Genomic DNA, 72,089 nt, shown 5'->3' with positions numbered 1-72,089 from the left:
CTTGATCCTTGCCAGCCAGACTGAGGTTTAGTCAACTTTTGTTCTTCAAAGCTTTCAAAATTTTATTTTTCACTATTAATACAGGGGTCTATGAAGCAGTTGCCTTTAATAACCCTATTGGTCTCTGAATTTCTAAATTCTTCATTTTGTTTTATTATTGCTTACAAATCTTTGTTTTAATAGCCTGCCAAATGCAGACAACAGGAACCAACACACTCTATTAATGTTTTCAACCTTTCCCCTAGAGCTACAGGTTTACTAGGTTCATCACCTGTGTTGCAAATTATTGTGAAAACCAAATACGTTGCCATTGCATAAAATAGATCACGCTTCCAATAAGTTCCCTAGCCCCTAACCACTGACCCCCAAACCAATGCTCCCATTTTGTTTTGATTTTACTATTGTGCCGCACCATTCCTAGAACTGCTAACAGAATCATCCAAGATATGTTAGATTGTGCTTCTCCCCATCTCAGCGGTGTAGACCACAGGTCAGAAAACTTCCTTAAGGTGCCAGAGAGCTATTATTTTCAGCTTTTCAGCCAACATATATATAATTACTGCAACTAGTCAACTCTGCTGTCGCAGCTTAGAAGTAACTATAAGCAATATGTAAGCAAATGGGCATGGCTGTATTCCAATGACACTTTATTTAAAAAGAAAAAGCAGGCAAGGAGCCAGATTTGATCCTCAGATGGAAGTTTGTCACCCCATGACTTAAATGATACATTTTTTAATTTAAATTTTTAAAATATAACTTTCCTGCCCTGGCTGGTGTAGCTCAGTGGATTGAGCTCGGGCTTGCGAACCACACAATTGCGGTTCGATTCCCAGTCAGGGCACATGCCTGGGTTGCAGGCCAGTTCCCCGCAGGGGGCACATGAGAGACAACCATACATTGATATTTCTCTCCCTCTCTCCTTCCCTTCCCCTCTAAAGATAAATAAATTAAAAATATTTTAAAAAATTTTAATATAACTTTCCTGCAGTTAAAGTGCCCAAATCTTAAGACAGAGCTCAATGCATTTTACTTATGCACACACATGGGTAACCATTTTGCAGATTAGTATGCACAACACTAATGCAAGGATTCATCAGCAGATAACGTAAGTCTCGTATCTTAGGGTGTTGAGCACAGCCTCTGTCCAATCACTGGGTGGTAACTGAGTTACAGAAACATAGAGGCAGCCTCTAAGAGGCCAGACTGAAAAATAAAAACAGACTTTGAAGATAACAAAATCGGGCAGTGACATGAGTGGCCACTCACCACTAAGAAAAGAGATTTGATAAAAAGTTAGCCTCAAGCCTGGCTGGTGTAGCTCAGTGGATTGAGTGCGGGCCTGTGAATCAGAGGATAGAGGTTTGATTCCCAGTCAGGGCACATGCCTGGGTTGCCGGCCAGTTCCCAGCAGGGGACACTGATGAAATATACACTGATATTTCTCTACTTCTCTCCTTCCCTTCCCCTCAAAATATAAATAAATAAATAAAATCTTTAAAAAAATAAACAAAATAAAAATAAAAAAATAATAACTCATTTGAAAAAAAATTTAGCCTTAGCAGTTTAGTAAATTTTGTTCACACAAAAAATAGCAGCAGCAGTGACAACTTTCAGAGTCCATCACTGAAACAATATATTCTCTAAAATGTCAAGTTTTCAACAGAAAACTTACAACATGAAATGTTACCTTCATTCAGGTAAACAAGAGGTCAAGAAAATCTGTCTCTGGGTGTCCCCAGAGGTTAGATTTAACAGTCAAAGACTTCAACAAAGTTATTTTAAATATGTTCAAAGAACTACAGAAAGCCCTGGCTGGCGTAGCTCAGTGGATTGAGCATGGGCCTGTGAACCAGACAACTGTGGTTCGATTCCCAGTCAGGGCACATGCCTGGGTTGCAGGCCAGTTCCCGGCAGGGGCCAGTTCCCAGCAGGGGATGCATGAGAAGCAACCATACATTGATGTTTCTCTTCCTCTCTCCTTTCCTTCCTTTCTAAAGATAAATAAATTTTTAAAAATATTTTTAAAAGAACTAAGGAAAACTATGCTTAAAGAAGTACATTGAGGCATGGCAAAGATAAATCAATTAACAGTGGTTCTAAATAATTTTTTAAAAAAACCAATGAAATTCTATACTTGAAGAGCACAATAACTGAAGTAATCAGTAGGTGGCTCTACAGATTTGAGATGGCAGAAGAATCAATAAATCTGAAGAGAGATCAACAGAAATTATTGACTGAAGAAATAAAGATTGAAGTAAAAACTGAACAGGGTCTTAAAGACTTATTGGACAAACAGCACACTAACGTGTGCATAGTGGAAGCCTAATAAGGAGAGGAGGGAAAGAGAAAGAAGAAAATGTAAAGAAACAATGCTTAAAAACCTCTATATTTTGGTGAAAAACATTACACACCCAAGGGCTTGTTCTAAGAGTTAAATAAGTTAATATGCATAAAACAAATAGAATCCTGGCAAAAGGTAAGGCCCCAAATAAACGTTAATTCTTCATTCATGTGCACATTGATTTTTAAACATAAAGCAAACCTAGGTGACTGGAGTGGGATTGGCATTGGACAGAAAACACACGGAGTGTCCGCAGGATCTCGGGAGGACCTTTAGTTCCCTTCCCCACCAGCACCTCCTTCCCATCCATCGGTAAGCATTTGGTCTGACGTCTATCACTGTAGAGTAGTTTTAAATATTGTTGAATTACTCATAAGTGGAACAATGTAGTATACTCTCTTTGTATTTGACTTCTTTCAGTCAACATTTTATCTGTAATTTTAATCCATTTGTTCTATGTATCAGTGATTTCTTCTTCGTTGATGTGTAATATTTTATTGTATGAATATAATAGAACTTATTTTTCCATTCTACTTTTGATGAATATTCATGTTGTTATACTACAGTTTCTACTATTATTAATAAAATTACTATAAGCATTCTTGCATATGTTTTTGGTGCATATAAGCACTTGTATCTATGAGCTATTTGCTCAAGAGTGCAACTTTGCACCGTGGAGGATTGTCATAGTTAGGTTTTCTGGTTGTTGTTGTTTAGTTTTGTTTTGCTTTGGCTTAAAACGACAGAAATTTATTCTTTTACAGTTCTGGAGGTCACCATTCAAACGCTGCCTGTCTGACTGTGCGCAATCATTAGGGGCCTCAGTTTGCAGAATTAGCCTGAATGCTGCCACAAGTAGCGTCTTTATCACAGGGGCAGAGGGAGATTTGGTGCCCGCCCCCTGCCCGCCACAGGAGGTGGTGTGAAGGTAACCCAGAGAGAGACGTGAAGGTCATGTCCTTGAAGACTGGAGTGAGGCAGCCACAAACTAAGGGATGCTGGCAGCAACTGGAACTGCAAAGAGGCAGAGAACTGATAGTCCCCAGAGCCCCAGAGGCGGATCCTTAATATCCTTGGATCCCGTCGGCGCCCACAGTGGGACTTAGTGAGTCTGGAAGCAGGAACCACAAAAGCGCAAGTGCCCATTCGACTCCTGTGTAGGATGTTCAGCTTCTTTCAGAACAACCAAAGAGTTTTCTAAAATGAGTGTTTGCACTTACGCTCCCCATCAATATAAGAACGTTTTAGTTGCTCCGCATCCTCATCAATGCTTATTAATGTGTCTTCTTCATCTTAGAGATCTATGGTATCTCATGATTTCAATTTGCATTTCTCTGGTGATCAATGATGCATTTATCTGAGGCCACTTTGATAGTCTCTCGTGGACTGCCTCTTCAAATCTTTGCCTATCTTTAAATTAGATAATTTGTCTTCTCAATGACTTGAAGTTCTTTATATATACTATATGAGGAGTCTCCTAGTCCCCGGGCCACGGAGGTACCAGTTAGGCACCCTGGTGCCTTCCCTTTTGGACTGGGAAAGCACCCTGTTAGGCACCAGCCCTAAAGGGAAGCTCCCCGGAGCTCCGCCTCCTGACCGCACCGCCCCCTCCCCACTTAGTACCACCTCCTGTCCCCCACCACTCGCCCCTGGAAAAACTGGTCCCTGGTGCCAAAAAGGTTGGGCACCATTGTGCTGCCTGTACGTCCATTGAACTGAAGTCTAATTAAATACAGTCCCCACTCCCAGGGCTGGAGGACCTGACAATATCTGCCTAGTGAGATTTCTGAATTTCTGTAAACCAGTAACTGGTTTATTTCTTTCATTATGTCCTTTTGATAATGTTTTTGGTTCCATCATTACATATATTTCAAATCTGTTCCCCAGTCTGTAGCTTACCTTGTTACCCTTCTAATAGTGGATTTTTATAAAAAGAAGTTTGTAATTTATTGAAGTATATTTTATTAATCACTTCTTTTAAGGTTACTGGCTTTTGAGGCTGTGGAAGAAATCTTTGCCTATAAGACACCCTGTTGTCTTCTAGAAGTTTGATTTCTTTTAGATTTAGTCTCTGGTCCGTCTTGAATTAATTTTGTATATGGTTGGAAATAGTGGTTAAGTTCATTTTTTACAACATGGAAATATAGTTGCTTCAATACCATTTATTGCCAATATTACATGTGTAAGTTATTAGGTTATTGTCTTTCAGCTCCAAACCCGCTTAGCTCTACCTGGCGATGCTGGGGCTGGGACTTTGCCACTCACACTTCTGCTTTGCCAGCTCACTTGCTAGGAGGCTCTACCAACAGAGGTCGATAGAGCTTTAAAATTGGAGCGGAAGGAAGGGACTTGTTTCTTTCCACTTGTTTTCTAGGTTGGTTGTATTATTATAATATTGTTATTATTTATTATTATTATTATTATTATTCCTGAGGGCTTCTCTGTCTGGTGGTTTCTGAGTGGCACCCAACGGTATTTTGTCCCTCTGGTGGCAGAAGAACGTTGTGTCTTCTGCAGCAACAATAGGCCCTCTTCAGAGGCCTGGGGCTGCTCCCACAGACCTCCTCCTCCAAAGCTCATGCGCACAGGCCCAGCCGGGCAACCCCCACCCCTCAGAGCCGGGAGTCAGCCCTGCTACCCTGTCTTTAACTCTCCAAGCTTTTCTCTTTGATCGGTCAACCAGAGGGGTGGTAGCTGCTCTCTGCTCTCTGCAGTTGTTACAGTTAGATTCTCTTTTGCCCTTTTAGTAGTTAGTGACATTTTATATTAAATTGTCTTTGTTCACATTACCGGTGTGGTTTCTAGCTCCTGACGGAACCATGATTGATGTACCGTCTGTTCACTCACTGAGTGTCACCATAAATCAGGTGACTTCATATAAATGGGTATGTTCTTGGCCTCTACTCTGTGTCATGGGTCTACATGTCTATTCTTGTGCCAGTGTCATACTGTCTTAATTATGTCATTGTTACAGTGAATCTTAGTATGTAGTAGTATAAATTACTCAGCTTTTGTTTTTCAAGCATTTTCCTGGCTCTTCAGGATATTGCCACCAGAATTTTAGAACTGGCCCATTAATTTCCACTAAAAAAAGGTTGACCAGAAAGAAGGGTGGGTAGGGGGTAGGTAGACGAGGGTATAGGGGGATAAATGGTGATGGGAGGAGACTGGGCTTAGGTTGGAGAGCACACAATGCGATATGCAGATGACACAGGATAGAGTTGTACACCCGAAACCTACATAACTTTATTAACCAATGTCACCCCAATATAGTTAATTTAAAAAATTGAGGGTGATCAAGCGAAAAAGAAAAAGGACTTGTGGATACAGACAACAGTGTAGTGATTGTGGGGGAGGGATGTGGGTAGAGGTGGAAGAGAGTATAAGGGGAATAAATGGTAATGGGAAAAATATGATAAAAAACTATTTAAATAAATAAATAAACAAAACCAGCAAAAATTGAGATTTTGATTCAGATTGCTTTGGATCTGTAGATCAGTTTGAAAAGATGTGACATTTTACAATGTTGATTTTTAAACATAAACAAAGGGATGTATTCACAAACATGATACACCCTTCCATTTATTTACAACTTGTTACTGGAGTTATATTGCTTGTATTATTATTCCGAAATCCTTGCAGTGAATAGAGCTAGGAAAAGTTTTCTTATAGGATAATTGCATATTGATATTGCCATTCAAATTTACCATTACAGATTTTCAAATTTCTTTTGTTCCATATTTTTATATATTTTTTTCTGCTAAAATTCTTTGTTCAAAGTAATGTTAGTGTATTTATTTGTTTTATCTTGTATATAAAATAGTCTCAAAACAGCAGTACAAATACTACTGCTCCCAATAAACTTATGTGGTAAGATATTTCTTTGGATTTGCTGTTGTTTATGTCCTTATACTGTGTGCAGTCAGAATACTATGTCAAGCTACTTGACATAAATCTTTGGTTATGTTATTCATTTTAATATACATTTAGGTCCTATGTTTCTATTTATGTTCACTTTTAGAGTTTATTTTTCTTTCCTTTTAAATTTAATTTTGCATATGTAAAGCATTTACATGGTTCAAAACCGTATCAGAAAGTCAAAAAAATATACTCATGAGGGAATATACTTAGAGAACTCTCAGCTTCATTCCTATTCTCACCCCATTTCCACATTTTCTCTATAGGAGTAGACATTTTCATTGGTTTTTGTTTCATCCTTGTTTGGCTTTTTTTTTTGCACAAACATATATATATGGTTATTTATATAGAAATTTCTATTTCTTTTTATTTCTTACACACAAAAGTAGCACACTGTAATATTCATTGATTTTCTCAGCTCATGCAGGTCTCCCTCACTCCTTGTTACAGGTGCACAGTATCAGTGAATGCACCATAGTTTATCAAACTTGTCTGTCCATCACTCGCAAACTCTTGGATCATTAACAATCTTTTGCTATTGCAAATAATACTACAATAGATAAGCGTTATATAGGTTGTTCCATATTTGTGGAGCTGTAGCTGTTCCAAGCTCCACTCTGAATCTAGGACCAAAACAGAACCTGCGGAAAGAAGGGGAAGGGACTAGACAAGGACCATTTCTGAGTGACCCATGGACATGGACAACTGGGCGGGGATTGACTGTGGGAGCGGGAGGGTGGGATGGGCAGAGGAGGGCAAAGGGGGAAACATTGGGACAACTGTAATAGAATGACAGTTAAAAAATAGATTTGGTGGAAAAATACAACTATGATTTTTAAAAAAAGACAACCTGTGGAAGGCCAAATGTTGAATTAATGAGGTTTTGTACATAGATACAANAAGGGGAAGGGACTAGACAAGGACCATTTCTGAGTGACCCATGGACATGGACAACTGGGCGGGGATTGACTGTGGGAGCGGGAGGGTGGGATGGGCAGAGGAGGGCAAAGGGGGAAACATTGGGACAACTGTAATAGAGTGACAGTTAAAAAATAGATTTGGTGGAAAAATACAACTATGATTTTAAAAAAAAAGACAACCTGTGGAAGGCCAAATGTTGAATTAATGAGGTTTTGTACATAGATACAAGTGCAAAAAATATATTTAACCTACTGGGTGTGTTTTGAGATGATCCTGTTATTGTAGGTGCCTTGAGAGAACATGCCTGAGAAAATTTATGGAATTCAACAGCACAGAGAAAAAAAGATACTGGGAGCACGTGCTCATTCTCCACGGGCATGATTCCCACGTACAGCTGCACATTATGACCACCAGCCAATTCAAAACCTCTAGGCCTGGGATCCAGGCATTGGTACTGAGCTATTGGCATACAGTATGCAGAGTATCTAGCCTCAAGCCTGGTTTAGAGCTGGCATGTACTAGGTGAGTGTTGGTGCCGGCAACCACTTCCTCCTACAACATGATGTGGTCTTCCATTTTCCTAGGATGTTTGGGTGAGTTCCGTAAGGAATTTTAATGATTTTATCAACATTTTTTCATAACAATAGGCAATCCAACATTGCAATCTAATTCTGGAATCTCAGAAAAGACTATGTGAACGGGGCGGGGGTTGTGTTTTTGTTTTTTGATACGCAGTGGTCTCATAATTCCAACATTGTTCCTTCTGTTTTCCTTCCCTTGACTAAAAAAAAAAGAAATCAAGTTCCTCATTCTTTAACCAGGACACACATTGCTACCATTTTACCACAAAGATATAGGATAATTACATATGAAAGCAGTCTGGGTAGCAGGAAAAATCGAATTTCTGCTTTGTATTAGTCAAATATATGCTCTTTCCAAGATATTTTTAGATTTTTTATTGCTGGATGCTTACCAGGAAAGAAGGTTGGTTCTTCCATCTGAAACTTGCTCTTTCTATCTAAGGATTTTTAGATCTTTAGATCTTTGGAAAGTACTTTTCGAAGTCCAGAATTTTAAACCACTGAGGGGTTATTAAGGAGGATAAAAAAGGTATTGGTGGTTTAGCCAGCATCACACGGAGCCAGGCTCTCAGCCCAACTCACAGCCCATGGTTCCAGCTTCCAGGACCATGCGGCTCTGCTTTTCCCAGTTCAGCAAGTACTCACCTCAACTGAATGCTCATTATACACATTTGATATCCATCTTATTTCCGAGTACTTCCTGGGCTTAGTTTGCTCGACTTGCCTGTCTCTATAACAAGCATTTTTGGGGGGGTTATGGTATTAAAAAAGTAAGTTCCACTGACAGTTATTATGTCTTCCAGTTACAAAGTTACCAATGATTTCTTGCTTGTTTCTTACATTCCTAACCATTTTCATCTCAAATTTTGCCATGAACCCTAACCTGTTTTCCAAAATCACAATTTCTGCAGAGAACAACATGTTCTCTATTGGAATCACTTGAAATGGTGTCACAAATTACTCTTGGAGCTGCTGTGAGCCAGGTGCAATGTCATGTTCGTCCCAGCTAGTTACTGCCCTTGGCTCTGTCACAGCCGATGCTCGGATTATGTTAAATAGACACAGTTTATCCGGGTCTCACCTTGCCGGCACAGCTGGCAGAGCTGTCTCTCCCTCGACGTGATGCGTGCTGTTTAGCATCATGCTGGTTCCCAGATTAAATATCCTGGCCTGTACTGTCATTCCATGTGGCTCAGTTCCTGGCTCATCATCCCTTCCCTGTCTTCTTGGTTCCACTGCTTAACATGATTGCTGGACAGCAGCCTTGGAAAGAGCTTCTAAGCCGAAGATTTATCATTTTGTGGAGGAGTTTGTGTCAAAATCCATTTCAAAAATTCAGAGCTCTGAAGATGCAGATTCTGATGGCCTTAAATGTTTTTTAAAGTGTAGAGAAGCTTCATAATCAAAACCAAAACGAGATGAGTATTTAAATCCTAATGTTAATTCTACTTATGCTTATAATAATGATATTATAGCTACTAACACTGAGTAATAACTTTACTATATGTTCCAAATATTGTGCATGCATTGTTTTGTTTAATCTCACAACCGCTTTACAGAGATTTTTTTTTTATCCTTAATAAGAATGAGGCAAAAAGAAGGTAAGTAACAATCTCACGGTCACTCAGCTGCTGGACGGTGAATCCATGATTTGATCTCAGACAAACCTGGTTCCAGTTTCTGAAGCTCTTAACCACCACAAATTGCAATAGAAAGAGAAAATCTAAGTGGTAATTAACAAACTCCTTTCATGATAAATGACAGGATATTCTAGTCTCCATGTATCTCTTGGAGTCAATTTAATTGGTTCTTAGTTTTAGAACTTATCAACCTTAATTTATGGATGTGGTGATTTTAATGTCTTTAAAAAGGCAAGCACTATTTCTTATATTGTCACTCACTAATTATCGATTGAATATGCATATGCCAGGTGTCATGTTACGGATGGTTAGAAATAAAGTTAAAGAAGTCATATTTCTTGCCTCAAATTGTTCCCAGTCAGAAAAAGACATGGAAACAAAGCCTTGTGATACAGTGTGATGAATGTGGTGATGAGGGTGAGCACGGGGTATAAGGGGTTCTGATGTTCAAGTGTCACTCTCAACAAGTCAACTACTCTGGAAAGAATCTAAACAAATTTCTAATTTTCGAACAAATTATCTTTATTTCCCTAAGAGATGTACTATAGCATTTTGGTCTAAGAATATGCGCTGTGGAGCCAAGGCAGCTGGGTTTGCAACCTGGGTCCATTGACTTTGGGCAACCCGACCTCCCTGTGGTTCCCTCCCATTGTCTGTAGAATGAGGACAATCATTGTAGTAACGGAACTCTCGTGAGAACTGAACGAGATACGTGTGAATTTCTTAAAGCAGTACCTGGCATACAATAAGCACTACCTGTATTTGCTATTGTTATTATAATTATTCATAAATACATTGATAGTCAGCGAGGCAAGATGAATGCCTTTTTCTGAGTGGGCCAGATGATACTAAAAGCAACATATCCGTGTTGAGCCTGTAGTTAATATTCTAAGTGTCATGCCAGGATCTGGGGAACAAACTCACTTCAGGGGTTCAGGAGTATTCAGGAAGTGCATAGTAAAACGGAGGCAACAAAATTCTAGCCAAAATGAATTAGCATAGGTGATGTTTAAATAAATGTGCTATGGGAAATGCACATGAGTAGACAAATTAATTCTGTCTCGATGGATCCAGGAAAGCTTCACTGAGGAGGTAACATTTGAACTAGATCTTGAAGGACTCCAACCAAATGGGTACCAAGGTCACCCCGGGCATAGGCAGCAGTACGGCAAAGGTATGAAGGGATAACAGAAGAATTGAAAGTGAAAGACTCATGGACACGCATGGAGGAGTGAGTGCAGATGAGCAGGGAGAACTGGCATTAGTTCTTATGAAAAGCCCGTGGTCAGTTCTCATTTGGAGAGACAGTAATGTAATATAACATCTGCACTTTAGAAACATTCCCGTGGCACCATGGGGCATGGCTTTGAAGGGGTAATAAACAAGGGCAGAAAAACCCATCAAGAGATTATTACAACAATTCTCAAGAGAAAGGATGATGATCTGAACTGAGGCTCTGACTGGCAGGAAAGGAGGAGAGAAGAAAGAGGTATCAGTGAGACGGGGTGATCAATTAGGCATGGTATATAAAGAGGACATGCGGACTGGGACTCTGACATGCCCAGCTTGGGTGGCTAATTTGTTAATGCTGATGAGCAATATCAAAAGGGCAGAAGGAAAAGCAGATATGGCTATGGTGTCTCTATTTAGCAGCTACAAATTCAACTCAGAAGGGCGGTCCTAACCAGGGATATGGAGTTTGAAGACTTGAGAGTTCACTTGGGAGTTAGAAATAGTTAGGATCGACAAGAAAGAAGAAGTAGAATAAAAAGAAGACTCAGACTAAAACCCTGAGAAAATCCAAAATTTGAACAGTGTCCAGGAGAAAAAAATTAAGTAATAAAATATAGACTGGGTATAGAAAGAACAGCTAGTGCAATGAATGTCTGACTGCGGCAGCTATAGCGGTGATGAGAGAGCTGCAAACAGACAGAAAAGGAGAGCAAGAAGCAGGAGGCAGTAGAATCGTGGAAGCCATAGGACAAGATGCCAAGAAGGTTGTGGTGGCACTGGAGGCAAAGAAGACAAGAAAAGAGTAGAAGCCAGTACTCTGAACTCGTAGAAACAGAAAAAAATGTGAGTGAACTATCCTAGGTGCTCATTGTGGGGAGGGTGATAGGTAGGGTATAGAGGTGGTAACGTAATCTGGGCAAGTTTCTGAAAAGCTCAGTGCCAAGATATATCGGGGAAGTTGAAAGAGCCAGTCTGATTATCATTCATAAGGCCCACAGTTGCACGGTTAGTACCATTAGAAAGACCTGGTTTCAGTCTCGGGGACACTTCTGGGACAAAGCCATATTTGAGATAGAGGACAAGACTTCCTCTATTTCTTTGGCTCCAGTTGGGGTGTGAGGCTGTTTGGAACACTTCTGTGCCTGCTCTAGACGCTCCATGCTGTCAGCAATGCCCCAATCTCTCCTCCTTGCTTCTCCCAAATATTTGACTATTTCTCAAATTCATAAAATGTCTCCCTGTAGGATGGAAACTTGAATGAGTACAATAGCTGCACAGGTTACACAGAGGATGGCACAGACCCGTGGTGGCCATGCCCAGTTGGAGTTCTAGCAGTGCATTCAAGGGGCAGGCATTGCAGACCTCTAGCCAATTCCTCCCTGAGAAAACACAGATCCAGCTGTGCCAGATCCCCCAGAGTCTTACATTAAACATTCCAATTTTTATGTGCTGGGACCCATTTAAAACATTTTACACAATGTGAAGTGATACAAAACACATCCGAAAGCAAATGCAGCCTGGAACCCACAAGTTTAAGGTGTCTGCCTTAAAATTTCAGGCTCTTGAATGAAAACACTAGAAACACCGCAGATTATTCCTGCTTCCTGCTCTATCCCATCCTTCTCGAGGGTCCCTACTACGCGCTTGAACAATGTGGAAATTTAAGGGTGGTGGTGAGACAAGAGAGAGAGAAAAGATCAAGATAAAGTATGTAGTTTAATGTCACAAGTATTATACAGCAACACAAGATGAAGGAGAATTCAAACCAAAAGGAGAAGAAAACTAACATCTATGGTACATTTTTATATAACCAATAACATACATATGTCATCTCATTTCATCCTTATAGTGATCCCAGTAAGTGTGAGTCATTATCCTCAATTTACAGGTGAGGAAATACACTTCAAAGGGATTCAGTCGCTTGCCTGCCTGTGGTTACACAATGATAGAGCTGGAATTTAAACCCAGATTTTTTATTGCAAAAGTCATGCTCCTATTCACAGTGCTTTCCAAGTGGCTGAATGCTCATATAATGAGAGATATGGATTTTGCTAATATAAAATATAAATGTGTTCAGGGCCGTCTGTTTCTCTTCAGTCCAGTGCCCATTACCATTTTCCTTGGTGAAAAATTTATGTCTGGGGAAGCTGGCCCCTGTCACCACTGTGGTGATGTTCACTCCTGTTCCATCCCACCAAGTTTCTTTGCCCCCCAGACTCACAAACCATCGAATCAATAAGGCTACTGAAAATGGCTTTTTCTTTACACATGTCCTGAGTCTTTTGCTGAATATTAGTAGAACTTTGGTCTTAATAAAACTAGCATATACCCTAATTCTAGAATATATATATATATATAGTACTCCTAATTCTGTATATATATATATACACACACACACACACAGTACCCCCTTTCTCTGTTCTGACAATCTTCCCTCTGTGGTCCCTTCCATCTTCCACCAAGATATATATATATATATATATATATATATATATATATAGAGAGAGAGAGAGAGAGAGAGAGAGAGAGAGAGAGCATGCCCACAGAAAATATTGTTTCTATAAAACATTGTACTAGATCTCTTAGTCAATGCACTAAATCAATAAAAAATGTACAAATATTGTAAAAGGAGAAATAAAACTGTATTATTAGCCAACAACACAGTGGTATACACAGAAAACACACAATATAATCTACAGGTAAATTACTGAAATTAATTAGTAAGTAGCAAGGATACTGGATTCAAAATCAACACACAAAACTGCATTTCTATATACATTAATTTCTCTTAAGAATGTTTTGTGAATTTTAAGGTTAAAGTCTTATAATTATTCATTGGATTTATTATTAAATATTTGACATTTGATGACTCTTTGCAACAATTCTTTTGGAATTCCAATTTGTATTCTTTGTGGTTGATATACAGAAGAACAATTTTGCATGTGATAACCTTGAATCCAGCAAGTTTGCAAAGTTTACTTAGCAATTCAAACAAATGAAAGATTTCTAACAGAAAAGTTCTAAAACATTATTAACAGAAATTAAAGAGAATTAAATAAATGGCTACACCATAGATGGGGAGACTCAATGTTGTAAAGATGTAAGCTATAGATTGAAAGCAATCTTAATAAAAATTCTAGTATGAGTGTGTGTGTGTGTGTGTGTGCAAATTGACAAGATACTTATAAAATTTCTACAGAAACACAGGGGCAAGGATAGCCACAGCAATTAACAATAAAGTGAGAGAGCTTATTCTACTTTATATCAAGTTTTACAATGTTCAACAGCAGGGTATTTGTCCCAGGATAGAACAAGACAGAGTCCAGAAACAGACCTTGAGGCAAGTTGGAACAATATCCCACCTTTGCTAGTGGTTCATTGTCTAGTACGGAACTGACTCTCCCAGGAAGATGCTTAGGAATGTTTGTATTACCACCTAGCACAGCCATCTTGGTGTCCTTTCCAGTCTAGGGTAGTGAAGATGTTACGTGTTTTTCAACTGTGCACAGTTCAAATTGACTGTTCTTCAGTTTAGATTATAGGCATCAAAGGGTGTCTCTTTTATCAAGCATGATAAAATTCTACTTCAATGTTCTATGTGGGGCCCAATAAATTTAGTCACTTAAAAGATACTCTTACATTGTTGAAAGGTTAAATAAAAATGAGAGCAGCCTGCTGCTGGGGAAGGCAAGAAACGCTCACAAATTACGTGTATTCTTTGTGTGTTTGCTGGGTGTGTTAGAGAGGCGTTTCACTACAGTAGGTGGTGGGAAATAAACTATTTCACTTGGGTTCCTTGTTCTCCAGCAAAAATCAGAGAAACATCAGTAAGACAGACAAAGAAAGAAAGGATATTGAGGAGACAGTTAGTTACTTCTACCTTAGGAGGGATTGTAAGAGGTCAGATAGGACGGTAGCCACAGGAAAGCAGAGGAATGAGCAGATCTGAAAAACATTTGTCAGAATGTCACATATATTTTATATATCTGAGTGCAACTGTCTGATATTAAAGGTGATAGAGATCATCTCTACATTTCTCTTAACTAGAAGAAACATATCTACCTACACTGAGTTATCAATTTGGTCAAAGTTCATTTTTATTTTGTTTTTGCTATGTTCTTAAATAATTTAGTAAAATCTAATGTTTTTTTAATATTGTGGTTTGGGCTGGGAAGCATGAAGATAAATATGAGCTTACTCTTAAATCTAATTCTAATATCCTTCAAGAGAGTAAAAGCTTCCCTCATAATCACCTTTGGTGCCAAAGATCAAAATTAAAACTTCAATGGACTATCACAAGCAAATAAATATCTTCTAGATAAAATTTCTCATTTGGAGTTGATGAAACCTAACTGGGTGACTTGAAAAGATTGCAAAGCCATCACGTTAGAAGCCTGGTCTAAAGTGACTCCTGACTCCAATCCCATTCACTTTCTGTGATAACCAGCACCTTACTGCCCCCTGGCAAGGAGATGTTTTGTTACTCAGTTGTGATTCTCTAAAGTGGGACTTCACAAGCACAGCACTATGGGCATTTTGGACCATGTAATTCTTTGTAATGAAGGCATGTTCTTGTACATTGTGGGATGTTTAGCAGCATCTCTGGCCTCTACCCACTAAAGTCCGGTAACATTCCCCTTCCACACCAGTTGTGACAACCCAAAACATCTCCAAACATTGCCAAAAATCCCAAGAGGCAAATGTTTCCCAGTTACACACAACAGCCCTAAAAATTCCTCTCTATCCCTAAAATGATTTACATCTTTGTCAAACAGAAAGAACCCTGCAAACTTTGTACCATTTCTCAGAAGAATGTTAAATCTTCTATGCTTTCTACAGCTTCATACACTTTAATGAAAAAGTTCAGCACCTATGAAAGGGATGGGAGTAATAGAGAGAAAACTGTACTTGAAAAATAATTAAATAAAAAAATTGGGAAAAAAAAAAGAAAGCAATCTTAATAAAAATTCTAGTACGAGTGTGTGTGTGTGTGTGTGTGCAAATTGACAAGATACTTATAAAATTTCTACAGAAACACAGGGGCAAGAATAGCCACAGCAATTAACAATAAAGTGAGAGAGTTATTCTATTTTATATCAAGTTTTACAATGTTCAACAGCAGGTTATTGGTCTGTGACAGTCTTCCCTGCCTGCTCAGTCCAGTCCTTGCCAGTCTCAGCTTCACTTGGTATCACAGGAAACTACATTGCCCAGGCTCTCTTGTTCTCTGGTTTCTAGGCAATTGCAGCCAATGTGAGGTAATGGCAAAAGATTGGAGTGGGCAGGAGGGAATCAACTGGAACAGTACCCCCTTTCTCTGTTCTGACAATCTTCCCTCTGTGGTCCCTTCCATCTTCCACCAGGAGGCCCTGGATGCTGGGCTAAGGTTACATTAATTGTGTCTTTCCAGTCCCAAGGGCGGTAGCAACTTCTTACTGTTGCCAATTTCTGGTTTCTCTTGCTCTCCCCTTTGGCTTCTTCTTCCATCATCTGTGTAAGCAGTTGCTATGAACTGAATTTTGTCCCCTCCCTCCCCAAATTCATATTTGGGCCCTAACCTTCAGGGTAGTCGTATTTGGAGTCAGGAAGTAATTCAGGTTAAATGGTATCTTAAGGGCAAAACCCTGATCCAGTAGGATTCGTGTTTTTATAAGAGCCCAGGAGCTCCTCCGTTCTCTCTGTGCCATGTGAGGACACAGAAGGTAACCGCTCTGTGAGCTGGAAAGAGAGCTCCCTCCAGGGACGGAATCTGCCAACACCCTGAGCTTGGACCTCCAGCCTCCAGAACTGTAGGAGAATTCGTTCCTGTTGCTTAATCCCCTAGACAATAGTATTTTGTTATGGCTGCTCAAGCTGACTAATGCAGCAATTCTCTGTATTATATTTCTATTATTTAAATAGATAGTTTTTGTTTTCCTGCCTATCCTGACATAATTCTTTATAACATTGATACCATTAAATGTTAATTTGTGCACTTCCATGCTCACAAATAACAGTGTTATTTCTCCCAATAACACTGTAAGGCAGGGTAGAGTGATGTGACATAAACAGCATAGGTTTTCAGTCACTTAGACCGAATCACAACAGCCCTACTTAACTAGCCACCTCACCTAATAAAAGTTAGTTAACGTCATTGGGCCCTGGTTTCCTCATCTGTAAATTGGGCCTACTCATAGTTCTAAACTAAGAAGGTCATTCTGGATTAAACAAGTTACCCTATGCTAAGGGCTTAGAATATTTTTAGGTACATACCTCTCAATAAATCTAAGTATTATTTTTAACTATAATTTATTGAGTGCCTATTATGTGCCAAGCACTTTAATGGGTACTGGGGACATAATGACAAACAGCAAATGATGCCTTTAAGGGGTTGCAAGTAATTATAATGAAACATAGCAAATTTATGAATAGATACATCATGGGAAAGCCAAATTAAGCATGATCCTCAGCCAGGGTTGGAGAGGTCCGCCATCAAGGTTTGAACCTAGTGCCACCAATGACTAGGAGTTTGGCTCTGGGCTTAGAGCTCTGATTCTCTATTTCGTCACCAGCAAAATGAGCACACTAAAAGCTAGTATCTGCCTCATAAGGATGTGGTAAGAAAAAACGATATAAGAAAAGTGCGGTTTTGGCATGGCTTCCGGGGGATGGTGTGCTCACAGACGGCTGCCTTCGCATCAGTAGGGTGGCACAGACCCAGGCTAAGGCAGCCAGGGTGGCCCAAGGTTTCCACACTTTCCTGGTCATTCTGACTACGGGACAATGGCCACCTTTCTTCTTCCTTCTCCTCCTCAGAAGAGGAAACTGGGTCTATCATCCTTTTCTAGTAGGAGTGTAGACTAGTACAACCACTTTAGAAGATATCTAGACAGAATCTATTACATCTATGAGGCAGTTCCACTTCTGCATGTCTGCCCAGAAATGAGTACATCTACATACGTAAAGAGAATGTTTTTAGCAGCTTTATTCACAATAAGGCCTAACTGGAAGCAAACCCATTGCTCATCAACAGGAGGGTGGGCAGTGGTGATATATACCTGTATAATGAACGACTACATACCCGATGAGAATTAACTTTGGTTGCATGCAGTGACATAGATGAATCTCACAAACAAAACACTGAGGAGAAAGAAGCCAGAGTGCCTATTTTACTATTCCATTTATAGGAAGTTAAAGAGTAGGCAAAGTGAATCTGTGGTCATAAAATTCAGAAGAGTGGTAATCTTTGGAGAAGTTTTTGCTGAGAAGAGAACAGTAGTATAGTGGTACATGTGTAGCAATCAGCTCTCAAAGGAAGCCCCACGGAATCCCTGGTTTTCTATCCTTTGCCAGTCTCCATGGTGTAAACACTCCCACCATGGTGGATGCCACGACAGCAATGCGCTGTCACTGAGCACAGAGTTGGGAAGGCATGTACACACACGCAGTCCACTCTGGCAAGTCGGTGAGCCAGCGCTGACGCTCCCAGGGGCACCCTGGCGCGCTGGAAACGCCCTCCAGCTTGATTTGCATAGTGCTGACACAGGTGTATTCTCAAGGTGTGCTCACTTTATTATGTGTACACTATACCTCAAAAAAAGGTAAAATGTAAAAACGTCTGTGAGAACAAAAAAGATAGAAACTATTCTAACCATGTTCCAGAGGAAGGTCCAGAGAGGAACCAAAGATTTAGTGGCTGAAAAGATGGCATTCGTATCATCTTGTCCCCATAATAGTTAGAGAGGAATGAGAGACACCATTAGTAGACAGTGGCATAAATAAAAAAGAGCTGGGCCACTCTCTCAACCTTTCAACTTGAGGCTTAATTTAATCTCGTCACTAGTGGGGGATACGCCACACAAAACCAAGTGTTGCTTCTGAAAAGCCTAGGCGCACTGCCTGAACGAACTGTCACTCAGAGACGAAGCCTGGTCCACAGGGTGGCTCCAGAGAAATGTCTTCAGCACAGGAGGCCGTGCGCCTAGTGATCAGACACACAAAAAGCACCGATATAAAGAAAGTTACTTTTATTTTGAATAAAAATGTACATTCATGTCATTTTCCTAGTATTACTGAAATCCTAAATATGTTCAACACATCTGGAAGACGTAGCCTAGCTAAATGAGAAATTTTAACAGGACGGCTGCTCCTAACGCATGCAGCACTCATATTTAACGTCCTAAAGCCAAAGCAAAATTTCAAAGCAGTTTGACTGATGATAGCTTGACAAATCCACAGACTCATTTGCTCCCAATCTGGCAGAACAGGACCATAGAGAATATCAGACCAAGTATCTAGAAAATAAAATAAGAGCGTTAACATGGAATTTAAGGGAAAATTCTGGAGATGTTATAAACAGAGAGAAAGAACATTATATAGGAAAAGATTCTGGCTATTGACAGTCTTAATCTTATTTTTCGAAGTCACCTATCTCTCTTCGTGGGAAATTAAGGACTCTTGTGGGACAAGAGAGCATTGAGAAAGTTCTCTGAGTATTCTGTGTCTTAATCAGGGTTCTCGGCTAGCCAATCCACCTTTAAACTGCCCCATTTGGTTGTTTAGTAGCAGCTGCCACAGAGCACCCACCCTTCTGGACACACACACCTTTCTGGGGGTCCCTGCCCTCGAGCTCAGAAGACCTTAGGCCTCTGACCACTCGACATACCTGTTGCTTCCAGAAAAGTGTTGTGATCATCTGGTTTAGATCACCTGCACGAAAGTCAAGGAGCCTAGAATTTCTCTTGCCATAGTTAGACATTGCCAAGAGGAATAAAAAAAGCAACTTTTTTTTTCTTTAAAAACTTCTAAATCTATAGAGAATAAACTTAATTCAGAAATTTCCTTTGAAGTGAAAAAAACGCAGCTGAAAATCTGGGGCATAGTTTCCAGCTCATTAAGCAGCTCTACCAAGAATAAAGGATGCTAAAACTCGCCCTTACTGTCTTTGCAGTTGGTGACTTGCATGCTGTGGCTTTGATGTAGAAAGACTGATGTCTATTACAAATCAGAAGTTTCCTCCCCACCGACCTGCTTTGAGGGGAGGCGGGAGGAGGGTGAGCTGCCATTTGTGCTGAGTCATCATCTCAAGTGCCACTATGGCTTTAAGACGGCCTGCTTATAGTAATTCTTTTCTGCAAATCATTTCAAATGAGAACTACTGCCCAATATTTGTCTTCTTAAAAAAAAAGTAAACATCAATACCCTGCAAAAAATGATTTTCGGAGCATTCTCAAAGTCATTCTTTTAGAATGACTTCAAAAAGCCTTGAAATTTAGTATTTTTGACTTGGTCTCAAGCCACAAGTCTGGGAGACGAATATCGGGAAAGAGTAAAGAAAATGGGCAAAATACTGAAATTAGGCAACTATCATCTTTCACTGTCACATTCTTGAAATAGAAGCCCACCATCTATCAGCAGACTAGACAGTTACATCCCACCTTTTTGCATCTCGCTGCTTCTGAGAAGAAAATTTACCATTGTTCATAAAAATAGCAAGTAATTGAAAAGAGATTCACTGTGTGGTAATGTATGCAAAGACTTAGGATCAACTTGCTGTAAGTAATGTGCATGTGTTCTCACATCCAGGAGCAATCTAAAAAATGTGAAATTATCATTTTTTTCTCTATGAACTGTGCTATTCCTGGGATCCTGTCAGGATAACTTGTACTGTGTACATGGCAATGACTATCCATGCCAGTGGCTTTTTTCCCTTCAGCTGAAATGAGAGGAGAAAGTACTGATCATTTTTTGTGCTTGTAAGTTGCTATAGTCAAATAAGGAGAGACATGGTAGCCTGATTTTTCAACTTGGAATAATGAGAACTCCAAAATGTCTATAAATAGAATATCCTTACAAAATCCTGCATTTTGTATAGATCCATAGCATCCGGGTATAAGAAGAATCACTCAGGTATGTGGTCTTAGCTGAACCTTGAAAATAACTACCAGCCCTCCATCAGCGCCCATTCCTGAACAGGCTGACGCCAAAGCTTTAAATGTCGGAGGATAAATTTTTTCACATGATTTGTTATGGAGATTTGTAGTTTGACTAGATTTCCTGCATGGAGATATTTGCCCCTGTTTTCCTCTTAAAAATATTTATTAGAGGAATTTTTTTCCCTCTCTGAGTCTTTGTGTTTTCTTGAATTTGGGAAACAAGGCCTAAGTGTTAAGCCTTCAAAATGGGCCTAAGTATTAAACAACTAGGATTAATGACTATAAAACATACTAATGTACATTATTTTGGATCCATTTTTATAGACTGAATATCAGAAGACTGTTTTCAAAGCTACCATTCTTTGAACCAACTATCATACCTACATATGGTCTAGAAATCATAGTTAACTGGCATAACTAAGAAATGTAATATTTATGATATTAACATACATTGTTCCACACCTATAAAAAAGTTTTTATTAAGGTATTTCCCTAATCATGTCTTTAGAACAACCAATAACGTATCTAAATATGTAACAACACATGGATATACCAATTTCATAGAATATGGTACTTCTCTTGTACTTTTACCTTGAATTAGATGTATTTAGATTCTTGGCAATGCCTTTAACTATGGTATGAGAGATATCAATATCCCCAGTTGATTATGTGCTTATTTTCTACAACTTTCCTTTTGAGAAGCTTCTTAAAAGCATCTGTGGGTTGTAGCCAGTCATAGTCAATTTGAGTCTAACATGGAATTTGACACTTAATATTGACACTTGCACTAAATACTTCATTTAAAGCCTGCTCTTTCAATCATTCATTTAAAGTCTAGCCTAGCAACAGGCGTTGTGTGATTTATGTTTATTAATGTATGAGTATACATGTGTGTGATTTCTCACTCACTATGGCCAGTAGCTCATATTTCCAAATTAGAATGAACTCAGAATACAAAACAGAGCCCTGGCTAGTGCAGCTCAGTGGATTGAGTGCGGGCCTCTGAACCACAGGGTTGCCAGTTCCATCCCCAGTCAGGGCACATGCCTGGATTGCAGGCCAGGTCCCCAGTAGGGGGCATGTGAGAGGCAACCACACATTGATGTTTCTCTCCCTCCCTTTCTCCCTCCCATTCCCTCTCTCTAAAAATAAATAAAATCTTTAAAATAAAGACTACAAAGCAGACAAATAAAGGACATTTGACAAAAGGCACAATTGAGAGAAACAGACTTGATACACAGCACCATTCAACTTTGGTCACATATCAGACATAAAGAAAGACGGCCATGTTCCCAGCAGAGAATGCTTCCTATTTAGACTTACTCTTGGCTACCAGCAAGTAATACTCAACAACCCCATTTACGGCTGGTTCTAGTGGTTGGCTAGGTAATTCCACCAGTAACTTGAGTGACCACTTAGAACACTAAATTGCTTCAATCACTGCTAAAATTCCTTTCTGGCAGTGATATGGCACAAGTAAGAAGTAAAAGGCTACTAGAAATCCTAAGGGGAGCACTGGCCATCATTCCATGAGAGTGAAGCCATAGTCACTCAGCTGAGCTAACCAGCCCTCAGAGACATGAACCAAAAAGATACCCTCCACACACATCGTTAGGATTCTTGCCAACACCCTACCCTGAACAGGATATGAGTGAGTGTCACTCCCTTGATATCTAAATGCCCCCAAATCCAAGGTGATTTCAAAAGTGTTTTTCTGAAATAGTTTTATCTCATCTTTTTGGCAAAGATTTTTAGGCCGTGTGAAAGGTATTATTCATATTCTTTTAAACACACCAAGAGGCATTGGAATAAAGAACAAACTGACAGTGACCAGAGGGGAGGGAGAAGAGGATAATGGGGGGAAACAAGGGAAGGTCCGTCAAGGAATGTGTATGAAGGACATACGGGCAAAGCCAAAGGGGGGCGGTTTGAGGGATGGAGGTGGGGAGTGGTTGGGGCAGGGAGCAGTGGTGGGGTGAAAATGTAGACAACTGTACTTGAACAACCATTAAAAAATAAATAAATAAATAAATAAAATTTAAAAACCCTCTCTTAAAAAAATAAATAAAATTGTGTTATAGATAAAAAATGCCAAGAAAGCCCATCACATCAATAATGAAATTGATGAGAATAAATACATAAACCTCATAAACAGCTTCCTTTAAAACTTCTCCGAGTGAGTCCATAGTCCTTACAGTGACCAAATCAAAGGCAACTGTTTCGAGTTTTTAGAACTTGTTAGATTTCTCTAGAATGGAATAGCAGGACAACAGCTCCCCACAGTCTTGAGTTCAGTTTTTATTTTCTGTTTCAAAATCAGGAGGTGATATAAGAAAATGTAAAGGTTGTGTTTCCTTCCGATCTGTCTGGAGCTCTGTCTTCTAACTTTAACTCTTGTATTAGTTTTCAATGAGAAAACGATATCTGGGACCAAGAACAATATGGTTATCAATTCAACTTTTATTTCCCAGTAGAGAGGTCATTTGGAAATAATAGGCTTAGCTCTGCTCAATTCATAAAATGGTAAACCCTTCCTCAATGCCAAGGCCAACAGAGGGTGACCCTGGCCTTTGGGGACTTGGTACCCAGTGCTGTTCAGAAGCACTGGGCACTCACCTGGCTCACCACAAACGTGTGTTAGGAGAATTAATGGACAAGCAAGAAGTTAAATATAAAGAGTCAATAATGAAAGAATATACTATACCTCAATAACCGCCAGTCCAAATGCTATTCCAATAATTATGATAATATGTTTTTTAAGTAAGTCTTTTATAAAAGAAATGCATGGCTGTTAAAAAAACATAAAAAAGTTACCTTTAATCAAACTTTGATTATATTATTTAACTTAAGATTTTTTCCCCTTGGGTGGATATTTTTATACTGTTACCAAAAAACATAGTCAACAAAGAGGAATTGGATTATTTCCTCCACTTCAAGCTCCTCTGCCCACTGAGAGGTTGTAACTGTGGTTCGTTCATATATCAGAAAGCGCTTAAGGGTCAAAATTTTGCTTCAGTTGTCATTGCTTAATCTAGGGGTCTTTAGTTATACATAATAATTTCATCTTAATTTACAATCTTGGAGCTGTTATCGCCTTGACCATATTGTTTTAGGCTTGTAATCAATGGCAGGATTCCCTGGTTGGGGTTTCAGCTAATCACCGTGAAAATCTTCAATTTTACAAGATTAAAAAAAAATTCCTTTCTAATACATATCAGTTTTATTTTTACCTTTAAAAAATCGTACGTCCACTATTAGGTCTTAACTTAGATAAAAGAGAGAATCGGGGAAGTTACCTGTCTACCACATTATTTCGAAATTTACTCAAACCAGCATGCAATTCCAAGCTTAAAACATTTCAGACCAACTTAAAAATTCCAAAAATTGTAAATTATATGAATAATTTTAAAAATGAAAAATACTACACAATGTAATAGTTCTATGGTCTGTATGGCCAGGAAATATAACTTCCCCATGAGAGTCTTCCATTTGCAAAGGGCTAACAAAATATCACTATTTGTTAAATAAAATAGAAGTTCTCCATGAGGCTTAGTGAAACCAGCTTTTTTTCCTTCATTTCTGAATGGGTTTCTCCATTCTCATCTGCCCCAAAGCAGTAAACATTAGAAGAAACTATTGCATTATTTGGGGTTAACTAGGAGATTGACAATCTACTGAGTCACATTTGTGATGCTTGAGGAGTTTTCTCTGCCTTCCCTTCTAGATAACCAGTTATCTTGTCCAAAAGGAGGAGGGGGAAAAAGAAATAAACTATGGCCATTTCAGATTTTCCTTCTTTCCAGACTTCTTGCAAATAATGTACGGCAGGTGGAACTATTTTATGAATTTATGACTTTCCTTTTGGGAAACTGGTACAACTATAAGCCTGTATTCAGCTGAATTATGTGTTAATTTGGAAGGAATGTCTATTATTTTTAGGATAATGGCAGAAATTTTCAAAATGTTCCCCGAGGAAAAAAAATCTTTGTGTTGAATCTTTCACCGGAGACAACAATCTGCAATTGAGTTTACTAATTTCCTTATTACCCTAAATGGAAACTACATTCATTTACACTATATTTATTTCCCTCTTCTTTGTTGACATTGTGCCACTAACATTAGGTAGGGAGGAGGGGAACAGGGAGTAATACAAAAAAGTAAGAACAACATATTTTTTACTGATATTATTTGGACAGTGAAGGACATGGTAGCTCTGTATTCTGACAGATAATTCCTCCACCACATTTACTTTAAATACTAGTAACAGCAATTGCCCTTCAAAATAGAGCCTCCTTAATTTTGATAAGATTAGTAAAAGGGATGTGAGTCAGCCAGAGCCATGTTTCTCCTGAGATACTTTCTATTTCCTGATATATAATTAACCTCAGTAGCCATTATTAAGCCAATGCTAGATTGAATATAATATTAAGGTATTACAGAAAGTAGTTTATTGAGTTATAATAGCTGCTGTAGGTCTCTCTCCCTATAATCTCCTAGAAGATCCAGAAGCATGTTTAATTCTAGTAAGGGTCTGTCTGACACAAAATAGGCACTGGAGGGTAATTGCAAATAAATGAAACATTAACATCATTAGTTGTAATTGTCACTTGTGTACACATTCCTTTCAGGCAAGAGGAACAAATTATACAGAAACTTGCAGTAACAGACAGATATCATGCCCTCTAGGAGCCACCCCTTGAACCATGACCACTGAGCTAGATGGGGTCCCATAACACCTGTGCCTGCTCCTATCCAAGAAACACTGATAGTTCATGGGACCAAAGCTGCCCAGTCGTCTTCCTCTTGTCCCTCTTTGGGCATCAGCTCCGTGAGCACAGGTGCTGTGCCCTACTCAGGAATTGGGCGCCAGTGGCTGGCAGGAGGCCTGGCACCTAGGAAGTGGGAAATTCCTGGGACTTTTATATCATGATTCTCATTATAAATATTTGATGAATTAAGCTGTAAGAAATGTGACATTCACATACTGCCGTCCAGAAGTGACATAAAAACTATGACATCTACAACACATAAAAGATAAACCCAGCTTTTTCAATTGGCTTTAAATATCCGAGGCAACTTTTAAACTGGAGCACTAATTAGGCAAATTTGTATGTAAACTGACGATCCAGAGCTGAAACTCCTAAAAACAAGAACATTTCTTTACACCTATACAATTACTTGAGAGAAGGGATCTTTGATTAGAAAAAACTTTTAATTTTAAAATTAAAGTGCAATTATAGATTTCTAGAACTTTTGCTAAAATAGAAAAACATAGAGGAGAATAGAGATGAAAGTCACCAAAGAGGGGACAAAATAAACTCTCACTGTTCCTTTGCACGCCATCTCCCCTTGCAGTATAAAGTTACTTCGATCCATGAGAGCTGTGTTTAAATAACGCCAGACCCATAGAAGGAATGAAATACTTTCATCTTTTTTATTAAGCTTTTATCTTTAAATAAGGATTTATTTTTTATTTGGGAAGTTCCTGGGACTTTTCTACATCATAATTTCTGTTATAATTGCTGCAATTTAATTTTTTAAAAGACTTCCACACAGAAAAAAAGGAACAGAACCACTTACTGTGCCAACATTGATTGGTTCTTACCTGATTGTAAACATATTTGTTGTCGTAACTTATACAAGAAGCAAGTTGCGCATCTGGACATTCACAGGACTTTGAATATTTTTCAAAATTTTGTCCCCAGTCAGCAGGTCCATTGACCAAACCACAGCATTTGAACTGTTTGATGAAAAATAAGCATGAAAAGCGGGCACTAAAGAAGATAAAAACAGTGTCAATATATTGAACCATATTCTCCTGAAACTATTATTAAAATGTTTCTTATACTAAAATATCATGAATTTTCACCGACCTCTCTGAATGAAGAAGCAAACATGAAGAAATATTCACTTTTGGCCTTAATATTAAAGAAGGAAAAATAGGTTGCAGTGGCAAAAGTCTGAGGAATTGGAGAGAAGATGAAAAACTCACCAAATAGTTTTTAATGACAAAAGAGGAGCAAAACCAGATCTACTTACTCAGGTTTTAGGAAAGAATCTCCCAAAGAGTTCACCAGACAGTCAAGAGTGCTCAAAAGACTTTTTGCTCAAAAGAGATGAGAGGTTTTGAAAATGAAATTTCTATCTCATGATCTTTGATCACTTTGGAGGCTAAGAGAAAAAGGCTGAGAGGCCTCCCAAAAGCCAAAGGACGTGCTCAATGGGCTTCCCACAAGATTAAATTCCACCCGGACATCTGCACAAGAGGGAAAGGGGTACAAACCAGAGCTGAAACTCTTATTAGAGTAACGTCAGAAAGGTTAAAGCCTAGAATACACGGAAGCCTGGGGAAGCACCGCTGAGGGAATCTGCAATCAGGTTTGGGGAAGAAAAGCAAGGAAGTGCTAAGCCCAGTGACTCAGTATACGATCCTGGCTATTAGATGAAAGAGAGAACTATTATTATCCCTTGTCTTGTTCTATTTGCTTCAGTCGAATAGGAGAAAACGCTTCATGCAGAAAGGTAGAGCAAAATAGCTGAAGACAATGGAACCAACACTGGGTGGTTTTCCAGGCTCAGAGGCGTTTTGATGCCAGAATATTGAAAGAGCATTCATTCACTTACTGGATGACCACACTACCCATGTTACCCAAAACTCTGTGCCACAGTTTCTTCATCTGTAAAATACAGATAGTAATAGTTGCTAATAACAGTATCAATTTGCAAATTTTTTATAAACATAAAAAAGAGAAAACCCATGTGACAATATGAAACGCTTAACCCAGGGGCTGGGTTCTAGAACGCGCTCAGTATGTGTCAGCTATTCCAGTTGTTCCTGTTTTGGAGCAGTTATGAATGCCATTATGCTCTCACTGCGTGTGATCTATCAACATTGATATCAGTAATTTAGATAAAGATATGGAAAATATTTTTTTCAATTCTGTAACTGATACCGAACTGAGAGTGATGATTAATACACTGGAGGACAAAACTGAATTCCAAAGAGAGTTCAAAACATGAACTTAAACTAGCAAGTTTAACTGAGGTAGATATAAAGTCTTATACCTTTGGCTCAAAGACAGGGTGGGGCAAAAGTAGTTTTACAGCTGTGAGTACATGAAACACACTTTATTCTTGTGTTCTTCTTCATTAACTATTGTATTATTTTCCATATAAACAACTGTAACCCTACTTTTGCCCCACCCTGTACATACCTCAGCAGGCATTTGTATGACAAAGAGCTGAAGACTTCAGTTGCTCCCAAGTTCAATCAATATTAGCAAAGAGAGCTATCTTGAAATATCCTCCTTTCCTGTTCCCATGGTAGACATCATTAATTGTTCACTCTTTCTTTTTAAATAATCTTGAATAGTAGTCATCGAAATATATACTCCAGACCAAAAGAACATAAATCCCACTATATGCACTCACAGATGGGTCCGCTACAGACCTCGGGACTCCTTAGGGAGGTATAGATAGAGACATACTTAGAGAAGGCGAGGAGGGAGGTAGAGGGCTGAACTTGGCATGCTATCTGGTTACCAGATCAGATGGGAGAGCAGCTGGGGAAGAAATCGGTCAGAACTTGTTAAAAGAGTTATAACAGCTAGATGAACAAGGCTCTGCACAGGGAAATGAGACAACAATCTCTAGACAGTTATCACCAAGAATCCATGGGGGCACATTCCATTAATATGTTAGCAGGGAATTGGTGTGCGAACTCCCTGAAACCTAAAGAGAAAGCCACTTGGTCTCTAGAACTTCTGTCCATGTGTGGTGGAGCCCTTCAGCCAGAGTTTGAGGTTGGATATTTTTTACAAAGAAGCATCAAGAAATAAAGAAATGGAAGGGAGGGAGGGAGGAAGGGAGGGAGGGAGGAAGGGAGGGAGGGAAAAATGTGGTAAAATATTTCATAAATATGTTCATAAATAACATATTTCAGCAATGTAAATATAAACAGAACTCAACAGCAGCATTAGCAACCACTATTCTTCCCAAATTGTGGGGAAAGGGGGTACATCTTATAGTCCAAAAAATGCAGTAACTAACTAATGAAGGTCTTGTGTATTTATTAAAAAGAGTTAACTAGTTAGATCCAGGTTCAAATTCCAGTCCCACCATTTATTAGCTGTCAGACCTCTCCAAGCCCTAATCTCCTCACCTGTCTAATGGGGATGATGAGGATAATTACGTTAACTACCTCACAGAGTTGAGATTTAAGTGAACTACTAAATGTAAAGCCTGGTACCTAGTAACTGCTGCTGTAACTGTCTATGAGAGAGGGAACAGTCATGGCGAGAGCGGGGGTGGGGTGCAGAGAGGAAAGACTGACTCTCCGAACGCCCTAAACACACTCTAAATGTTAAAACAAGTATTATTAATTTGGCCCAATTGAGGCTTAATTGGTCATAAACATATCATCCTAATCTGTCCTTCTAAACTGCTTTAGAACTTTGTAAGATGCTGGAAATAATAGAAATATTATTGGATGTTTCTTATTGCATTGCAACAGAATAATCAGACAAAACCTGCAAAATGGAGATATTTTTCAACCTTTAAGGAATCCACCTGTTAAAAATGAAGTAAACACAGAAGAACTATGTGTAATCGCCCGAACAACCTACGGAATTCTAATTACCTCTTCTTGAAATTCACTCAGGGCTTTCTGGAATACTTCTGCATTTTCAGTTGTTGCGCTCAAAAGCTCTACATTTTTATGGAGAGTCTCGTTCAGAATTTTCTCAGACTGAAAATTAAAAAATATCGTTAAATTTTTCATGCCAGAAGGTAGTATAGCTTTTTTTCAGACTTTTCCAAAATTATCAAATACCATCTGTATACACACCTCAGATCGGAAGGCAGCTCCTAGGATACCTGCTGCCACCTGAAGGAGCAGGATCAAAAACAAGCCTATGAAAAACTGAAAAAACAAAAGGCAAAAAGGAATATACGTTATCCCCAGTGCATTCAGTAACACCTTGGAACATTTCAGCATGGTGCCCCTTTCTGCAGACTGGAGCATATTACAATTTGAAGTAGTAACCACATTCTTTATTTATTCTACCCTTTGCCCCAAAAATCAAATTTTGGGAACATTACTTCTCAGAAATATTTGCTCTAAAAACTGACCATAGAAAGTAGTTAAAAAGAAAATTAATTTATAGAATTGTAGGCATCAGTGTGATATTGAATGGGAAGTTTAAAAACTTAGATGAAATTATCTGAATATTATCTTTCTCCTCTTTTTATATCAAACACAAACTTCAGAACTGACTGCAAAACGACGTTTCTGCCACTGTCAGAGTCACCAGGGTGTTGTGATCAATGAAGATTCCTGAAACCTGCCTCAGATTGATGAAATCATAATTATGGAGAATCCAGCCCACAAGCTAATGTTTTTAAAAGTAAACTCTTCAAGTAATTAAATTCTCAACCCCAAATGGGGCCTTAGCAATCTAAAAGCAACCGCTATGAATGCTAATAGTGGTTAAAACTCTGTCCCTATTTTCCCTTTAATAAGCAAACACTTAACAAGTATTTTTTTCAGGGACTGACACAATATTTATTTTATGAGAGAAACAAGTTTAGGTGAACTCTGATAAACTCTCATGTCAGATTTATATGTAAGGAATACTTAATGTTTTTCCTATATTCACTCTTTTTAAAAAATTTATTCTGTTGTTGTTCAATTACAGTTGTCTGCATTTTCCCCCACCCCCTCCAAACCCACCTCCCTCCCTTGCTTCCACCCACCGCACCCCACATTGGTTTTGTCAATATGTCCTTTACAGTAGTTCCTGAAAACCCTTCTCCCTACTGCCCCCCACCCTCTGGTTATTGTTAGATTGTTCTTAATTTCAATGTCTCTGGTTATATTTTGTTTGCTTTTTTTATTTTGATGATTATGTTCCAATTAGAGGTGAGATTGTATAGCCTTTGTCCCTCACTGCCTGGCTTATTTCATTCTTTAAAAAAATATTTTCATTATTGTTCAGTTACAGTTATCCCCCCTTTTCCCCCATTGCTCTCTGCTCTAATCACCACTCCCTCCTACCTTCGACCCCTCCCCCATTATCCCTGTCCACAGATTCTTTATACATGTTCCTTGTCTTGACCCTTCCCCTTCTTTCCCATTATTCCCTCCCACCTCCCTGCTGGTCACTGTCAGTTTGTTCTTTATTTCAACATCTCTGGTTATATTTTGCTCACTTGTTTTGTTTATTAAGTTCTACTTGTAGGTGAGATCATGTGGTATTTGTCCTTCACCACCTGGCTTATTTCACTTAGCATAATGCTCTCCAGTTCCATCCATGCTGTTGGGAAGGGTAGGAGTTTTTTCTTTCTTTCTGCTGCATAGTATTCCATTGTATAAATGTACCACTTTTTTTTCCCACATTTTTTGATCCATTCATTTACTGATGGGTGCTTAGGCTGTTTCCAGCACTTGGCTATTATAAATAACACTGCCATGACCATTGGGGTGCATAGATTCTTTTGAATTGGTGTTTCAGGGGTTTTAGGGTATAATCCCAGCAGTAGAATTGCTGGGTCAAAAGGCAGACCATCATAAACAAACCAACACACAACAAGTGCTGGAGAGGTTATGGAGAAAAGGAAACCCTAGTGCACTGTTGGTGGGATTGCAGACTGGTGCAGCCACTGTGAAAAACAGTATGGAATTTGCTCAGAAAACTAAAGATGGAACTATATATCCATATTATTCTACATATTTTAAAAGTGAAGTCTTTGGGTTCTCCCAACCCAATCCATCTTCCTTGAAGCTTTCTAAGTAACAGATACAATTATCTTACTCCCTTACAATTTTCTTACCATGAAATACAATTTTTGCCACAGTACATATTCAGACCCACGTCCCATTATTTGCTACAAATAGCCTCTGCCACTCTAGCCATACCCAAGGCCTTGTAATTCCTCCAAAAAGCCAGGATTTCTGTCCCCCACCTCCCCTCTGAAAGCTTATCACAACCTCACCTGCACAAACACTTCATTCACTTCCACTTCTGCCTTGAAGTTCCCTCCAATATCCTTTGTGGGTCATTTTCTTTGTGGGCCACTCTAACTGTAGCTGATTATTTATTTGCCTGTCTCCCCTAATGGGTTCTAATGGTCTTGATGTCTCTGCATCATTTAGCTCAGTATCTGGCATGTAGCAGGTACTCAGTTACAGTGAATAAATGGAGGCTAAAATCTGTCTTCTCTCAGGGTAGCCTCTAATCTACGCTAAACACATTAGCTTCCACATCAACCCCTCTAAATGGAAGTTAGAGTGGCATCACTCTTGGCAAGTCCTTCGGCAGACAGTGGGGCTGGGGGCTGGGATTTGCCTGGGAAACTCACCAGCAGAAGCATGCAGCGGCTCTCCTTTATGGCACCGCAGCACCCCAGGAACCCCAGAACCATGATGGTCGCACCCACAGCAATCAAGATATTCACACCAACATAAGGGTTGATGCCAGATTCCCCACCGCTGAGAAGCTGAAAACAAGAGAAAATAGAAAAATCTCTTTCCTTGACGTTTTTCATTCAACAGAAATCCACTATGTTACAGGCCCTGTTTTAGGACTTTAGTGATACTTCAGTGATCTAAACCAGCAAAAACATCTGCCCTCAATGAGGTACATTATTAAGGTCTTACTTGTCTGAATAATGTTTCCAACTTTATTCTAAGGTGATATATTGGATACTTAGTGAAAGCAATGTGATAGGCTTTTAAAACACCAATTATTTTAAATTTAGAAGATGTACTTGCACCCATGATGGGCTCTTTGGTTTGTATATTTTGTATTTTGTACATGAGAGTAATATTGTAATGCATGTGCTTTTATGGTAATTAAATTAATTATAAAGCTCAAGTTCCTCAAACTAGTGATAGACCCAACTATATTACTGAACTTCAAAAACATTATGTTGAGCTACGTAGGCCATATTCAACAGAGTGGTTACTGTGTGATTCCATTTACATGATGATCGAGAATAGGTCAGTCTAAGCCACAGTGATAGAAATCAGAGCAGGGCTTGACTTTGAGCTTGGAAGGAGGGACAGGAGGAACTGACCCTCCAGGAAAGTGATGAGAGAACATTTATGGGTTAATAAAATGATTTATACAGTGATTACCATGTTAATTTCACAGGACTATACATTTGCCAAAACAAACAGAAAATTTAAACTAAGAAGAAATAGTCTAGTGCCTGATGTTCCATGTCAATTCTATTTCCTTATTCCCAGAAGATATAGTCCAGGGAGTCTTCCAAAAACCCTTCATTTGCCTGACTGTTAAGTAACAAGATATTGAGGGAAACATCATAGGGCCCTTTGTGGCAGGTGGGTTATACAACCTGCATAATTTATTTCTCCTTCCCCACACATACTCTTCTTCGCCTTCATAACACCAACCTTAATCTACCGCTTGTCCTCTAGATATATCCAGAAACACATGATAACTAAAAAGTGAAACCTTGTGCCTGTGTTATACTTGAATGCCCCAAGTAGCCCATCTTTCTTGTATAGCCTCTATTTGTTTCTATTTCTATTTCTAGGTAGAGTATTAATTCTTATACTAACTCAGAGAGGCTCTTCTCCTAGAATCTTCTACATATCATTGTAGTTCAGCTCCCTTATCAGGAAATACCAAAAGAAACAAACAAACAAATAAATGAACAAAAAACCACAAGTATGAACGATCTTTACATTTTAAATGACATTTGAAAGCAATCCATAGCCTAGAAGGAACTTTACTGGACAATCAGTAGGAAAGAATGCGCTGAAGTTGCCAAAGCTTTAGAACGAAGATCTCTATTCCAGCAGGTCCTACTGTGTAACTCAGTTTCCATCACTGAACTGGTCAAACTGGCCCTGCTGGGCCCCAGTTTCTCGTTTATACAGAGAATTAGGTCAGCCTCTGTGATCTCTAAGGCCTCTTTTGTCTCTAAGAGGCTGTGCTTACAGGTAATGTTTCAATTTACACATTTAGAAACCTCTCCATTGACATATGTCCTAAAGATATTTTGTTCATTTTTCATGTTTTGTGTTTGATTGCTGTTTGTTTATTTGTTAGGACTGGAGCTAAGAAATCAGTTTTGTTAATAAGCAGCCATGGTATCTGGGTCAAGACAGAAAATGACAAAAAAAAAAAAAAACAGCATTAGGAAATCCACTGTACCCACCCCCTGTCAAATACTGCTTCACCAGAATGCTGTGGCCAGTGCAGGCAAACCCTAGCAGGGGTGTTGAACCTTTTGGCATCTCTGGGCCACACTAGAAGAAGAGTTGTCTTGGGCCACACAAAAATGGGCACCATCCTGTAAGCCTAAAGGTCACTCACTGGTTTGAATCCCTGTCGGGGCACATACCTGGGTTGCAGGCTCAGTCCCCAGTCAGGGCATAGGTAAGAGGCAACTAGATCAGTGTTTCTCCCTCCCATTGATGTTTTTCTCTTTCTCCCTCCCTCCCCCTCTCTCTAAAATCAACAAAAGAAAAAAAGAACTTCACTTAGCCCAGACAGAAAAATAAAGGTCAAATATCTACAAGTGAGACCTGGATGATACGGCCGGCACTTATTCAGCCAGCTAATGAAGCACTTCTATCTGACCTGGGCAGACGGCCCACAACCAAAGACTGGTCAGAAAGCAGTGTGTTGGCTTGAGGGTCTCCGTTCTAAGTCCAGCCGAACAAGTGGCTTTTCTCATTCAGAAAAGAAGTAGAAATCTGAGTTCAAGTGTTTGTTACAGGAGAGGGGCAACCGAGTGCTGAAAGCTGTCTTGGAGGAACAGAGTCTGAGTGTGTCTTGGAAAAAGGAAAGAATGTATAAAGAAAGAGGAATGACTGAACATGAAAGAAGGCTCAGGGTCCTTTTTGGACTCTAAGTGATTTTTGGGACAAGGATGCCCCTGTGCTTTGCCTCATGATGCTGAGTTTATCCTGGAGGAGAACAAAGCATCCCTAGGAGACAATTTAGTACAAGGAGATAAGATAAAAGGTGTTCATATCCCTCCCTGATGGCCCTCTTTTCAGGGTTTATGCTCACGTTTCTCCGTCCAAAATTGCTACTACTTGTTTCCGCTAGTAAAATTCAGTTCTTTGCACAGCCTGGATTCTTTATCCCTGACTTCAGATAAATATAAATCAAGCCAATTTCATGTAAGTCAAGCTGGTTGATACCATCCTGGTGGACACTGACGACAGAGTTAGAGGCTGACAGAGCACAAGAGCTAAAATGTGACTAAAGGTGCTGCCTAGTTCTGCTCATTTACTCTCATCCCCAGGTGTGGAAACCCCCTCTCAGGGGCAGCAGTCCTCCTGTACGACACTCGATGCAGGTAATTTCTTAAACTGAATACCAAATTTGTTTACCAGAAACACTGGGGGAAAAGAAAGAATTCCCATATCAACTAGAAAAAATAAACAATAAATAAAATAAAATAAAATAACACAGGCTACACATACATACTGAAAAGGCCAAAGTACACTCAAGATCAGTGGCTGTTAATCTCTGTGTTTAATTTGAGTCCCAATGTCAGACATCATTTTCTAGATAACAGAGATGCCACATATCTTCAAGTGCCATTAATGGGCTCAAATCCCAAAGACATTAGGAAGTCACATCAGCTTAAAAACAATAAATAAAGTCCTGATGGACTAAGATGTTAGCAACTAGTTGCCTCACCTGTCCCTTACCCAGTTTCTTCAGCACAGTGAGACACTGTGAAGAGGCTGCTAATTCCCATTGGGATTCTCTGGGTTCTCAGCGGAAGAAAGCATAATTTTAAAAGAGAAGAAATAAAAGTAAAAGACGGAGGGGAGGGAGGGAGGGAAAGAGGGACAGAGGAAGGGAGGGAGGGAGGGAGAGAGGGAGGAAGGAAGGGAAGAAGGAAGGAAAAAGCCACCCATTCAGAACAGGTGGTCATTTTCTTTAAATGTTTGTTTCAACTAGTCTATGTCCAAAGGCATTTAGCTGCACCATGGTATAATAAGTTTCAGTAGATAATGCATTACCTGTACAGCACAGTGAAATATAAATCAATAACACTGTAATAACTATATATGGGGTATTAGACTAACTGGGGGCTCACTTCATAAGTTATATAAATGTCTACCCACTATACTATACACTTGAAACTAATATAATATTGAATGTCAAATGCAATTGAAAAATTTAAAAATAAAAGTTAATTTTTAAAAATGCATTAACCTTAATTGCCAGTTTAATAATAACTTAATAATTAACAAATGAGAATCAGCATTCTTGGGAGACTTCTGCCAAGATGGAGGCATAGGTGGAAACACTGTGCCTTCTCCCACAACCAAGTTTGAATACAACAAAGGTTTGGAGAACAAAGACACAGCCAAAGAACAGAAAATTGAATTATACGGAAGTCTGACAACAACGAACCCTTCAACCAGGATGGTAAGAGGGATGGAGCCAGCAGCAGAGCAGGGTCAGGCAGGAAAGATCCCCAGACCTAGGCGTGCAGGCAGCCCGGAACCAGCTGGGGTGCGGGGCAGACTGACCACAGTCGCACACAGTGAGACAGACCGCGCAGGCCCCAGCGGCGAACCCAGTGGTGGAGGGTTGACGGCGGTGGCACATTCGAGTGCAATGGGACGAAACGCATGGGCCCCAGTGATGGTGGCAGCTGCGGCACCTGTGGCGGCTGCGGCAGCAGTGGCGAGAGGCGGCAGACGGGACACCATTGCTCCTCTTTGGCCCTGCCCCCACATACAGTGTCACAACCCAGCAACAGAGTTGCCCTGCTCTGGTGAACACCTAGGGCTCCAATCCTGATACATAACAGGCATGAACAGTCCAAAAGATGGCTCAAGAAGAACTCAAAGCCCCAGAGCCGATAACTCTAAGCAACCAGGAAATAGCCAGCCTCTCAGATGCACAGTTCGAAACACTGGTCATCAGGATGCTCACAGAACTGGTAGATTATAGTCACAAATTAGAGGAATATAGTCACAAATTAGAGGAACATATGAAGGCTAAACTAATTGAAATGAAGGGAGATGCACAGGAAACCAATAGTGATGGAAAGGAAACTGGGACTCAAATCAATGGAATGGACCAGAAGGAAGAACAAAACATCCCACCAGAAAGGAATGAAGAAATGAGAATTCAAAAAAATGAGGAGAGGCTTAGGAACCTCCAGGACATCTTTAAACGTTCCAACATCCGGATTATAGGGGTACCAGAAGGGGGAAAGAAACAGCCACGAGTGGAAAACGTATTTGAACAAATAATAAAGGAGAACTTCCCCAGTCTGGCAAAGGAAATAGACTTCCAGGAAATCCAGGAAGCTCAGAGAGTGCCAAAGAAGTTGGACCCAAGAAGGAACACACCAAGGCACATCATAATTACATTAGCCAAGACTAAAATGAAGGAGAGAATCCTAGAAGCAGCAAGGGATAAGGGGACAGTCACCTACAAAGGAGTACCCATCAGACTGTCAGCGGATTTCTCAAAAGAGACCTTACAGGCAAGAAGGGGCTGGAAAGAAGTATTCCAAGTCATGAAATCCAAAGACCTACAGCCAAGATTGCTTTATCCAGCAAAACTTTCATTTAGAATGGAAGGACAGATAAAGTGCTTCTCAGATAAGGTCAAGTTCAAGGAGTTCATCATCACCAAGCCCTTATTATATGAAATGCTAAAGGGACTTATATAAGAAAAAGAAGATGAAAAATATTAACAGTGAAAGGACAGCAAACTCACAGTTATTAACAACCACACCTAAAACAAAAGCAAACTAAGAGGACAGCTAGATCAGGAGTGGAACCATAGAAATGAAGAACACATGGAGGGTTAGAAACAGGGGGGTGGGAGGAGGAGAAGGGGGGAGAAGGTACAGAAAATAGCATAGACAGTAGGTAGAAAATAGATAGGGGGAGGGCAAGAATAGTGGGGGAAATATAGAATCTAAAGAACTTGAGACACGTGGTTATAAACTAAGGGGGCGGGGAGAATAGTGGGGGAGGGACTGTGCGAGTGGAGGGGAATGAAGGGGGGAATAGAACAACTGTAATGGTATAATCAATAAAATATATATTAAAAAAAGAATCAGCATTCTTTTTAGAAAATGTTTTTGGGAAAGGTGCTAGCACTAGGCAATGTGATGCCTGAATAGTGGCCAGAGCTCAGACAAAGAGCAAGAAAACCACACTGTGTGCAGTAAGAAAAGTCATTTGAAGTGCAGTGCACCTGAAAAAAAGGCAGAGAGAAGAACGGAAGCAGGAGGACCAGGAAATGGTGCCAGGTGTGAGGCTGGGTAAAACTAACAGAACGACGCTTCCACACCCTCACTCTTATTCCCCCCACACACTCCTTCCTCATTTGCAACACTGTGGTGTGAAACGGAAACAGCGCATGTGGAATCCAAAGACTGGAGCCAGAACCAACTGCACAAACTAAACATCCTCCAGGCCTGTGGAAGTCTTGGTAAGAGCTTTGCCACAGGATATGAAAGGTGTGTGGTGGTGGGAAGGGGGTCATGCTAATCCTACTTAGATAGCAGGAAGCTGGACATCAGCTGCTGAGTTACACCCGTGTGACCAGCTTCTTACTGTTATAAGGGGTTACCCTCACTGCCAATTGCCACAGGTTATTACCAACTACCTTTGTGTATCATTGCCTTTAAAGCACTGATTCAAAATCTTCTCCAAGAGAACTTCTCACCTTCTTTTCTTTTGGACCATCATCCTATCTTGGGATCAGCCAAGTTATTGCCAAGACTGTATATTACAAAAACCATTCTTGGTGGGGAAGAAAGGTGGTCTATATCCTCCAGCTACACTTCAGGCTGGTCTTAAGCAAATACATTTTCAGTTTGGCCCCTCCCCCACCGACTTTCATTGAGCTCTTCCTGCTTTCGGAACAGCGCCTTCTCCATTTTTTCAGAAGGACTGACCCATGCCCAGTAAGGTGCCAGGCACATAGTGAGGACCTTTGATCGGTTGAATTAAATGAAATGATCAAATCAAATACCAATGCAAAAGTCATATGAGGCGGTTAAGGAAAATGCTGTAGAAATACTTATTATTATCATCATTACTTTGATCATTATAAGAAAAATAAACTACTTTGGGATCAGAGAAGCTTGTACAATATTTATGTATTTACCTCTTGACCATCTTTGCTCACTCGTATCCAAATTGCCACTGCCAGGATGAAGATACCACACAGCTGCAGGGAAAGAAAAAATATATATATTAGAGTACAGCTAAGATCAACTGCAACTCTATTCCACATCCCCCTAGCATTCTGGTTAAAATGGTCTATCATTAGTTACACCATTACTACCTAAAAGACATAAGTGAGGCATATTCATGTGCAGGTAAGTACTGAAATGGTCCATCGAACTTGCTAAATTCAGTAAGAAATGTTTGTTTCCTATCCACAGTCCACTCATAGCTCTAGGACAAAAAATCATCTCCACTATGGGAGAGGAGAGAGATGATTTTCCCATGTTTCAACTCTAACTCAGTGTTTCAGCTAGATTTTTAACATACAAGAGGTAAGTCACAACTGTTCAAAGACAAAATATCCTTATTAGGCCTCTCAGTTTGTCTCTGAGAAGCTGTCTTACACCAAAAGAAAAAGTAATTACCAAATATTCCTTCAAAATCCAAGAAGCAAGACGTTGGGAAAGGCAGGGAAAAGTAGGACTTTTGACTAAATTTGCAGTTAAGCAACAAGAATTCATAGCACTTTTTGTACCTAAATAAACTCTTTTAAAATAAGCTTTTAGGTAGTAAGCTTACCCAGAGAAGAGGAACAATGAGGAACAGTGCTTAAAGTCTTAAATTCCTTTAATGACTTTACCAGATTATTTAATTTGGACCAAGGCCAACACATAAAATGTGAAACACATTTTACTTTCATGTAAGGAAAACCCTTGTCTTTTAGGGTTGTTTTTTTTTAAAGACATATATGTTGTGGCCTTAAAAAAGAAATCAAAGATCTATTATTAGACAGAGATGTTGAGAACAAGCTTGGCAACATACCAGACACGGCAGGCCTTGGAGGACTTTCTAGACTTTTCTGGCCGTATGGTACCAGAGCCCTCTGAAGCCCAGCGACCTCGCAGCATCATTGCTTTTACGCACAGTTGAGCCAGGATGCGTGAACTCCCCAAACAGCAGTTTCATTTTTAATGGCTTCTCATTAAGTTTGCCATGGAAGTAGAGTCAAAGGCTTTGTTAAGAAACAGGGAGTGCCACAAGGAGCTGAACAACCAGAAAAATCTGTGTTCCCTAAAAAGATCTCAAAAACCACCTAGGGTTTAAACTCTTCATTTCGGATAAAGAAACTAGAACCCTTGACAGGTAACAGTCACAGAAGTGAAAATCCAGCACCACTTCTAATCCCATCCTGCCTGTACTAACCTGCTGGTACTTCTACACAGTAAGGAGTGCAATGGAAAAGCAAAGCTCTCTATCAAATCACCAAATAACCTGTACCATTTCATTATCTCCTGGAAACACACAGACACGCACTATAAAACACAAACCACTGGAAAGACAGCTTCCGAACCTGAAAACCCTCCTGATTTCCTGTCCATTTCGACTAATTCTAATTTCATTTGCAGATAAAAATACTTACTTTAGCAGTTCTTTGTTAATAAATAAGTGTGAAAGAATTTGTGTCAAATGATTATGAGACCCTGGGATTTTCAGTAATCAATTTCAATCCAGGAAACTGGATTGAAACTGGATCAGTTTCAATCCAGCAGCTGGATTGGGTTTGTTATTCGATTTGTTCACTGATATTTTCTCTTTTTCTTCTTCCACAAGAAGATTTACATTGATTATTTTAATAGCTGTTCTGCCTTTTAGCTTTAACTGAAAATAGTATTAATTATCTAAAAAATATTGTAATTACCATCCTTATATTTACTGATGAAACTACTGAGGAAATTCTTACAAACTAAAAGTATAATATTGTTTAAAGCCTTAGTTTTTTGTTTGTTTCTATGTGACCCTTCAGTTGGCTTTTTCAATGTATTTAGACATTGAGTTATTCAGAAATCTTATGAAATCAACCATATTTTCCCCTCCAATTACAATTTTTAGTCTTCTCAGCGACTGAAAGTTATCAGTACCATTAATATTTAAAAGGATAGAAAAACAACAAAATACCACTGTACACCTACCAGAACCGCCCAAATCTGGATCCGTGATGACCCCAAGTGCTGAGAAGGTTGTGAAGGAACAAGAAACCTCATTCATTGCTGCTGAGGTACAAAATGGTGCAGCCATCTTGGGACACATTTGGCAGTTTCTCACAAACTACACTGTGGGGGCAACTTTCACCGCAAGTCCCCTCGTGTGCCACGGATGAGAGTAAATATGACCGAGACATGATGCGATCTGCTTAGGGAGGAGAAGTGGCCATTTTCCCAGAGGAAAAAGGCCGTGGACAGTGGACAGTTGCTTTGAGGAGAAAAAGGCATTGAACCTCCTCCTCCATAGCCTTTTATTGGGTTCTAATACACAGGAATACAGGGCGGCAAGGATCAAACAGGAGATAACATTTCAAAGAGATCTGAGGACTTATTATGAGTCAGAGTCTGTCGGGGACAGAGTTTTAGGGTTTCTTGCTGGAACCCTTAACATATGAATGAAAGCACTCTTAGCAGAGCAGATTTCACAGGTTTATCAGGAAGTCTTTGTTGTGCCAGATTTTCCCCCAGGACACGCTCTAGCAAGGCAAGGAGCTGCACCTCTCCCCAACAGGTATTCAGGTTTAAGGGGATTAGAGCCAGGAAGCACTTCTCCCAGAGAACATGGGAACTCGGGCTTTGTCAGACCTGGGGCTGGGGGGGTGGGGGGTGGCGGCGAGAGTCCATTGCTCTTTGTTGCAGCCTCCCCCCCAGTCTTTCCATGAAGGCCTCCCAAATGATCCAGTCTGGCTTAGGTTGCCCCCTGCTGTGAGGGGTCTCACCTGTCATTGACTTCTGACCAAGCTTTGGGGGCAGGGAGAGGAAACTGAGGCAGCCTTTGCTACCAGAGACAAGCTTTGTCTCCTTCGGCTGGCCTTCCAAAGGTTGTCCCTCGCCCTTAGCCACAAGGGGTACAGATACAATTCCTAGAACAAGGCAGAGAGGTCTACAACACTACATATACTCTCACCACAGGAACCAGCAATATATAACGGTCCCTGGAATTTACCCCAAGGAGTTGAAAACTTAGGTACACACAAAAACCTGCCCAGGAATATTTATAGCGGCTTCATTCATAATTGCTAAAACTTGGAAGGCACCAAGATGTCCTTCAGGAGATGAAGGGATAAATAAACTGTGGTACATCCAGACAATGGAATATTATTCAGGGCTAAAAAGACATGAGCTATCAAACCATGAAAGAATATGGAGGAAAATGAAATGCATATTACTAAGTGAAAGAAGCTAATCTGAAAATGCTACATACTGTGTAATTCCAACTGCATAACGTTCTGGAAAGGGCAAAATGATGGAGTCAGTAAAGATTAGGGATTGTTGGAGGGGGACAAAAAGAATGGGCAGAGCATGGGGGGTTTTAGGACAGTGAAAATACTCTAAATAATAATATAATGATGGATACATGTCAAGGTCATTATACATTTGTCCAAACCCATACACCACCAAGAGTGAACCCCAACGTAAACTACAGTCTTTGAGCGACGATGATGTGTCAGTGTTGGTTCATCAATTGTAACAAACGTACCGCTCTTGTGAGTAATACTGATAATGGGGGGAAGCTATGCATGTGTGAGGACCAGGATGAATGGGAAATCTCTGTACCTTCCTCTCAATTCTCCTGTGAACCTAAAACTGCTCCGACAAATTAAAGGCATTTTAAACAGAAAGAATATTCAGTTATTTCAGGAGTCAAGAATATTGTGCCTGAAGTCAATCTTACAATTAGATAAATGTTCTTAGGGATTTTGAAGCTGACCAAACTATCATTTCCATCCCGTATTCAAACTTCATCATAAAAACAAAAGAAACATGTTTAAAATATGTCATCTTCATCTTACTGAAGAAATTCATGTGTAAAAATCAGAACCTTAGTGACATGAAGTCATGCATTAATTTGTTAAGTTTGTTTCTATTTATGGGCTTTAAAGCAATTTAAAACCTGTAAATTGGTTTTCTGTCCAGAACAATCATTCTAGAGTCATGATTGATACTAACCTATTTTATTCCAGTTTGTATTCATAGATTTGTTCCCTGATCTTTTTATACAGTTTTAAATAATTGGGAGTATAAATTAAGAAAAAAAAATGTCAAGCTCTGTCCTTCTTTCTGTTGATAAAGTGGTGAAAGGAAATGGGCTGACCTGCTGGGTCCCAGGTCAGCCCACAGTGGGCACGGCAGAACTGACTGGGTCTACTTCCACCCCATCCCCACCCACCCCACCCAACCCAACGTGAGTCATCCAGGTTGTCACTCAGCTCTCAGGGGACATCTTTCTACTTATGGAATCAGGATTCTGTGGATCTGAGCCAGAAGGCTAAGAAATTAGGTAATTTTGATACTTGTTTATGATCATGCCATGGACTAAATTATAACCCCTCTAAATTGGGATGTCGAAACCCTAACTCTCAAGGCAACTGTATTTTGAGGTAGGGCTTTTAGGAGGTAATTAAAGTTAAATGAGATTGTGAGGGCAAGGTCCTAATCCCATATGACTGATGACCTTATACACAACAGGAAGAGAAAGAGGGGGAGAGGGGGGACCCCTTTTTTTTGTACACGCAGGGAGAAGCCATGTGATAACACAGTAAGAGGAAGCCATCTGCAAACCAGGAAGAGAGTTTTGACCAGANAACCCCTCTAAATTGGGATGTCGAAACCCTAACTCTCAAGGCAACTGTATTTTGAGGTAGGGCTTTTAGGAGGTAATTAAAGTTAAATGAGATTGTGAGGGCAAGGTCCTAATCCCATATGACTGATGACCTTATACACAACAGGAAGAGAAAGAGGGGGAGAGAGAGGGGGAGGACCCCTTTTTTTGTACACGCAGGGAGAAGCCATGTGATAACACAGTAAGAGGAAGCCATCTGCAAACCAGGAAGAGAGTTTTGACCAGAAACCAAATTAGCAGGCACCTTGATCTTGGACTTCCAGCCTCCAGAACTATGAAAAATATATCTCTGTTGTTTAACCTACCAACTGGATGCTATTTTGTTACGCCCACCCAAGCAGACTAAGGCAGGGCAGGAAGAAAATGGGAAGTACCATCCAGGACACAAGTGACATAGAACAAGATGATTTGTCCTTAGTTTAGATAATGTGTCCTCCTGTTATCACATCCCCTGCCCCTCAATTCTGTCCTCAGATTTGGCTGTTTATCAAAGTGTTTTTGAAAAGTGTCAAAAAATGGAAGAAAGCCCATAGTTCTATGCTAGGAGGAAGAGTGTACTGTGAGCTATCATCATTGGTCCAAAATAGACACTTTTTAGATAAACGTAGGGGAAACCTTCCCATGCTGCTCCTGGGAGGTTACAAACAAATAAGAAATATCCAAATGGATCATTTGGGCAACTGCAAGATTTGTTTTTACGATAACCCCAGAACATAAGAGATCATGAGTGTAGCCCTAACATTTCGGGACAGTACTACTGTTGTTAATTTTCAAGCATCCTCTTTTATTAAACATTCACTCAAAAGTCTAGTTTAATTGCATTGGGGTAAGATAACATAGCCTGTGAAATCATTGCTCATGAGAATTTTTTATATTATTATCTTCCTTCACCTCAAACATGTCTTTTTGATTTTCCTCTGACGGAGCTTCTCTCACTTTGGATTCTGTATCACTGTCTCCGTGTAACGTGATTTCTAGAATGGATTTTAATTCTATCGCTGTGTGTCTGGTTTACTTGAAGTACTTCTTTATTTTATCCATTTGCCTTTTCATCTCATCCTATGGTTTTCCAGTTAACTTTATCTTCCTTTATGACCTCCAGCCACCCCTTCACGGTTGGGGAGGCTCATTTTCTGGCATTGGGCCATGGAAGCAAATTTCCAGGCACTTTTTTCAGAATGCTGCAGAGTTTCTCCTGGAGTGTGAGCTTGTCCTCTAAGCCTTCAGGGTGACATTCTCTTTCATTGGTTTCAAGGTGTGTTTTTTTTTAGGACTTATGCTGGTTTTTCCTTTATTCATGCTTCCCTGAGACCCATTCTGATTTCTTATTAATTTGCCTTGCTTTCTAACAACAGCAGTATGTCACTTCTCAGATCTGGTAGAGGGGAGGTTGCCGTGCATTTTCTCTATCTGATTTTCTGATGCTCTAAACCAGTGATTTTCAACCTTCCTCATCTCTTGGCACACAAACTAATTACTGATGTTCTGTGGCACACCCCCCAAAATTTTTTTGCTGATATAACAAAAATTTTGTATAATTTTGATTCATTCACACTAAAAGCCTATTGTTCTGTTGGCTGCTATCATTTTTTTATTTGACAGTCTAAGGGGAAGCAGGTCAGTGCCCCGGACTAAACAGTCAGATATTGCATGTTTTAAAAATTCTTGTGGCGTACCACCCTGCCTGCTCTGGCACACTGGTTGAAAATTGCTGCTCTAAACCAGTGCAGTAAATTTAACAATTCCTACCAGACTCTGCTATTATGGTTTCTCTATGTTCCCCAAATGAATGACATTTGCTGCACCAATGCGTGGTAAGTACATAGTGAAGTATCCCTATCGTCACATTAATGTGCATCTCCTACACCTGTTAGGGGAGCCCAGAACCTGCTATAACTGCTGCAAATGCTAATTTCAAATGTCTCTAAATGTAAGGGAAAGAAATCAACCACATTTCCTTCTGACACAAATAGGCCTGGGTAAGCATGCCTCAGGTTATCTTTCCTTCACTGGAGTATAAAATCACTAAAATTCACGTAACTTCAAAATATGTAGACAGAGGTCAATGTTCAGCATTTGATTAGCAGCTTAATGTTTCTGAATGATAAAATGATGCACATTCAGGAATGTTTTCGTCGCTATCGAGGAATACCTGCAGACCTGTACGGACATTTGCAGGGCCTGGGGCTAGAATACAAACCACAAACTACAGACCCTCAGTCTTTATATGGAGAAGTGTCAACTCAAGGTGATAAACATATACGTAATGTGTTCTATCCTCCTACCTTGACAAATGAACCTACTTAATGGCTTGGAGACAAGGTTTGATTTAGAATTCTCAGAGTCCGCTACCAGAAGCGGGTGACATGGGGAGAGCCAGCCCAGGCCCCCATCCCTCACTTCTGGCTCTGTCTTGAAGTCTGAGGGATATAATGGAACGGGTATGGACACCTCGGCCTCCAACCCAGGTCTGTTTACAACCCGTTCTCCTTCCTGGCAGAGAGTTTCTTCCTGATCACCAGGAGAGGGACTAATACAGATACTGGGAACAGGCTTGGGGCAGTTTCGACAGGGAAACTCTGGGCCCCACGTACTCAAAGTGGAGGCCAGGTTCAAAGTGAGCATATTCCTCTACCCCCACGATTTCTTGCCCCATGAGGTCTGAGGAAGATTAGAACAGGGCTAAAATTATATTTAAGTGTCTAAAGCCTACGATGTATAAAATACTATCATACCAGGTTCCAATACTTTCAGATTAAAAGGCAGTATGATGGTTGGGCTTGGGAAAAATAGCATTCATTGATTACTATTGTATGTCAGGCCTTGCTTACAGGCTTTCACAGAGGATCTCAGTGCATCTGCAAGGTTAATCCTGCCCGGTAAAATTGTCACCCTCATTTCACAAATGCAGGCACCAGGGCACAGAAAAGTCAAGGAGCATGCTCTGGGCCACAAAGCAATACAAAGTGAATTCAGGACTTGAATCTGCCTGCCTGTTTATAAAACATACTTTCTTTCCCTTCCTTGAGTTTATGATAGAAGAATTTCTGCCTTACAGCTCTTGATCTCTCATTTCCCCCTCTGTTTCAAAATCCAACATTGGAATTCTTCATTCCTATGCTGAGTAGTTTTATACTTTTATCTCATAAAAATGCTTACACAATGTGAACAGACGTATCTGTTCCTTACACATTTACTCAGTGTTATTCTTAGTTCTTTATACGAGTCAAATCACTTAGTCTTCACGACAACCCCGTGGGGTAGATACCACCGCCATCCCCAGCTTTACACATGAGGAACACGATGGCAGAAACAGGTTCACTGATTTCCCCCAGGTCACGCATCTAGTGACGAAGGAGCTGAGGTTCAGCCTGAGCCCAGACCACTGGCTCCAATGCCTTTTGTTATCGCTATACTTCCATACTGAGTGCAGAGTGGCAGGCAACTACTGTATTTACCAAGCTCACACATTGCTGCCATAGTCAAATCTGTATCTTGAGGGATTTCATCAGCTGACAGAATGAAATATAATTGTGCCTTATTTTTTAGTGTAGCTCTGTCTCCTAGTGATGTCTGCTCTGCATCAACTCTTTTCATTGCTCTCAGAACATCTAATCTAGAGACGCAGGCACCACATAAAATACAATAATGGACATCAAAATGTTGGTTTTTGGACACTCTCCAAATTCCAACTTCCTTCTGCTCTCTTCGAACTGTCTCATCATGCGTTGGCTTCATTCACTTGCTGATACATTTGGCTTTGCACCTTGGCTCCTCTTTCTCACCTCACCTCATTTGCCGTTGGTGCTGTTCCTTCACTCTGCTTTCCTACATGGAGAACTGGCCATGCTAGAGCTCCACCTCTGGCAGTTGTTCCACTGCGCACACGAGCCCAAGGCCCCACGTTGCCTGCTTCTCCAGACTCTTAAGACACGCCAAGCATCTACTGTACTCCTAAGCCTGACCTATCTGAGGGGAGCATACGAAAATGTGGGCAGTTCATCTGTTCTGACACAAGACTTGGAGAAATAGGTTTTGTATCCATAATTTACCTATAATCTGCAGCATCTCCAACTCCCTCTAGCCTACATCAACCTCTAGCATGAGTGATTAGAAGTGATATTCACTTTCATATGTTTTTCTTCCATTACTAATTCTAACAAATGGAAATCACTGAATATTTATGTGGCATATCTCAAGTTCTCTCACAAAAGAAACCGATATGTTTAACTTAAGTGACCATATGCATATCTTACAGATATTTCAACATCTGTCTCTACTTTGCAAAGGCTTAGTTTTGCAAGTTACACCAGAAAGAATGCATTTGAAAACATACGGTCATGGATATCTACAATGAAACCACATCAGTGGGACCGTTAAAATTTTGCGTAAGTAAACATTAGAAATGTGACAAATTGCTAATTTCCTATGAAGGATTGTAAAATTCTGAGAACTCTGGGTTGTGGGCAGAGGGGAGGGTAGAGAGAGGAGCAGCCCCTTAACCTCAGAGACTGCTCCAGCTGTCTAGATTTCGAATAAAAAGGTGTTGCCTGTTGGTGGAGAAGTTATCACTGATTGGTCTTTACAGTTGTTGCTCTTGCCCCAACACTCCATCTCACGAGGCTCATATGGAGATCTAAAATCCCACCACTATGCTAATGACAAGGACAAGGCCTTCAGCCCAGAGAAGGAAGACATATCTAACCCAAATCTCCAGCATAAGGCTTTGTTTTCATTATCAGAAAACCAAAGAAATAATGGAAACCACAAAATAATGAGAGGTTCCCAGTAAAGCAGTAACAATGCCAAGGAACAGTAGGACACAGAAATATGCAACTATCTTTGAACTCTAATTGTAAATTATCCTGAAGCTACCCCTTTCTTTGACTTATCGTTGTGGTTTAAGATCTTTTCCAAATTTCTGGCTACCCATTTAATGAAACACTGACCTGTGATGTATTATTCACTTTTTATGTTGTATTTTAACAGTTTTATAATTTCATAATGAGGATTTGCTGCCAGTTTGGGTACTTCAGGACATATTATTAAAATAGGAGCTATGCATTTATTAGCATAATCATGCTGTTTTTTTTCAAATGGGCCATCTATATTCTGTGCCATAAAAAATAATGGTTACGGTTTTTTTAGAAGGTATCAGGGCTTTTTGGAGAAACAGCTGAGATCAGGTCTGGGGCAGGAAATAGGGAAGTGAGCCTAAAACATTTTGTCATACCAGATAGCAAAGAAGTTATCAAAGTTCTTAGGATCATGTCAAAAGAACTTAGGAGCCAACCTGAAGATGCTCTCTCCCATTGGCCAAAGAGGGAATAAATTGCACACCAATGAGAATGAGAACTCTCAGGACATTTAAATTTATTCTTTCAAAAAAAAATTTATTCTTTCATGGGTACCTAAAGAAATACTTGCTTATCACTATTGTAGGATACCAGAAGGTTAACTCATCATTTTGAAATCTATTAGGTAAAGAGTAAGAAGCCTTTGTGCTGTCTTTAAAAATAAAAACTGGGTACCACTGGTAACCAATCAGTCAATGATGAATTTCTCCTTATTGATAGTAGTATAACCCCAAAATAAAGGGAAAAATAATAAAAATGGAGTACCGTTAATCTGAAACTCTTAAGGAACTAAGGATTTAGTGTCTTGAGCATCAATGGTTACTAATATCATAAAAAAGTGGTCAGATATTATGTGCCTCCTGTTGAAAGACCACAGTCTCACTTATAAAGCAGTTGTATCGGCCAAAAGGAATAACCTGAATTCTTTCAAGCTGCGGGATGTGACTACCAAATTAGAGAAAATACAGAAGGTGGGGGAACATGTTAAATCGTACCATAGGGATGAAAATGGCGAAGTCCAGATTGCGAACCCTCAGACAACACACACCGGTACATAAAATTGCCAGGAAGAAAAAAAGAGATAAATATGGAATGAGAGCCTAAAGATGAAAGTTGGCATAAAAGATACATTAATGTGTGGGTACAATGTCTGAGCTTTATTTGGATTCTGATTAAAACAGGATCATGTATGAGGCAATGGGAAATTTGAACCCTGGATGGGATATTCAATAAGAAATTCTTAATAAGTTTTGAGTACGATAATGACAATGTGGTGACATTTTTGCAAAAGAATTAATTCTCTTTTAGAGATACCCACTAAAATACTTATAGACAAAATGATATGTCCTAGACTTGGTTCAAAATCATACAGAGTGGGGAAGGCAGCTGGGGAGGTGAACAGGGAAGGACTGGCCGTGGTTTCATGGTCACTGGGGCAAGATGACGGGGTTGATCACCCTGTCCCGCCCTGGAATGTTGCAAGTTCTCTACAACAAGAAGCTAAAAAGAAAAACCAACCAAAGTACACAGGTGTTTCTTTGTTTATATTCTACTCTCAGCACTGAACCAATTTTAAACATTCAACAGAAGAAATTTATCAGGATACACTTTAAAAAACTGGCATATATTCATGGCCTTCATTTAATATTTGCTAAGGTGGCCCATTTTTCTAGAGAAAAAAGGAAGTACAAAGAACAAATCTTTTTTGTTTTATCTATTTATCTACTCATTTTCACCCATATATCATCTGCACTCATTAAGGGCTACTGAATGCTGGATGGAAAGTCATACCATACAGTAAAGCCCGTGTTGTTGTAGTTATGTTTAATTAGGTACGTCATTATTTTAATAGAACAGAAATTTACCAACATTCAGATGCCAGCTGCCTATTTACTAGAGGTAACCAGGTAAAAAACAAAACCACAACTGTCTCCTGCTTCTACTGCATAAGCCAGTTTTTAATCAGTATAGAAAGTGAGTTTTTTCTTTTGAACACTCTAAAATTGCACCACATATAGTAAAAATAATAATGTCAGTTTTTCAGCATCCCTGCCTGCCCTTTACCTTATTGCATTTCCCTATCTTATTGTTCCATTTTCCAATGTTACATTTTATTTCTCAACTTACTTGCTATATCGTATGTTAGCAGGCTTTTGAGGGAAACATAAGAACTTGTTAAAATACAGAACCTGTTGATTAAAAGGTGTGTAGGTGACACATCAAAATCCTAACTTTAAATTGCTGATACAAACTTAGTGGCTTAGTTTAAAATCTTTTCATGATTAAAATGCTTATATTGTTTCCCTCTCAAGTTCTTTATGACCCATTGTTTCTTCTCTGGGTCTCTGAAAATAATTTTCTTCTTGGGTCTTTATTTTTTTTCACACCCCACCATCCACCTGTTTCAGACCCAGATGTAAAGGTTTGGACTCAGGGGCTCCAGGTTCCATCCAGAAGGAATCCAAGCAGAATTTTCCCATGGGGTCCTAAAACCAGGGAGGCCTGCGCCATATACAACTAAGAATAATTGTCCTTTAATTAAAGGGTATTTTTTCCTCTGTGATTGTTTTGCAACAATATCAAAACATTTATAAAATGTTTATCCTCACAGACCCTGAGGTGCACTTTTGCGAGTCGCTGGCTCCTTTTCAATTACCCAAATAACCAAAGAAAGAACAAACAAATCCAAACAAGTAAATGGAAAATACATTTTCCTCCTCCTCCAGTTTCTCTAGTGTAGAGTCTGTTCTCGCTTATGATATTTATATCCAGATCCCCTTTCTTGCATAAAATTGATAATTAAAAGAAAAACACTTACCCAGAACAAGAAGTTGAAGATAAACATAGAATATTTTATACAGCCACTCACACCTGCCATGTCGGAAAAGGATCAGGAATCCAGATGCCGTGGATTTAACTGTTCGTGACAGGATTGTCCAGCAATATGCTCTGGAGTAATTTGCCTGCAGAGATTTCTGTGCCCACGGCTTCAGAGCAGAAATAGAAAGCAAAGGGAGGGGGTAATCTGGTTATTAAAGTGGATAAAAAATTAACCCAAACATTTAAATATCTCAAGGGCTATCTCTAGACGAGAATGTTCTTTTGCTTGTCACGGCTTCTGGGGCACTGGGCCAGGATATTTATGATCCTTTCTGAAAAACTGCCTTCTCCCAAGTAAACAGATATCAGGTTAAGGGAGTGGCAGTGAACCTGGGAGAGAGTGGCACGGCGATAGTAGGTTGTTAGATTTCCGAAGCCACAACCTGACTTGCCTGCCCTCTACTTCAACTATAAGGAAGGAAATGAGCTGGTTTTGTTCTGAGATAAAGGGACATTGTGTCTCAACTCAGTTTTGATTTGCATTCTCTCAAGAATGCAAAACTTCTTTCAGATGAAGTAAAATGCATTTAGAAACCTGCCAAATCTCAAGGCTTAGACAGAGCAACCTTTTATTATTAACCCCAGAATAGTGGTAACAACCATCGCATGTACCTGCCTTCCAAAGCCTCTGAATTTAGTTCAAAACAATTTCATGGAGCTGCTTTAAATGCGGAGCAGCTGGGGGGGGGGGGGAGGCGGGGAGGGAGAGGCTGCCCTACCTACCATAGGGCCATTCAGCTTTTATCTTGATTTCTTTACGATGTAAGAAAGAAAAATTATCATGAGTCACAGTCTGAGAGCCCTTATTGCGTCCTTTTATCATGTATAGCCTTTTTGATAGTTCAGTTTAGTTTTAAGGTGAACACTATATGAAGGGGACTCAAAAAGAACTGAAATTTTTAATAAAAAATTGTGTATCTATTCTGACCTCTTTAAGCTTCAGTCACCTTCAAAGTACTCTCCAACGGATGCAATACACCTATTGAGATGTTTTTTCCACCACTCAAAACATAGTCTGAACTCATCAATTTTGATGTTTTTTTAGTACTTCTCCCATTTTTTGTTTCACCTCTTCCACATCAGCAAAACACTTCCCTTTGAGGACTTATTTCCTCTGGGCAAACAAAAAGAATCACTCCGGGTGAGATTAGGTCAATAGGGAGGGTGGGGCACGGGCGTCATGATGTTGTTGGTCCATAACTGCTGACCACTTAGTGTGGGTGGGGACCGATGTGCCGGTAAATCACCCACCATGAAGTGGGCAAACACACTGAGAGTCTCCAAAAAAAAAAAAACCTCACTGAGGCCAACTTAGCCTCTCACAACAACACCAGCAGGCACACTGATACAGATGGGTTCCTAAAACACTCACCTAGCAGGGGAAGCCTGTACTACAAAGAGCCCATTCTCCAGAAGATAATTCTGGCTCTTTTTGGTGTCTCCATCACACTTCCTTCCTCCGGTCAGTCATGTCTAGCAAAGCTCCTCCCTCACCACCAACTCAATTTCTAGATTCCTGGTCTCTTGGACAAAACATTCAGAACAAGAAGGTGGCCATAGTTCAATGACTGTATATTGTACAGTTTGTTTCCAGTACTAATAGAACACAGCTGTTGCAGGTAAAAGCAAAGTTCTCTGACCTAATTAGGGAGGTGTGGACAGCTGTTGTGTAAACAGTGTGGATCTCGCTGGTCTCCACATCCTGCCTCTCAAAAGAAGAGGTTCTTTTTCCCTCGAAATAAAAGAATGCTGAACTTCAAAAGATTATTGGAAAAAACAATTTTTTAAAATCTTTGTTAAATTCTATATAATAAGCACACATGAACTTCTAAAAAGTTTGAATAATTAAAAGAATATTTTTCTAATTGTTACTGACATACAAAGATGCTTTTGAAATAATCCCACTACTTGACTAAAAATATGTTTTCAATGCATTAGCAGCAATAATATTTAGTATTAAGGCCCAATTTAGAACGACTTCAAAAAATAACTGCTTATTATTTAAGTCAGTTAAATCGTTGGGGTTCTGCGCTATGTCTTCCTAGAAAATGGAAATCATTTTGAAATGTCTACTGAGATATCAGTATATATAGGATTATCCATGGCTAAAAAAAGAGAGTTTTTGACCAAATGAAAAACCAAATGGATGTATAGTGCTAAAAGTTATTATTTATCCAAAGAAATATATAGATTAAAATACTGTTTTGTTGACAAGCATGTATTGAGTACCTACAAAATTTCAGTTTGGAATAGTTTTGTTTGTAGGAGATGCTGAATCTCCTTTAAAAAAGAATATAATCTTTAGTCTAGCCCTGGCTGGTGTAGCTCACTGCACTGAGCTCCCGCCTGTGAACCAAAGCATTGCAGGTTGGATTCCCAGTCAGGGCACAAGCCTGGGTTGCAGGCAAGGTCCCCAGTGCAGGGCATGAGAGAGGCAACCACACATTGATGTTTCTCTCCATATTTTTCTCCTTCCTTTCCCCTCTCTCTAAAAACAAGTAAATAAAATCTTGTTTGAAATAAAGGAAAAAAGAATATAATCTTTGATTTAAATCATTATCAAACTCTGAAACACAAAAATCAATGGATGCGTTTTTACAGGAAAAGCACTCTGCGTGATGGAGTCCCCAGTCCAATTCTGATTCTGCATGAAACAGTTCCCTCCTCTGTATTCCTACTCCTCTGTATCAGAAGTTTTATGAGACCCATCTGCCCAAGCTAAATACCGTAGGCATTTCTCCTTCTTTCTTGTCTCATATCCAATCACTTCACACAATCTGTTGAGCTTCTAAATTTCCTTCAGCTCCTTTCCTTCTAAATTTCTTCCACCCCATTCTTTGACCACTGCCATTATTCAGCTTCTTATCATCTTTTATATGAACCATTTTAATAGTCTCATAATTCGTATCTCTTGTCAGTTTCTCACCCCTCCCATTTGCACTAGCACTCTAAAAATTTTCTCTCCGAACTCTAGAATTTTCTCTCTTTCTTTTCCTAATTCTCTTAGTAAAGTACTTACTCATCATGCAATTCCCCTGATTGAAAACCAAGCTAAAGATGCTTTCCTGTTACCTACTGGATAAACTTCAGACTCGAGTTATGCTCGAAGCGCGCGGCAAGCAGACCACTACCCATCACCCAGCGCTCTCTCCTGCACCTTTCTGCCTTGGCAGCCTCCCCGCCTTGGCTCCATAACCGTGTAATTATTCCACAGGACTGGAATAGACCTTGGTGTTTTATGCGTCTATGCCATGTTGTTCCTTCCACCTGGAATATCCTTTCACACCTTCTCTACCTGGTGAACTATTATAAACACCTGTTAGTACTCAACTCAAACGGAACTTCACCTGTGGAACCTTCCCTTTCCTCACACACTGCCCCTACTTAGGCAGACCCACTTGCTTCTCAATACTCATGCCTATTATAATTAGAAAGAAAAATCTTTGATTTAAAATTGCCCTCCTTTATACCATTGATTTTTCTCCCTTCCCCATTTGATCTTTTATGCCGGAAAGACCAAGATTCTGATGTATTTATCTCTATACCTACAGCAGCTGGCGTTGGAGATAAAGGGATGTGTAACTGCCCCCAAGACTCTCCGAAAGTTCAACTAGGGATTTCTTCACGGAGATCTAGGGAAGCTACCAACATGTTACCCCCACCTTAAAAAAAAAGTAAATGATCAGCTAAAGGAAAAAGTTTCTTAATTCAGGGCTTGTCAAAACTTGCTAATATTTAAGAAGGTGGCAAAGTACATAGCAATTCCAAAAACAATGTGACCCCAGAACACATTTTTGAAAGACTTACCCTTGGGCCACTGTTGCAGCACTTATGTATAGAAACACTGACCTAGACGAACCCTTACATTTTATACTCGAGAGAAGAGGCTCAGAGAGACTGAGTAGCCCAAGGTCACAAAACTGGCTATTGTCAGAGCTCTTTCTAGGAATGAGGTCACATGATGTTCAGATCAGCATTCTGTCCACTTGCATCAACTATTTATTGAATTATGTACTAACTTCATGAGTCTGTTATTAACTTATCTTAAGAAATTGTCTTAGAACAGATATTTAACAGCAGCGGTTGGGAATATGGAGAGGTTGGAGAGGGTCGGCAATAAATCTCAGTTCAGGGAAAGACCAGACCCGGAAGGAGGGGTAGTAGAGTGTGGGGTATCACAAAAAAAATACCAGCTGAAGGAAAAAACAGAAGGAAAGTTTCAATAAATGTAGATAAAATTTTCCTAATGTTTCCATCATGTCAATTATTATCACTCCTAGTGAATGCACAGGGTCATGCAGGCTGAGGGTTCAAATCTAATTAATCATGAAGACTCTCCAAGAGATTGTCCTATTGAGCACAGAGCAGAGGAAAGGGCATAAATAAATCATCAGATACCCTATGTAAAGCCTGGCACTTTCTCTAGGTCATCAGGCACATCAGACCTATTTATGGCAGAAAACAGGCAAAGCTAGCAGTTCATGTTTTCATCTTTAATCGTAAGTCCTTCTTCATGGCACACCCAACAGTGCGCTCAACAGATGCACTGAATGCCTACTACATTCAAGGCCTTAGACTGAATGCTGGAGGTACAGCAGTTTAAAAACAAGATAAAAAATTTTGTATCATGGGGGATTTTAATGTACGTGTGTGTGTATTCACACACACACACACAAATATATTGTGTAACTACATTTTGGAAACAAGGAAGATTTTGTCTCCAAAATCTAGTTACTCACTGTATTTTTCAGTGGAGTAGGTACTGAAAAAAAACAAATTATGTGTTTTAGAGAAAAGATGATATTCTCTGTTATTTTATGCATTCTCCTATTATTACTGCCACCAAAATAGGGTTTTTTAAGGTGCTGTGAATATTCTAGTCACTTTCTCAAAGGATGGTAGCAGTAGCAAGAAAAACGATGCTGAAGTTTCTCTTCCTTATGACTGTATTTAGGTCGTGATGTGAGGTCATGCATTCTAAACAACGAGTGAAAAGAAAGTTCTGGTACTCTTTAGTATTTCTCATTTTGAAAAACCATTTTCCTATTTTTGGAAAATTGAGGTTGCTCACTGATGGGTTTTATGACCATTTTTACAGGGACGGAGACTTGTCCTTGTCCTCTGGTGCAATTCCAGCATTCCCGAGACCGACATTCTTCTTATACTCTCCTTTGAACACACAGGCTATGCCTTCTAGCCTGTGTGCTTACGGAGCCTGGCTCACAGGAATTTTTGCATATCCCCACTGGGATGGGAAGCATCTGGTATGAGGATCACTCTCTTTCCTTTGCAGGATATTATTTTGAAATGATGATATCCACTTGTAATATTAATTCTAGCTCAAAAATAAATTGTGGCTTGGAATTGTCGTGAAGTAGCAATACGGTGTCCATGAAGAATGGATTCCCAATACTCTTTCTCTTTTACAGATTGTGTTGATTTTAAAAGGTTCATCATTTGCAGCTAGACATAAGGTTAACAATATAGGCCACATAAGGAAAATATGAAAATGCATATGAAAATAAAATGGCCAACTTTAGATGGCCAAAATATAGTTAAGAGTTTATAAGTAAAGACTGAGGCAAAATGATACAATGATTTAAAAATGCAGTTTCTAAGCATGATTGATTAAACATGCCTTTGAATTCTTACTAGGCTTCACTGCAGTATTCATAGTCCTTTTGTGGCAGTCTGCGGCAGTTACAGCAAGATGAGAAAGAGGCCGGCTTCTGGGTGTGGTCCAGTGTCGGGACCTGGGCTTGGCAGGCTCTGAATCACAGCTTTGTCAGCCCTTCCTGAAGTGATCTGCTTCTTAGGACTGATTCACCTTAAGTGATCTTACAGAAGCCAGAATGTCCGTTTCTTAGTTGATCACGAGAAATGCATCCATCCAGCCAACCAGCATAACAGTGTGGCTGATCAGAAAATCCTCTCCACGTAAGAAAGCAGCGCAGAAGCCAGAGCATACACAGAAAGTGTCTTTGGGGCTAAATTCAGTAAAGGAGTCAGGGAATGCAGTGCCAAGATTTGACAGGCTGTTGAGTCTAGAACCACCTGAGGGATCCAGAAACCACTCTCAGTGGTGGCGTACCTCTGACACACCAGCAATGGTTTGTCCTACTGGTTACCTTCTCTGAACTTTTTTCAGTCCATGTCCCCTCTGTGATCATAGCCTATCCCCAATAAAGGGACATGAAAATCGACTAGGCACTCATTCAGCAGTCTGTAATTACAATTCACTCTTACTTCCAAAATTGCATTTTTAATTGCATTTCAGATATTTCCGAAATTCTTCGCTTAAACAGGACAGCTCTCTTGGTCCATGTGCATAGATTTTACCAGCTGATTCTCAGAAGTCAAACTTATTTTCCTCCTCTGTAAACTGGGATGTGTGCTCACATACAGACTACAATACTTAACACGAGAATAAAGAAGACAAAACAGCTTTGTAATCACCAGCCCAGGATCATTGGATACCACATTTTTTGTGCCAAATGTTTTCCTGGTTGTTTGCTTTTTAAGTTTAAATGTCAACCTGCTTTTCTGTGAGTTCTCTCTGAATCAGTCCTTTGTTCGTCAGTTCACAAGGTACGAATTAGCTGCCAGGCATGGTTAGGCTCTGAGGTAACAGTAATTAAGAGGTACAGAAGTGATTGGAGGCCACCAACACAGAATTTTTTTTCAAAAAAGGAAGGGAAAAACAGAATAGGGTGTGGTTGGTGCTCTATCAGACACCAGTTTCTGAAACTGAAGGAGTCACCAAAATGCTACAACGAATGTAACACAGGCTTCTCTCATGACTGACCAGAAATAAACAGAGACATTTAACTCATGTTAATTAGGATCTCGCATGTGACTAAATCTAAATTAGAAAGGATTATTCATCCTCACACAGTCGGAGTGTATCGCATGGCTATTTTGATTCCCAGGGGAAAATAAAATAACAGGAAGTCACTGTAAAAAGTCATTAATCAGGAAATACCAAACTTCCATTTCACACCTATATAAGAAGCAACAAAATGTATCTCAAATAAGCTCAGGGAAGAGGAAGAAGAAGTCAGACCCTGGTTTGAATTATTTTTTAAACCACAGGGAGTACTACTATTCAGATTTCCTGGAGCACTTGGAAGACCTAATCCTCTGTTCCTGTCAGAAGGCAAAAGATACTGAAATATTCCAGAAAACCTGTGGCTTACCAGCACAGTTCTGGAAGCAAGAGGGCCTGCCTACCTTTTCTTCACTGTCCTCCCACAGGAATAATTCGCCCCAGTTTCAATCCATATCAAATTAAAGTGCATGTCTTTAAAAAAACAGTACCCACATGGGCTCTTTTCAGAAACTGAGCATGGAATACACCATTTCTCCTAGAATTCTCTTCTGCCCTGAACTTCCTTCCCAGTAGTGCTCTTACTTATGAACACCCTGATTGATCCAGAAAATGCTTCCTCTATAGGCCAACAGTGTGAAGAAGTCAAAAAATTTTTAAATAAGCTACTTCTAGGGTTATTAAAATGCCATTGGGTAAAACAGAGCTAAAGGGTTGTTTTGCTTTACGGAGTCATGCTGACCTCTACGCTTGCCTACACTAATCATTAAACCTTCAGAAAATATTCCAAAGGAGAACCATTTTTTTTAATCATGGAAAAGACGCAAACTCTTTCTGCATGATAATTTATTTATACCATGTTCATAGTTGAGGTTTCAGAGAGCCAGAGAATTCCCGTAAGTGTTCTGCTCTTTTTCCTCTTCACTCTTCATACTTCCTTAAATACATGAGTATGAAAAGATATTGTTAAGCCAGAAAAACTGGCCTAGCTGAGGCCTCTTGAAAAGGAATGTGCAAATCTGGGAACACATTCCAGGATTTCTAGCTACCAGTACAGAGCTTGATGTATAAGGAATAGCCAGAAATGTCAAGTTTCTCAAGACTCACTGATTCTGAGACAATCCCCTAAGGAGATTTCTCAGAAGGAAACAGTTTACAAAGCAATTCTCTGTGCAGTAAAAGATTATGTCACTCCCAGGCTTTGTACCCTCTAATGGGTTCCCATCACAATTAGAATGAAATCCAAAGCCACAGAAGACGGGCCCTTGGCTGCCTCACTGACCTCATTTCCTGCCACTTACTCCCTCACTTGAGGGGCTCCAGCCACAGTGGACCCCCTGGTCCTTGGAGTTACCAATGTGTTCCCAACTCCGCAGCCTTCTCATTTCCTCTTCTCTCGCTGGAACCCTCTTCATCTGTAGAGCTAGATAGATGGTCCATCTTCTCCACTCTCTATATTACTTATTGATTTATTTGTTTTGTTATCTGCTTCCTTTCTAGAATACAAACTTCTGGAGATCAGGAACATTTTCTGTGTTGTTTATTGCCACATCCCTAAAGCTCAGACTATAGTAGGTGTTCAATAACTGTTTTTTGAATGAATGACTAAATAGCAAGTTTTCCGAATATACCATCTAATGCATTTTAAAATAACAACAAAGAGCATGTTTGTGATTGTTCACCACTACATTGCTACTGTCTATCCTAGTGACTAACTACCCTATAATCACCGTATGTGCTAGCATACAGCACTGCAAGAGAAAAATAAAGTCCAGGCTGTTTTATGGACCTTGTGGTCCACCAGCTTGAGACAGCAAACAAACAAACACACAGACAATTATACAAGAAAACAGATAGAAATAAAAAAGTGTAGGGTCCAGTCTACCAAGTAACTGAGGGAACTATTTCACATTAAATGAAACTCTGAGAAGGTAACACTTAAACTGAGTCTAAACTTGGGTCAAATCATGAACAAACATTTACCAAAGATAAATGAAGGTCATTCTACAAAATAATTGGTCTAAATCATTTGAAACATTAGGCTATGACTGTTAAGAAAAGACTAGGGAATCATTTCACATTCTCTCTGCTAGAGAAAGAGACAGCAACTTGCTGAAATCCACAATCCTAAATCAGATCCTTTACATAAAAGATGTTACTGGACAAATTAGTGAACATGAATAGGGTCTCCAAACAAGGATAAATAAAGATTATTGACAGCTTTCATGTAACTTTTCTGTAGTTTTGATATTGTTTGGAATAAAAATCAGTGGCTGCTGATAGAGGAAAATTGAGGCATAGGGAAGTTAAATAACTTCCCAAAGATCGCAAAGTGTGCGTTAAGCCTGCATGTAAACTTAGGCAGGTCTAGCTCCAGGCCACGCATACCTTCCTTCAACCACTTCGAACGCTGTTTCTGTCAAGTAGGGCATGTAAGTATTTAGCACAGTGCCTTGTACAAAGTAAGATCTCAAGTGATATCCATCCTTACTCTTAAACATTAATACACTGAATAAGTGAATACTATAAGTTCTGCATGATAAGAAGGCAAAAACCATGGTAAGATTTAGAGTAGGAGCATTTCAGACAAAAGTAACAGTACAGCACCCTTGAGGTGACAGCAAACTTGGCACATTTAAGGGAAAAGTCTGATGTTTATATACTGTAAAGAGTTATGGGGAACCTGGTTTGAGGTAAGATCAGAAGATATTCCTCAAGTCAGATCCTGTAGAGAGTTGTAAGACAATGCAATGAGAATGGAGCATATTTAAATATTATTGGCCATATAGGCAGATGTTATAGGGTGAATTGTGCCCCCGCTCACATGTTGAAATCCTAACCTCCAATACCTCACAATGTGACATCAGCAGGATGCAGGAGTAGGAGGCCCCGGACCATCCCTTCGGTCCATAAACACACCAATTAAACAATTCATGAGCCATTGCCTTTATGAGAAATCTAGAAATGAAGTGACCATGAAAACAGATTTATCGAAGCTAGTAAGAAGATCAGGACAGCCTCTCCTGTAGTCCCTTCCACTGATGCAATACCATGTGGTCAGAAAGACGTCTCCTGGCAGCCAGCTCTCCCGGTGGAGGAACGGGGTTTATCCACCTAGGCTGTGCTCCAGCCGCTCTGAGGGGCCTCCCTAGAGAATTGATTTCAGTCCTGCCAGTCTTGGAACTTAGATGGGTCACCACATCCTAGCAGCCTAAGAGAAAATGAAGACAACAGGTTGGACTTACAGACACCATCTCCCCACTTGCTGCTCAGCATAAAATGAGCAAGTGAAAAAATCCAGCTTTCAATTTCCTGGGGAAAGAAAGAGTAGAGCCATGTGCAGAGCACACCAAGTTCTCTGAAGCCCTCTCCATTAGACTGACCTCTGCCCTGACAGTCCTGGAGCGCAGACAGGTCCATCAACCACAGTCTAGCAGTTTAGGGGAGAACGGAGGTGACTGGCAGTTGCCATGTCTCACCTTCCTGGCTCACCACAGAATAAGCTAACAAAACTTCTGCTGTCTGCTTTTCCTTAGAAAGGAGAAGAATTAATAGAGGCCCCAGAATCTCTCACTAGGCTGACTGGGGATAACCTCCTGTCTGGGGCTAGTCTATGAAGACCAGGAGAAGCTTCTGCTTTGTCTAATGCACACATACTAACACAAAGAAAATGAAGAACCAGGCAAAGATGCTCCACACAAAGGAGAAAATGAATCTCCATAAACAAACTCCATGAAATGGAGTTATATGATTTACCTGACAGAATTTTTTAAAATATTTTATTTATTTATCTTTAGAGGGGAAGGGAAGGAGAGAGGGAGAGAAACATCAATGTATGGTTGCCTTTCATGTGTCCCCTGCTGGGAGTTGGCCTGCAGGGAAGTGGCCTGCAACCCAGGCATGTGCCCTGACTGAGAATTGAACCACGATCGTCTGAGTCGCAGGCCCGCACTCAATCCACTGAGCTACACCAGCCAGGGCTACCTGACAGAGAATTTAAAATGGCTGTTGTATAGATGCTCACTGAGATTAAGAGAACAATGTATGAACAAAGTACGAATTTCAACCAAAAGATAAAAATGTTTTTAAAATACCAAACAGAACTACAGACCTAAAGAATGCAATAACAGGACTGAGAAATTCACTAGAGGGGGCCAACATCAGTTTAGATCAAGCACAAGAAAGGAACAGCAAAATTCACAAACAAGTCATCGGAAATAATTTAGTCAGAGGAGAAAAAGTGAAAAATACCTCAGGTACTTAGGAAATACCATACACATTATAAAAGTCAAATAAAGAGAAGAGAGAGAAAGGACCAGGAAGCATATTCAAAGAAATAATGGTTAAAAACTTCGCAGATGTGAAGAAGGAAGTGGTCAAATCCAAAAAGCCCAAAAGTCACCAAATAAGATGAACCCTCACATTCACATAAGACACATTATAATCGAATTGTAAAAAGTCAAAGAGAAAATTATGAAAGTGGAAAGAGAAACGCAACTGATTATGTACAATTTTCATAAGACTATCAGCAGATTTTTTTGGCAGAAATGTTGCAGTCCAGAAGAGAGTGGGATGGTAAATTCAAAGTGCTAAAAGAAAAAAAAAGCTAATTAAGAAAACTATATCCAGAAAAACTGTTCTTCAAAAATGAAGGAAAGATAAAGACTTTCCAGACAAACAAAAGCTGTAAGAGTTCATGATCACTCAACTCACATTAAAAGAAATGGAAAAGGGAGTTTTTCATTTAAAGCAAATAGACACTAAACACCAACATGCTAACATAAGAAAACCTGCAGTTCATTGGTAAAGGTAAACATGTTGATAACACAAATACTGTATTTCTGTAATGATGGTGAGTTTACTTTAAATTCAAGTATAAAAGCCAAAAGATTTCCAGGGGGAGAGGTGTGTGTGGAGGTGGAAAAGGTTATAGAGGGAATAAATAGTGATCAAAAAAATAAAGAAAAATAAAAAATAAGTGTAACTAAAACATACTTAAAGACATATAATATTATCATTTGTAAATTGCAGCAATAACATAAAGCATGGAGCAGAAAAGTTAAAATACAGAGTGTTTTTCAGCAATTAAACTTAAATTTTTATGGGCCTCAATTAAACAGATAACCATAAGATACATAAGTCCCACATAACAGCAAAAATAAGCCTGTAGAACTTACTCAAGAGACAAACAGAAAGAAATCAATATATAACAATACAAAAAATCAACAAATACACAGACAGTGATAAAGACTAACTGGAATGTTAAGAAAACACAAGTAGTATAGTGTGTACAGGAGGTGTGAAGGCTTATGGAAGTCTCATACACAATCTTGAGAGCACATGAGAACTCGACAGGAAAACTCCATGCTTATAATAAAGCTCATGGCTCTAACCTCCCCTTCTCTTAACTTCCTTTTCTTTTGGATAAATACCTCTCTCATCTTGGCACACCAGGCAGAGTATGAATGTAGCTTACCATGTCTGTACACACTGGATTGCAACCATTTTTTTCCCAAATAAATTATTTTTGGTGATGAACACCTAGTCAACAACAGCAAGAGAGGAAAAGATAGATAAAAGACCTACAAGACTAACAGAAAACAACTAACAAAATGTTTATAGTAAATCCTTCCCTATCAATAGTTACTTTAAATGTAAATGTGTTGAATTCTACAATCAAAAGGCATAAGGTAGCTGAAACAAGACAACCCTAGTGTATGCTTCCTGCCAGAAACTCATTTTACATTTAAGGACACCCACGTAGGCTGACATTGAAAGGATGAAGAAAGCTACTTGAAGCCAATGGTAACCAGAAGAGAGCAGGAATGCTTATACTTGTTCAAGCAAAACAGACCTGAAGTCAAAAAATGTCACCAGAGACAAAGAATGTTACATACTGATAAAAGGATCAATCCGCCAGCAAGGTACAACAATTATGAACATTTATACACAGAGCATTAGAGCTCCTATATACATAAAGCAAACATTTACAAAACTAAAGGAAGAAATACACAGCAGTACAATAATAGTAAGAGACTTCAATACATGGTAGAACATTTAGACAGAAGATCAGTAAGGAAACAGAGGCCCTTAACAACACTATAGACCAAATAGACCTAAAAGACATACCGAGAATTTCACTCAGAACAGAGCCAGTGCACATTCTTCTTGGGGGCACGTGGGTTTTTCTCCACAAATTTAATAAGATTGAAAGTGTATCAAGTACCTTTGACCGCAAATAAATGAAACTAAAAATCAACAGCAGGGAGAACACTAGAAACTTCATAAAAATGTAGGTGTTAAACAACACATCCCTAAATCAAAGAATAAGTACAAAGGAATATCATAAAAATACTTTAAGCTAAACAAAATAAAAAATACAACATGTGAAAATTTATGGACTGCAGCAAAAGCAATACTAAGAGCTTAAGTTTGTAGTAATAACCATGCACATTAAAAAGATACAGAAAAGAAAGAAAAAAAGTAAGAAAGAAGATCTCAGAGAAAAAACTAGTTATTACATATTAGGGATCTAGAAAAAGAGAAACAAGAGTGGCCAAAAGTTAGAAGATAGAAGGAAATAACAAAAAACAAAGATAAATGAACTTTAAAATAGAAAAAAATGAAAAAACTAGGAGAGAGAAGATGGCAGCCAAAGAGGCAGAATCTGAGTCTACTTGTTCTTGCTCTAGACAGAGATCACAGGGCAGAGAACCCCCAGACCCAGGCCAGCCATGACTTGGTTACATAAAACTGGGGAGGTCCAGGCTACACACACACACACACACACACACACACACAGCAAGCAGCATACCCATAGGGCAGCAGCAAACGCCAACTGGGAGAGTGCCAGAGAGAGAGGGATTCTATCTGAACCATGACTGTGAGACATTTTTGGCTTTTTGGAGAGGCAATGTGTTGAGGAAAGCTGGACAGTGACCCAGTGCTACAGTGGGAATGCCTGGAAAGACTTTTTAAAAGGGGAGCTGAGGCCTGTCTGGCAGGGACCCCATGCGCAGCTGGCCTGCCAGCATGGGGGAGGGATTGAGGGTGCAGTTTGCTCCCACTAAGTGCATCTGGGCAGAGGAAGTAGAAAGGTGCACACCAAGGGGATTTCTTCACCCCGGCTCAGCACAGCTGGCAGTCCAGAGGCTGTGCAGAGTGGAGAATTTGGAGAGTCTGCTATCAGAGGAGTTGGCTTGGAACTGGATGAGTGGGAGTTGAGCACCTGAGATTATTTACAGCCAGACAGAGCTGCCGTTCCCAGGGGAGATTGAACCTCTGGGAAGGGAAGGAGCACCCAGACGCCACCTCCTGCAGGATCAGAAGCTGGAGAGGCTCAAGAACCCCCTGCAGGATGCATAGCCACAGGAAAAAGACAGAATGAGAAATACCTAAAGGACCCATTTTGAACTTCTCTCAGGGAGACAAAACACACTGGTTCCTAGAACCCTATTCCACTGAGGCCAGCAAGGCAGGGACATCAGAAATCATGCAGCAAGGGGGAATCAGGGCCCCCCACCCCAGCCTCAGCTAGCACACAGAGCTGCCATCAGCACCGAGCACGAAGGAGCTGACCCTCTTACACAGACTGTTCCTGATAATAAAGCTAGACAAAGACACCGCAGGAAAATTATAAGGCTATGTGCTTGATGAACATAGATGCAAAAATCTTCAATAATATACTAGTAAATTGAATCCAACAGCATATTAAAAGTGCCATATACCACAACCAAGTAGAATTTACCTCTTTGGTGCAAAGATTGTTCAACATGTACAAATCCAGTCAATAAATGTGATATACTATATAAACAGAATGAAGGATAAAAACTGTGTGATATTCCAAATAGACGCAGAACAAGCACTTGATGAAATTCAACAGTCTTCATGCTAAAAAAAAAAAAAAAGCTCTCAACAAACTGAGAACCAAAAAAAAAAAAAGACACCTCAAAATATAAAGTCGTATAAGAAAAAACCTGCAGCTAACATTATACTCAATGGTAAAAAATTGACACTTTCTTTTTCTAATATTAGAAAGAAGGCAAGGATATCCACCTCACCACTTGTATCTAGCCTAGGACTGAAAGTTCAAGCCAGAGCAATTAGGTAAGAATAAAAAAGGATATTTGTTTTCAAAAGGAAGAAGTAAAATGATCCCACTCTGCAAACAATGTGATCTTACAAGCAGAAAACCCCAAGGACTCAATTAAAAAAAAACCACTTACCATTGATACTCAAATTCAGTCAAAGTGCAAACTAAAAAATCAATATACAAAAATTTGTTGCATTTCTATACACTAACAATGAACTATCAAAAAAACAAAGAAAGCAATGTTTAGGAGTAAAGTTAGCTAAGAAAGTGAAATACTGACATATTGAAAATTACAAAAAATTGATGAAATAAATTTAACAAGATACCAAAAAATGAAAAAAAACTTCTCATGTTTGTGAACTGGAAAACTTAATCTTCTTCAAATGTTCATATTTAGCAAAATTATTTACACATTCATTGCAATCTCTATAAAAATTCCAAATATATTTTTTTTTAGTTTTTTTTAAGATTTTTTTAAATCTATTTATTTTTAGACAGAGGGGATAGGAGGGAGAGAAGGAGAGAAATATCAATGTATGGTTGCCTCTTGTGAGTCCCCCGCCCAGGAACTGGCCTGCAACCCATGCATGTGCCCTGACTGGGAATCGAACCACGATCTTGTGGTTTGCAGGCCTGTGCTCAATCCACTAAGCTACACCAGCCAGGGCCCAAAGATATTTTTTATAGAAATAGATAGTCAATTCTCCAATTCATATGGAACCACATAAGACCATGAATAGCCAAACCAGTCCTGAGGAAGAAGAACAAACCTAGAAACATTATACTTTCTGATTTCAAAATATATTATGAAGCTATAGTAATCAAAACAGTGTATATGCACTGGCATAAAGACAGATATATAGACCAATGAAACAGAATAGATAGCCCCGAAATAAATTTATTCATACATGTTCAATTGATTTTCAACATGGGTATCAAGAATACAGAATAGGGAAAGTATTGTCTCTCCAACAAATGGTGTTTGGAAAACTGGATATTCATGTGGAAAAGAATGAAACTGGATCCTTATCTTACACTATACATAAAAATCAACTCAAAATAAACTAAAAACTTAAACATAACACTTGAAACTGTAAAACCCCTAGAAGAAAACATAAAAGAAAATCTTTAAGATGTTGGTCTTGGCAGTTATTTCACAGATATTACCCCAAAAGTGAAGTCAACAAAAACAATAAAAAACAGGTGAGATTACATCAAATTGAAAACCTCCTGTACAGCAATGAAAACAATCAAGAGTGAAAAGATAATCTACAGAATTATAGTAAATGCTTGTAAACCATATAGCTGATAAGGATTAATTTCCAAAATATGTAATTCATAGAACTCAACAAAAACCAATAAGTTGATTAAAAATGAGTTAAGGAGCCCTGGCTGGCGTAGCTCAGTGGATTGAGCATTGGCCTGCGAACCAGCCGATCGCGGTTCGATTCCCAGTCAGGGCACATGCCTGGGTTGCAGGCCGGTTCCTTGCAGGCTAACTGCAGGCTAACTACCAGCAGGGGATGCACAAAAGGCAACCATACATTGATGTTTCTCTCCCTCTCTCCTTCCCCTCTAAAAATAAATAAATAAATAAAAATATTTTTAAAAAAATGAGTTAAGGACTTAAATAGATATTTTTCTGAAGAAAACATGCAAATGACCAAGAGATACATGAAAAATGCTTACTGTTACTAATCATGAGGGGAATGCAAATTAAATCAAAACCACAATGAAATATCACCTTATACTCATCAAGATGGTTATTATTTTTTAAGTGTTGGTGAGGATGTGGAGAAATTAGAACTCTTGCACACTGTCAGCAGAAATGCAGAACAGTACAGTCACTATGAGAAACAGTATTAGGGTTCCTCAAAAAATTAAAAATAGAACCGCCGTATGATCCAGCAGTCCTACCTCTGGGTATATATATCTCCAAGAATTGAAATTAGGATCTCACTGAGATATCTACGCTCCCACGTTCATCAAAGCACTATTGACAATAGCTAGTCTGTGGAAACAATTTAAATTTTGATCAGCAGATGGGTAAATGAAGAAAATTTGGGACTTCTGGCCAAAATGGAGGCATAGGTAGACACACTGTGCCTCCTCAAACTATCGAAATAAGGACAACTATTCAGAAACAAAGTAACAGCCAAAGCTGAAAGAAAATTGCACTGTATGGAAGTCCAACAACCAAGGAGTTAAAATAGACACATTCATCCAGGGGTGGAGTCCGGTGGAGGAGCAGAGAGGGGTTGCAGCACAGAAAGCAGTGACACCAGGCACACGAGGCACCCTGGGAAGACCCTGGGCACCCAGGTGGTGGCTGGCAGACCCAGGCATGGGGTGGCAACAGGCAGAGCCAGCGAGGCAGCAATTGAGAAGTGGGGCACTGCATGCAACCCAGGGTCCTAGTGCCAGGAAATAAAGCCTCAAAACACAGATTGAAAACACTTGTGGAGGTTGAGGCACAGGGAAAGACTCTAACCCTCACAGGAAAGTTTGCTGGAGAGACCCACAGCGTCCTAGAATGCACACAAGCCCACCCACACGGGAATCAGCACCAGAAAGGCTCAGTTTGCTTGTGGGAAGCAGCAGAAAGGACTGAGGTGCAACAGAGAGCAGAGCAAAGTGCCATTTTTCCCTCTTGGACCCCGCCCCCACATATAGCGTCACAACCCAGCGATTGAGNTGTGGAGCCCCCCCCCCCCCGGGGGAACACCTAGGGCCCCGCCCCTCATATGTAATAGGTGCAAACAGACCAAAACATTATGGCTCAAGCAGAAGAACAACTCAAAGCCCCAGGGCCAATACTTCTAAGCAACCAAGAGATAGATAACCTATTAGATGCACAGTTCAAAATACTGGTGATCAGGATGCTCACAGAACTGGTTGATTTTAGTCACAAATTAGATGAACAAATGAAGGCTACATTAAGTGAAATGAAGGGAAATGCACAGGGAACCAATAGTGATGGAAAGGAAACTGGGACTCAGATCAATGGAGTGGACCAGAAGGAAGAATGAAACATTCAACCAGAACAGAATAAAGAAACAAGAATTCAAAAAAATGAGGAGAGGCTTAGGAACCTCCAGGACATCTTTAAACAGTCCAACATCCGAATTATAGGGGTACCTAAAGGGGAAGAGAAAGAGCAACAAGTGGAAAACTTATTTGAAGAAATAATAAAGGAGAACTTCCCCAATCTGGCAAAGGAAATAGTCCAGGAAGCTCAGAGAGTCCCAAAGAAGGTGGACCCAAAGAGGAACACACCAAGGCATATCATAATTACATTAGCCAAGATTAAAATGAAGGAGAGAATCCTAGAAGCGGCAAGAGACAAGGAGACAGTCACCTACAAAGGAGTTTCCATCAGACTGTCAGCGGATTTCTCAAAAGAGACCTTACAGGCAAGAAGGGGTTGGAAAGAAGTATTCCAAGTCATGAAAGGCAAGGACCTATATCCAAGATTGCTCTATCCAGCCAAGCTTCCATTTAGAATGGAAGGGCAGATAAAGTGCTTCTCAGATAAGGTCAAGTTGAAGGAGTTCATCATCACCAAGCCCTTATTTTATGAAATGTTAAAGGGACTTATCTAAGAAAAAGAAGATAAAAAACACTAAAATGACAGCAAACTCACAATTACTAACAACCAAACCTAAAATAAAAACAAACTAAGGAAACAACTTGAACAGGAACAGAACCACAGAAATGGAGTTCACATGCAGGGTTAGCAACAGGGGAGTGGGAGGAGGGGGGAAAGGTACAGAGAATAAGTAGCATAGATGGCAGGCAGAAAATAGACAGGGGGAGGGCAAGAATAGTATGGGAAATGTAGAAGCTAAAGAACTTAAGACATATGGACATGATCTAAAGTGGGGGAATGTGGGAGGGAGGGAGTATGCAGGATGGAGGAGAATGAAGGGGGGAAATGGGACAGCTATAATAACATAATCAATAAAATATATTTTTTAAAAAAGAACATTTGAGCCCTGGCTGGCATAGCTCAGTGGATTGAGCATTGGCCTGCGAACCAGCCGATCACGGTTCGATTCCCAGTCAGGGCACATGCCTGGGTTGCAGGCCGGTTCCTTGCAGGCTAACTACCAGCAGGGGATGCACAAAAGGCAAGCATACATTGATGTTTCTCTCCCTCTCTCCTTCCCCTCTAAAGATAAATAAGTAAATAAAATCTTAAAAAAAAAGAACATTTGATATAAATATAAAATGAAATATTATTCATTGTTAAAAAAGAAATTGTGCAATATGTGACAAAATGGATAAACTTTGAGGATGTTATGCTAAGTGAAATAAGGTGGCCCAGAATGGTGGTTGCCAGGGTCTGAGAAAGGGGGAAATAAGGAGTTATTTATCAAAAGGTGCAAAGTTTCTGTTACATAAGATAAATAAGCTCTAGATATTTGCTTTACAACATTGTACCTATATTCAATAATAATGTACTATTATATATTTAAAATTTGTTAAGGGAATAAACCTCATGTTAAGTGTTCTTAGCAAAATAAATAAACAAATAAATAAATAAATAAATAAATAAAACGTGTTCATATTTGGAGATATGGTCTGTAGAGGTAAAATGGGGTCATCATTGTGAACCCTAATCCAATAATATTACTGTCCTCATAAGAAGAGGAAATTAGGACACAGATAAACAGGGGAAGACCATATGAAGGCATAGAAAGAAGACAGTCACTTAAAGGCAAAATTAGAGGCCTTCTGACAACTTGATCTTAGAACTGTAAGACTAATTTCTGTTGTTTAAGTCACATACTCTATGGTACTTTCATATGATGGCCCTAACAAATTAATAGAGCAGGTTTTAAGCACTTGAAGTGACATGATGCAGTGATTTAGGCAGACTATGACAGTAGGTGGTCCAAAGTGATAGTCGTGTAGAAGAGATATGAATGAACTCAAGACAGCATTAGAGGTAAAATCAACATTGAGGGTGAGAGAAACAGAGGGCTGTGGAGGCCACCAGACTGCAACATGAAAAAACATGGTAGACAGTGAATCTACCAAGATGGAGAAAACCAGGGCAGGAGAAGTTCTGTTTGAACATCTTAGATTTGAGATTACCATATAGACACCCAAGAAGAGATGCTAGGTGGACAGTCGAGGATATGAATCTGGGGTTCAGTGGAAGAGTCAGAAATGGAGATAAAAGCCTGGGCATCCTTGCTACATAGAAGATATCCAAAGCCAAAGGACTAGATAAGATTACCTAAAGAGAAGGCATGGACAGCTAATCTCAGAACCCTGGCCCAATTTCTGCAGCATAGCAATATTTAAGGTTTAAAAACAGAGAAAGTATGTAAGACTGGTAGTGTCCAGGAATCGAGAGGGGAAAAGGTGTCTGGAGCAAAAAAAAGTCTTAAGGAGAAAGCAGGGCAGCAACTAGGTGTTGCTAAGAGGTCTAGTAAGATGAGGACTCCTGGTCACCACTGGTTTGGGCAGTATGGAGACTACTGCTGAGTGACCAGTCTTAATGGCATGGCGAGGACAGAGTCCAAATGGAAAGGGTTGAAGAAGAAACGAGAGATGTGGAAGTGAAATCATTTGCTTTAGACAATGATTTAAGGTCCAGGTGGCAAACATAAGGCCCGTGGGCCGAATCCAGCCGGCCCTTCACCTTGTTTTATCCGGCCTGGCATCTTGTTTCTAACCAGCAGCAGGGCCGAGCTCCTTGCCCCTAGTTAAGGAGTAGTTACATTTATACAGTCCTAAAATTATATTTGGCCCTTTGAAGGCAACCATGAAGCTGATGTGTCTCCCAGTGACAAGGAGTTTGACACCCCTTATTAAGGTGTCACTAGGAAGGGAAGCACTCAGTATACGGAAGCTGGGATAACAGACTCATTATAGTCCTACTGGAAATTTCAGGGAGAGCTGAAAATTTGACCCCATATTAAGTAAATGGGAGGTGTGGTTTTTTTTGCCATTTGTCCAGTTAAGATTATGAGGTTGTATCATCTAGAATTAAACTTTTAATTGATTCAGTG

General features: G+C 39.7%; 1 protein-coding gene across 1 annotated transcript; it reads right to left on the bottom strand.

Annotated features, from left to right (window-relative positions):
- Nucleotides 1-18,625: 18,625 nt before the first annotated feature.
- On the bottom strand, nucleotides 18,626-51,573 carry TSPAN8 (tetraspanin 8). Its single transcript, XM_037049447.1, has 8 exons — nucleotides 51,087-51,573; nucleotides 38,686-38,748; nucleotides 31,907-32,044; nucleotides 29,394-29,468; nucleotides 29,187-29,294; nucleotides 26,154-26,288; nucleotides 23,253-23,336; nucleotides 18,626-18,907 (listed from the first exon to the last, which is right to left on the bottom strand). Exons 1-8 carry the CDS (start codon nucleotides 51,144-51,146, stop codon nucleotides 18,854-18,856), a joined length of 717 nt encoding a protein of 238 aa, XP_036905342.1. The 5' UTR covers nucleotides 51,147-51,573; the 3' UTR covers nucleotides 18,626-18,853.
- Nucleotides 51,574-72,089: the final 20,516 nt, after the last annotated feature.

This window comes from Sturnira hondurensis, unplaced genomic scaffold, assembly GCF_014824575.4.
Source record: "Sturnira hondurensis isolate 20B ecotype Veracruz unplaced genomic scaffold, ASM1482457v3 Scaffold0006496, whole genome shotgun sequence".
Taxonomy (NCBI): domain Eukaryota; kingdom Metazoa; phylum Chordata; class Mammalia; order Chiroptera; family Phyllostomidae; genus Sturnira; species Sturnira hondurensis.
Note: the sequence above shows the minus strand (reverse complement) of the source record. Positions and strands in the feature narration are given on the sequence as shown.

Excerpts from the sequence above, each read along its gene's own strand:
- TSPAN8 (XM_037049447.1), bottom strand. The coding sequence starts at position 51,146 with ATGGCAGGTGTGAGTGGCTGTATAAAATATTCTATGTTTATCTTCAAC. Across the intron at positions 38,749-51,086 it reads TCTTCAACTTCTTGTTCTGG|CTGTGTGGTATCTTCATCCT; the intron begins GTAAGTGTTTTT and ends CTTTCCCTGCAG. Across the intron at positions 32,045-38,685 it reads TGAGCAAAGATGGTCAAGAG|CTTCTCAGCGGTGGGGAATC; the intron begins GTAAATACATAA and ends TCTTGTTTTCAG.